Source organism: Scomber japonicus, chromosome 18 (assembly GCF_027409825.1).
Source record: "Scomber japonicus isolate fScoJap1 chromosome 18, fScoJap1.pri, whole genome shotgun sequence".
Lineage (NCBI taxonomy): Eukaryota > Metazoa > Chordata > Actinopteri > Scombriformes > Scombridae > Scomber > Scomber japonicus.
In genome coordinates, this window is record NC_070595.1 from 17350115 (window position 1) to 17411062 (window position 60948).

The window sequence follows — 60948 nt, forward strand, 5'->3', positions numbered from 1 at the left end:
ATAATTCCTTTCACGGTGAGACAGTCGTACTTTATTGTCTCAGTGTAATTGTCTCGGCCCTAACATATGCAGGAGATAATGCTTTATCATAAAACTGATTTCCAGGTCCATCCCTTCAATGAGGTGTGCTGTGGAGCAGAGCGAGCTGTCTTCTCACTGTCACCCACACATACTGCTTGGTGCAGATGCAGCAAGACGTGCTATGGGTACCCAGCATCTCTGGCCCCGAGGAGGAGGGCTCCATAGCAACCCAACCCCTCGCTGGCTGGCGTCTATCTTATTTACAAGCTCAGGAGGTAGAGTGGATTGTCCAGTAATTGGAAGATCTGCGGTTTGATCCCCAGCTCTGCAAGTCCTAAGTGTTTTTGGGCAAAATATTGGACCACAATTTGCCCTAAAAGACTGTGCCATCAGTGTATTAGCATCTTGAAATGATTAGAATATCCTCCTTGATGAGCAGGTTGGCACCTTGCATGGCAGCATCTGCCATCAGATGCTTTATAAGTGGAGTCCATTCACCACTTATCTCTCCTATCTCCACAAACATCCCTCTTCTCTATTTCTTATTATAAACTCCTGTATATTTACCACTACAATTCATCAGAAACACTCCAGCATGCTGACTTGCCCACATATCTTCCTCACACACCTACCGAGTAAACACACAGGGGATCCCACCGTTTTTTTTTTTGCATACATTGGATACTCAGTATTCATGTGGCATTGAGCTGAAAGCATCTGGGCACTGCAGCTACAGCAGAAGCAGCAGAGGGCTAATGCAGGAAAAAACACAACAGCTCTGAATGTATTCTTGTTGACAGAAGAGGAGTCCATTACAAGGTAGATTGTGTTTGTTCCCCAGTCAATGATTGCTTTGTTAAGATGAGTTTTGAAATCAGGAGTTAGATTGCATTCAATGTTTCACATCATGTAAGTGATATCAACAGTGCTCTATGAAGCTGAGTTCAGTGTAATGATGTGAGATCTCTTTACCTTGCCCTGTTTTTAAGGAAAGCATCAAGAATGACAAAAGGCTAGCGTGACGCCTCTCTGATCAGCGTCAGCTCCCCTGAGGTAGCTTACTCATATCATCAATCATCAACCGCACAGCCGAGAAAAATCCAAATGAGCCATCCGTATGTGAAGGAAAGCTTGATTTATCTGTGCAAGTACTTAGACGTATGTTTGTTTGTATGAGCTGTTTATCTGTTTGTTATATACAAAGTATTACCAGGATGAAAAGCCGAGATGATTAGAGGGGACACATCATGCCATGCCTTGTAATCAAGCCAAGTGGCAACTACCACCGCTTGAGGTTGACGCCAGTGTGGAAGCACCTTAAAATGCAATGTGACCAACAGCCGCTAGATGCTGGCTCCAAAAAAAATCCCTGGCTCCAACTGACTCCCATTTAAAAAGCATCAACTTCTATCTAAAAATACTAAGTCAATATTTTCAGTTAATCATTATAGTCTCAATCTCTACATTCAGGCCCTTTGATAAGTGTGCTGGCGGTCATTTTGGAAATTTTTTCTCCATTAATAAGATTAATAAGATTTCTAGTAGCTCTGATGTCTGCTGTGTGGGTGTTGATTGACAGCTGTGACAGTTTGTCCGCCAGCTGCTCTCCCATGCTGTGGGTCTCGCACTTACAATATTTTAGTTATAAATGTTATTTGATTACAATGCCCGTGTAGCACAATTTAGCCAAACTAGCTAACCTTAGTCTGAGTGTGCTCTGTGTTCCCAGTAAACTATAGTGTTAGCTTCGGTCTGAGGTAGCGGAGCGTGTTTCCAGAGCATTAAGTGCAAAACACCCCACACTCCTTATTTGGTCCTGGCTCCAAATGGAAAAGACAGTTTTGACCATAAGCTGCAACTCTGAGCTTCAAACAGTCTCCAGTCCAAACCTAGATGCAACATCACACCTCATCTGCATCCATCTTTATATACAGTCTATGAATCAAACTGTGGAGAAAGTCCGTCACACACTCACACACACATGCACACAAAAACTGTTTGTTCTTTTTGTTTATTTTTTTTCCCAGAACAAGAAATCAGATATCACAAATTGGCACAAACTAGTTTTCACAGAATCTATTGTAAAAATAACAAAAACAAATTATATACAAATTGTATGGTTGGGATTAAGTGATTAGGTCTTTTTTTTAAACTGGTGGTTTCATGTTCCATTTTGCAGACAGGCAGTGCCACTTGTGGGTGTCACAGATAAACATATGGTGAACTGCTGCGGGTGCTGGATGAACGCTGCCTCACAACAAAGAAAAAGGCAGTTTCATCATCTGCTGGGTATGTAAGTCAAGTTTATTTGTTTTGCTCAATATCACATTGGCCTAAAATGTTTCAATGAGCTTTACAGACTGACGACTGCAGCGGTTCCCAGCACAGTCCAAACAATTAGCTGGATGTTGTAACTCTTAATAGAATAACAAAACACAACAGGATTATTCTCAAAATCCACTATTTAGAAGTCCAGTAAAACAATTCCAAGCAACACTGAGTAAACTGGAAAAAGTCATAAATAAATATCAGCTCCTCATGTCACTTCATTTGCAAGCTGCTGGTGCATATTTCTGACTGCTAGGGGTTTTGTTGCATGATGCTTGAGGCACAGGATGGGTATGGATTGAGTTACTATTTCTAAATGTAATATATCAAGTGTTTCTCTATTTCTCTCTCTCTCTCTGGCTGTGCCAAAAATCTACATCCATGAGTGTCATATAGACATCATGCCTGGTGGGAAGAAGGGAAGAGAGTACAGAGAGTGCTGCAAGACATTCAGACAATATATAGTATAGCTATATATAATAGCCTGGTGAGTTAACTGTTAGTTATGGATGAATTTAAAGCAGAAATTTAGCTTCAGGTCTGGGGTCAAATTCAGCTCTCAAATATTTCAGTACCATTTGGGTTTGAGGCTCAATTTTAGTCCCCTGCAGAACAACTTGCTGATTTGGTTTTATGATCATCTGCATAATCCTTCTGTCCTCAATCCTCTACATTTCCATAATAAAAATGGGCAATAGTCTCAAAAAATGATAAAATGTATTCTTTGGAGTGTAATAAAGTGATTATTATGATCACTGCATGTCTTTTCTGTCGTGAAGAAACAGAGGACGTAAAGAGGACGTTGGCAAAAACACCTTTTTTCACATTATAGTTCTATAGTCTATAAATCTGAGTCATATTATGCTTTATTATTTTCTTTTTCTTATATGACACACTATTTCCTTCACATTTGACTAGCTGAGTTAATGTTTAATACATCTAATAGAATATACTGAATTCTGTTAATGTTTTTTTCTCTGTTTGTGTCACTGGATATTTTTTTTCTATTGAAATGACAAAAAAAATCATTTCTTACTGTGTAACAATGACTTCTACTATATATTTAAAAAATGAATTGTACTGTGCATAAAGTGGGTGGTGAATACATTACAGTGATGCTTGTACTATAATTTCTCACTCTCTCTCGGAGGCTGGAACAAAGAAAGAAAAATAAAATCTAACTCTACCCTGAAATTATTCATCTCTATCTTGATATGAGGCGACAGTCAAGTTATGGATGCGGGCGAACTGAATCCCACCGAGACTCACTCTAACATTTCATTAGTCAGTTATGTTGTCCACAGCAGAGCAGGAAAAAAGCAAACCAAATCCATGCATGGAAATCCATTCAGCTGGTGCGTCAGCGGTGAGCTGAGACATATTTGAGGTTTTCTAGTGAATCTAAATTTTAAAAAAGTTAAATAAATAGGAATATTTTAACTTGGCAGGCAAGTATATTTATCTGGTTGATTTCTTGTCATTAAGAGAGCAAAACTTACAGTGTAACTGACTGCAAGTTTACCTTTTCTATGGCAAAGGTGTAAATAGAAGTCGGAGTCTGTATACATATGGATTTGATTTATGGATTTGTACAAAGCCTAAAATATGTGGTATTGTGTGATACATCGAGAGTCATATTTCTAGACAGAGACAAAACACTTCATCCTCTTTTATTCTCTTTGTTTCCAACCTTAGAAATCCCTGAGCAACAAGTGCAGCGTGATGAATTAAAATAAGTCTGACTGATGAGGGTTTTGTGGTTAGTCGTGTTTGACTTGGTGGGCCAGAGTGAGGTGTTACAGGATGAAGCTCCTACAGCTGGCCGTCATCACACTTGGGTCTATTTCTCCTCTCATTCTGTGGCTCCAACTTTATTGTTTTTCTATTCTTTACCCCTCTTTTCCCTTCATTTCTCTTTCGTTTTACATAAAAGTGAGTTGGGACAGGGTGGTCTTCTTGTTTCTACGTGGGATGCTAGGCACATGGGTGAGGCCAGGGATGGATTGGTTGATATGTTAACTGCCGTTGCGCCGGATGGTTTCCTCATGTGCCTCACACATGATCCGGAGTCGGTATCCAGGCTCAGAGCCAGCTTTTACTGATTTCTCACCCTGCAGAGACCTGTGTAAAAAACACTGATAAAACACACCAACAGAAACTCAAACACTAACATGATAGAGATCAAGGCCGGTCTCTGGTTTGTTGTGCAGTTTTGCATCTGTGTGTGTATGTGTGTGTGTGTGTGTGTGTGCTCTTTTCAGTTCCCCTGTGTGTTGTATATTTATTTGTCAGGTGTTTCGACATCACATTGAGAAGTTAAACCATTTGGATCTTATTTAAAGGCCTTCGCAGACCCACGACTTCCTCCCCGTTGTGGAAAAACAACTCCCTAAAAATACCCTCATCAGATCTCATTGAGAGCAGATGTACCGTAGATTGACTTGACTGGAGTCGAAGTCCGAAGCGTCTCAGTGCAGATGTGTGTCAGTGTTTCGGCATTTTGACTTCGGTGTAATTCTGAGGTAGAGGTGCGACATGCAGTGTTTTATGATTTCTTTAAAAATGAAAGCCACATTGCTCATAAATCCTGTTGCTTTGTGTCTCAGGGGGATGTAGCGATTTCACCCTCTTCCCTGTTATCACTTATTTCATAATGAAAAAGGAAGTATAAAAATTATCAACAGCCCATATTCATTCACACAGGGCAAGATAACACTTTGATAGAACGCAGCTGGAATATTGTTACAAGGAGAAAGTGGAAAATCTCAAAATTTATGTTTCGAATATTGAATCCAATCATTTAGAATAGATTTCAAAAGCAACCCAAGCTAAAAAAAACATGTCAATGAATGTTAAAATATCCATAGAAACCGCAGTGAAAACCACAATTGATTGAGACAAGATAAATAAACTATTAAAATAAAACTTTATTAATCTCAATGATTGAAATGTAGCTCTACTTAGTCACTAGAATAACATTTTGGCTTTGTACATTTCCCCAAACCACAGATATGATAAATCTCTATGTTTCAATACATTCAATATGTAGCATGACAACATTTCAAGTGATGTAGTTCAGATGACATCCATATAAGCCGATTAGGAGGAGGAGGAGTTGGGTGATCGGCTACAAATTTAGTTTAGATTGAAAGTTGGAAAAGCATTAGAGCAACAGAGAGCAGTTCTCAAGACCAAAACCAGGTGTTTTTAATGAGATGTTGGGACATTGTCAGCTTTTTTTTTTCTTTTTCTAACCCTAACCAAGTGTTTTTGTGCCTAAACCTAACCACAGCATTGTCACATCATAAATCATAATTATTCAACTGATAATAACCACGATTGAAATGTAAATGCCAACGTGTCATTCTAGCGACTGGATTGTTTTACTGGCAACGTGACAATTGTTTAGAGCAAACTGAATTTATGAATCAACAGCGGGGGAATGGATTATACGTCAAGAGTAGTTTGAAAACATTTTTATGCATTTTGACTTTGCACCAAATGTTGCAATGAGTTGTTTGTCGTTGCCTTCCAAAAACAATCCACATAAGTATTTCCCCGTGCTGTCTCTGACAAGTGATATTTTTACTTTTATTATCCAAATGTGCAACCGCAGACACTTAAAAAAAAGAAAAAAAAAAGACATGTAATACAATACAACTAATACAACTCATTACCTGCCAAATATAACAAATGGTTCATACGACTGCTACCACTGTGTTTAAGATTTTCTTTTTAAGACACTAAAGGCCCATTTATGCTCAACGTACGTACGAAAATGTATCCGTCCTTTTCAAACGATGTTACCGTCACTGCTCACATACTTCCATGCGTCCTTTATGTTGGCATGGATGTTAACCGATACATCCACCAGGGGGCAGCGCAGAGTCAAAAGTTTATGACAACAACAAACTCAAATTCAAACATGGCGACTGTGGAGGAGATATTGATAATGTTCCTCTTGCATAAAAGACAAAAACGTTTAAAGTTTCTAACTCTCGCAAAACCTTTCCTCAAAAAGTTCCACCATTGTTATTTCTTCTTCGTGTCTCACTAGAACTACGTATCAAGTAGTGACAGCAACACTGCCCCCCCATGCAGAAACGTGCAGAAATACGGACAAAATGAACGCAGAGCATGGACAGAAGGCTCCGTCTGTATCCGGATCCATATTTAAGGTTGAGTATAAATGGGCCTTAACAATACATAGTTAATGATAGTGGAAGAGCATGGACAGTTGTAGGAGGGAGTCACATGTGTGTCAAAGTCAAAAGCTACAAACTTCAAGGAGGTTTGCACTATATCAACCTTTTCTCCTGATAAACAAAATGTATAATTCACATATTCCTTGCCAGTAAAACTTTTTTTTTTAAGCATTGGAACAAAATGACAGATCTGTTTTTTAAAGTCTCTTGTTTGATGTGATCATAACTGAATACAGCTGTCAACCTTCATGAAGTAAGAAGCGGCAAACTTTTCAGAGCTACCTTTCAAGCCAGGCTGCAGTAGGAGGTAATTGACAGTCAAAAGATTTTCATAGGAGTATTTACCTTAAAAAATGGTTTCTTGTTTTACATCATAAAATAAATCTGTTTTTTGCCTGTAAAGAAATTAGACACTGTGTAAATATCAGTGCAGCAGGTGCTAATGGAGGCTGTCAGTCCTTTCAGTAATAGTCAGATGGAATAAAAGTCATTTATTAATTTCAAATTAAAGCATCTATAAACATTGAAGCACTAAAACAAACAGTTGTCTTTCTGGCTGAAGATGACTGGTTTATTTCTGATTCGATGACATAGTTGAATTTTATCACCCTAAGCATATTTTAATGTCTTTAGTTCTCCTACAATGGACATGTCTGTTTCCTTTTATCTCTTTAAGACCTCTTTTCTCTGCCTTTTCAGCTGACATGCAGACAGAGGGGGGGAAAAAAACCTAGTTTGATTAGTGTCGCCATATAAGTGCACCCTGCTGATCAAATTAAAATCTGCAGTCTATCTGTCCCCAACATCTTCGTCTGGCATGCTGCATTCAGACCCTCATATGTATAGATACCAGTCAAAGAGATACTGAAATTATACAGAAACATTTGCTAATTTAGTTTTGCTTTTGCGGAAGCGCTTGTCAACAAAATCAGTCAAGTAAAAGCTTAAGTACCCTTGTTTTAATTGCGCTGTTTTCTCCCCCTAAATGGCAGCAACGACAGGAGCTGTACTGCACTGTATGTCTTGACTTTCCTCCTTCTCTGTCATTTCTGTCTCTGTGGAGGATTTATCACTGAGGATTCATCTCTGACACGTAACAGGAAGAAAACCCTGCTGGACCTCAAAAGGTTTAAGTGATGATAAGATTGCAGGGAACCACACTCCGCATCCAGTAGACCCTCACATGTGGTCCTAGTTGTGTGATTGCTCACTTATTCTGACTCTTTATTATTCTGCTACTTCATCTTATTAATATTACACATTCCATATGTTTTTAGACCTTTTTTTAGATGTTCATGTACCATGGTGTGACGCAAATCCAACACCATTTAATATGAACGTCAGAGCTGAACGTCAGCTACTGTTTACCATGTTACATGTTAGATATGAGTCATAGGAGTCATCTTGAAGGTGTGGACCCATTTCTTTAGAAACAATTTTACCCTATAGTCCAGTGGTTTAAGCTAATTCAACCACAAATCCCTTTTTATATCCCACAGTTGTGAGTTCAATCCTGACACAAACAGGTGTTCCCAATCTCCTGATTGGGCACCGATCCCATCTGCAGGCAACATTAGTCTTGGTAGAATTTCAATACTATTCAGCTTCCAGTGATGCAACGCTATTTCAGCTTTCAGCAATCACAGGCTGAATGCAGTTTCTTCAGAAATTGCATTATGTAGTTTTCACTGTGGTTTGAGTGCTGGTCTGCCACCCGGTCTTTACAGTGACAGAAGAAATTATTTTCATTTGCTTGAGTTCATATTCACAAATATATAATATGTCTGGGTGTCAGCTTTTCTCATGCCTGACATAAAATACTGTAACTAAATCTGGATATTTCCAAGAGACAGGATATTTTATTTTGATGTCTACAATAATTTGAATGAATGTTTGTTTATCATGATACAAGCTCACTGAGGTTTTTATAATCCTGATGTCTTCATGTGTGAATTATGGTTAAAACCATCATTCTGCATGTAAACACAACAAACTGGACACATAATGCAATGACATCTCTATTTATTGTATTATAGATGTTCATTTCATTTGCACACATTTTTGTTTCTTTTTTTTTTTAAACATTTTATAGTGTACTTTTGTATCTTGTATCAACTCTAAGAAATTCACATTTACACAATGCATTTTACATTAGTAGATAAGTACAGTTGACATTCAGCTTTTTGGGCAGCAAGTCCTGAACTATCTGTCTCAGGTCTGTAATAATGCTATGACAGAGAATCACAGTGAACCTCCCCATAAGAGTTCATGTTATGGCAGACTACTGTAGTACATGTCCCGATGCCTCTGAAATGGAGGTACATGATGAAACTTACTGTACATGCAAAAACCTCCTGCACAGTAGAGCTGATTTCTATTGACTGGTAGCATAAGTGAGTTTTAGAGCAGAAGTCTCAGGTTGACATAGACCTGTATATGTTTTGGTAATGCTACATGATCCTTTAGTTGCCAGTATGTTATAGCATTTGTACTCTAAGTCTCTCTATATTGGTGCCAGGTTTATACAGTTTGTTTGAGTCTCCGAGGCTCATCTACATGTCTGACCTTTATTGACTAAAAACCTTCATTAGCTTTCAAAATATATATAAAAAATGCACATAAAATAACAAAATAAGTGGGAAAAAATGCAACAAAAAAGTCAAGTTCTGAACTTAAAGACACCTGACACTGTACACAGGCACTTGAACTGTGGTACACTCTTTGAGTGCATTCATATTACATCTAATAAGTGCTACAAAATAACATATCCGTTAGAAAAAATACTGATTCCAAAAGTGTAATACTATTCAAAAAAATAAACAAACAGGAAAATGGAAAGACAAAAGTAATTTACAACAACAGAACGAGGGCAAACTTAAACTTTATCCTTGAATGTGTCTTGCATATTTCTGTAAATATTCAGGTTGTACATTCTTAAAATGTATGTCTCACTTCACAAGCTGCTGCAGAAAGAGAATAAGATGGTTCTGGATAGATGAGTATGCTGCCACAGGACTGATTGGGCCTCAGGGGGTGACGGAGTAGAGGAGTATGGGTTTTTTTCTTTCTTTAAATCAACACTCTGGTCACTCATACTGTAACAGTGTCACTGCTGTAGCCAGGATCGTGATGAATCATACCGGCTCACTGAATAGAAGAGTGATTCATACACTGTCGCTGCATGTGTGTGTGTGTGCATTGTCACATGTCCACACCATATGTATACATCAACTGAGTTTTATTTGCCTCAGTTCATTTCGCTGCATTGATACAGAATGAATGACATGTGAGGAGGGCGGAAAGTTTAATTGTCTTGCGATGTTGGTGATCATGTGACTAATCCATGCAGCAGGATAAAATGACTTACACTAATCACTTCTTCTTGCTGACTTCTCTTATCTACTGCACAAGCTCTGCTCACTAGTAAATCATCTTATATCGCCTTAAAACGGATCCATTTCTGAATCGTGTTGGAATTTGCAAATACTCTTATCAACCCGTATCTTTCTACAATTTTCATTTTTCCAACATAACAGCTGCTTTACATGTGTACCTGCCTGCCTGCTTACTGTATCTTACGTCGACAGATTGTTGACAGAAATCCTATGCAGACATGTTAAAAATCTTTATCGTGCCACAACAGGAGGGACCCTGAGGAAAATACGTGCCCCTTTAGGAATGAACGCTAAAGCAGTGCAGTCAAGCTCACTTCCTTTACAAGATATATGTGTCGGCTGCGTTTACAGTAACTGGAAGTGCGTGTGTGTGTGTGTGTGTGTGTGTGTGTGGAGGGGGGGGGGGGGTGTAACATAAAAGGTGATCCAGTGTGATAAAATGTGCCACCCAGCCTTAGAAATAAGCCCAGACTAAGTGCTTCTATATCACTATGGCAATATAGTAAATGTCAGTGGCCACAATCCTGGATAAAAGATCTGTAATGCCACGTTGCCGCTTCAAAGAGAAGGCCGTGTCTCCCCTTTGCTGTCCGCAGCATTAATCCCGATGAGAGGCTGCTGAGCGAAGTGGAGCAGAGGGTAAATGAAGCTGAAACCCTGAGGTAATTACTACCTGCCTGTCAGGATGTCTCTCTAATGGGCCCTGTGTTGACGCGAGTGCCGCCGACGATGCATTATCACCTCAACACTGTTTATCAAGCTCTATCACGCAGACGGGGTTTTATAAGCGTGAGTATATGAAGATTTTAGCAGTGGTTTTTGGTAATAGTGAAAAGAGCGTTTGCCTCAGAGGGGTGTCCCAATTTTCCACTCAGCAAGTGTAAAGAATGACAGATGGGATTCCTTGCTGCAATCTTTTTTTCTTCTTTTTTTAAGCTCTGAAGCATTAAAGTGTCTGTTTAATGAGCTGAGCTGTCTGCAAAATCATCCATGACGTCACAGATCCCCCTTTCTTTTTTTTCTTTTTTTTTTTTTTTGGCTTTGTTTCCCCCTCAGAGAAATCTACTCATCAGAGTGAGTCAGCAGAGCTCCACAGTCCAGAGATGTTTCTCTCAGGTTGCACATCCAACCTCCAGAGATAACCGTGGAGGCACCCCGCTGAATCAGCCGTATTATTTAAACCATAAAATGAAAATAATGCGCCCCCAAACAAGAAGACAAACATTTGGGTACGTAACATTATAAGCATGAAATTACAGAAACACAATCCCTGCAGGCATTATGAAAGGGTCTATGTAGAGAGACTGAGGAAAAAGCATCTTGCTGAGGAAAAACAGTTGATTACAGACCAGGCTAGACAGTAATTGACCTTTCTTCCCATATATGAGTCACTTGCATCAGTCGGAGCAGCCAATCTCAAACAATGATGCAAACCTTTAGCAATACAACATGCCATGAAATGCGTCTGCTGTAAATGATAAAAGACCTACAAACTTCAGAAGAAGTTGGGAGTGACTCACTGCTCCCATGCCGTGTTTTGTATCGCAGATGACGGCGGGGGTCTAATAGAGTGAATCCTATGGAGAGACACAGAAGATTATCTGGGAGTGGGATACCAGAGAGGAAGATGTGAGAGGAAAAGGTTGCCACTGCCTCTTTGATGCACAGGTAAAGAGAGAGAGATAGAGAGAGAGAAAAAAAAGAGATAATGGAGTCGCTTTATGCCAATTTATCTGTCAGGCACATACGTTTCATGGCTAGTGTCAATGGAATTAGAGAGAAAATGGAAAACTTAGAAAGGTGTAGAGGATGCAAGGTTAGCAGTTAGTGAGAATTATGTCATATGTCAACATTAGATACTAGAATATTCAGTTAATACGAGATGCACTGACATATCTACGATTATGTATCTGCAGCTGAAGTGACATTGGTACAGATAGTGGTTGATATTGCCGTAGAGGTCTTGTCCAGGCACACTGACAGATAGAGTTGGACTCTGTTTGCAGGGATGAAGAGTCAGACTGTGGCCCAAAGGTGCTGGGAGGTCCATCCAAGTCAAGTCTTTATCCTCTGTGGCCAAATCAGATATGAATCAGAGTCAGTTTTGCTTTCCTGCATGGACCCCCTGCTTTCTTTCTGGACCACAATTCAGGGTCCCCACACTCTCTTCTCCTTGTCTTCAGCTCTGACGCCTCCTCTTCCTCCTCCTCTTGCTCAGACTTCAGGGGGAGCCGAGTCAGGCTGGGAACCGCTATCCACCCTCACCTCTGCGGAGAGAAGGTAAAGGAGAAATAATGTCAGGCTTTGGGAAGAAGACAAACAGGTGATCTGTGGTGATATTTAAAATGGCAGTGGTTCAATTAGGGTTTGCATTAATTAACAAAAGCTTTTCTTTTTCACACAATCAAGCAAACTCCCACTTATACCAACACTTCCCCTGTTTCCCACTGAGCAGCTCCTCTTCACAAAGTCCTTTTGATTAAGGGCACCTTGAGTGTTTACATTCAATTTCCTCCCCAGAAACATTTCAGCTGACTAATTACCAACATACTGTATGCCAGTCTCCCTGCATGGAAAAATTCTAAATCCCTCGAGCGTCACATTTCTCCCTGCAGGGGGCCCTGTGGTGTTACGCAGTCATCCAAACCTGATCAACCGGAGTCATTAGCAGGACGAGGATGGGAGACAAATGCTCTCTTTTCCCACAAACCTCTTAACCTGTTGTCAATTGAGGGAAGCCATGGAAACAGCTCGGGAATGCAGAGGCGTTTCTGAGAGGACCTCCAAGTCCGGTGGGTGTTTTCTCGTTTTTTACAATGCATCCTTGTGCCAGGGGAGTGTAGTACAAGAGGGTTTATTTTAAAGCTATAGAAGAGGGGGTTTCTTTTGTCGACTTCCTTATAACGTCATACCCTCCCTCTGTTTTCATTCTCTCAATCCCTGCAAACCCAATCTTTTCTTTCACACATCACCCTGTTATAACTGCACTGAAATCGCTATGTGTACCCTTCCTCTCGGCTTCCTTTAGTCGCACTGATTCTGTCCAGTGATGGCAACAGTCGGCTGCACTCCTCTGTCTTCCTTCCTGTTTAAACAGACGCTGTACAGTCGCACTCAGTGATACAGAGCAGAGACGCTGACATTAGCCAGTGCATAACCATCTGCAACACACACACACACACACACACACACACACACACACACACACACACACACACACACACACACATGCAAGTGAAGGTATAAGCACAGTGGCTTACACCTGCACTTTTAGCTCAACACAACCATTTCTGAACTGGCATCGCAGTTCATTTCAGAGGCACCAGTGATAATAATAGCCACATGGCTGTCCGATGTTTTATAGAGTCCAACCTCATTCCAAGAATCAATACAAGCTGTCTTTCACTGAACCAATTCAATCTTCTCTGAAATTTGAGCTCCCAATCACAGCAAAGCTTTGTTACGCAATTCTCCTTTCTTCTTCTTTCTTTTCTTTTTTAATCAGCACATTCAGGCAATCCTGAGTGGACCCTAAACCCTAAAGTTTTTTCATTTTATTTGCTGATTGAGATTAAATTTAAGGTTGGCTTCATGGTTATCACATAAGCTCCCAGTGAAAAGAGACACTGGGATTGTTACAAAAAATTTAAAAAAAAACTGTAATACTTGCTTTTTTTGTGGCAATATCACTTATTTTGCCACATCACAATCTGTGGGCAGTGCTTCATTAAACACCGTATGTTATTAAAACATTCCATTTAAAACCCAAAATCCATGGATGGATTGAGTCAATGGGCCCCCAGACACAGATATGTAAAGACCTCCTATTTGTTAGGCAGGAGAGGGCTCCTCCTCGTTGAGTTGCAATTTAGTATTAATTAATTTGGTAATTGCATTTTTCTGATACCTGTTTACTGTCAGCTGCCTGAGGCTAATGTATTCCTCCAAGGGTCTGTCTGAAATCACTCCTTATTTACTATATAATGCATTCTATTTACTGTCTGAATGCTGAGTATGTCGATATTCACAATATGGTGCCCTTCAAAATGTAAAAGTAAAAGTAGTTTCTGTGACATGCTAACAAACCACCACATTTTATAATTAGTACTCTGCATCCCTCCAGCTGTCAGAGACGAGGCAAAATGATTATAAGTTAGTGTTGAAAATTATAGTTCATTGAAAGTTTTAGGAGCAGGGCCACACTTCAACTGAGCCACTTCTAGCATTCCTATAAATACCAGCTAACAAGTCCCCCCCCCCCCCCAACTCCAATCACTTCCTGTTTCTCCTGGACTCTTCCTCTCCACCATTACCTGGGTGCTAATGCAGATTTCCTATAAGCTTCCCCACAACACAGTCAGCAAGCATAAGAGCTACACACCAATCACTCATCAATCAAACACATCAATTCCTTTTCTTGATAAATAATTTAAATGCATCTTATTGATGGTGGGGTTCTTGCTAGTGCAATGTTCACTTTTATAAAAGAAATCGTGTGCGAGGTAGGGAGCTGGTGAGCTACTGATGTGTTTTCTTCTCTTGAGGGTGCTAATCACTATAATTACATTTCTTGTCCAGTACACTTTTCACAGTTTCTCCCCTGTTGTCCAGTAAAAACTTCAAAGGCAAACTCATGTTTTATTGGAAGTGTGTTTACTTGCTGCATAGCTGAGCATCTGCATGCATATTTAAAGCAGAAAATATGATAGAAAACCATCAAAGAAAACTTATGAGCCTTAAAACAAATATAATACAGTGATTAACTTGTTTTGATGTAGGTTACTGAAGTAAACACTACACACCTTTTATTATTAATTAGAAGAAATAAACATGATTTGGAAATTCATCTTTTGACTTAAACTTGTGACTTTCCAAAAACATAAATTAAACTCTCGATCTGGAGCCTCGCTTTTATATTTTATTATATCGACTCAACTATCAGAGTCAGATAGCTGTAAGTACAAATAATACTCAGAGGCATTGTTTTGTTGTTTACTCATGTGCGATAAACTGTGGCCAAAATGCTGCCCATGGTTTTGAATCTGCTACGCCTACTGGACTACTTTGCCTAAAATTCACGGTTCTTCAGATGAGACAGAATCACAAATGGAGATGTGCCAACTGGGACTTTTAAATCTTAATCTGAGTTTACTTCCTATGGCTCCTTTAGTTCCTGAAACTATTTACATGCCCTATAGTAATGCATTTATGCCCAAATCAAGGTAAAAATATCCATTCCATTATCTGTCAATGAACAATGGGGACAAATGATTGATTGTGTCTAATGTTGTTGTCATTCTTCTTGGCAAAATCATCACTCTAACCATAAAACTCCCAAGTTTTAGCCAAACTTCAGACTGTGTGGGAGGATGACAATCCATTATGAGTCACCCATCGTCATTTTACTGAAATTGCATTAGTCATGCATTACAAACAATAACTCAGCGACATTATTACTGTAACTTGCAGCTGTATAATGTTACAGACTGAGAGCTCGTGTGTCCCTCGATAACAAACACTCACTGGAACTAAACTGTTGACTGTAGTGCTGTGAAGACCCGTCTCCCTCAGGGCTTTATAATAAGGCTCATTTCTATCATTATTCCCTTGTGGCATTTAAATGAAACTCCTGAGTTTACTCTTAACCCTGATGAATAACAATATGTGTTTCCCACAGCTGCTAGATTTGAAGATTATAATAATATAGATCCTGTCCTCCTTTTATTGTATTTTTAATTAATTAATTTATTTTTTTAATTGACAGCTGCCTTGAATCCATTTTGTGTAGCCTATGAGGTCAAACACAGGACAGAGATGCACGGATGAGCGATGTGAGCGAGGGCTTGGAGCCTTGTTTAAATTTTAAACACATTCAATATGCACGATACAGAGGGGTTACGGGGTGGCAGGGAGGGGTGCTGCACAGAAAGACGGTTCTTTTTTAATGGAGATGAGAAGACAAAACTGAGGCCAAAGCCCCCTCTCATGTAGGAGCTCTCACCCCTCACCAGTGACTCATGCAGGGAATACCCTCTTTGAATGTTGTCAGTCAAAACACATGGCATTTTCATTGCTCCACTTCTCCTTTTAGAAGCTTACTTGACTTGTTTGGACTGGAGCTGCTCCCATTATTTTAGCCGCTAGTAAAATATGGTTCACTGGAAACAGGAAACCCCTGCGATTATCATGGATTTATTGCATGTATTCTCAACCCCTCACGTATTTTAACAGACCCCATTGGTTATGGAAGAACCACCAAGCCCCAGCGCAAGAGCATTTGCTTCCTTTTTTAATGGCTTCCGCACCCGCAGACGGTGCTAATGCCAATTAGCACCTGCTAAACGCTGACGTTGAATCAGAGTTTTGAAAGGCAGCGAGACCAAGCCTGGATCCCGTCTCATAACACCTGCTAATGAGCCAATCAGTGAAAGAGGCGGCAGGGTTAAGGGGGAAGTCATCCTCTTAATGAAGCAAGCCTGAGCTGATCCCTTTAAAAAAAAAAAAAGAAATTCCTTCTTTTCTGTAAGGTGCATTTGTTGAGTGGAAGAATGAAAAGAGGGACTCAAACAAAACAAAACCAAAAAAATAATCTTTTTTCCAAGCCTCATTAGAAAGTAATGGGTATTCCAGAAAACACACAGTGGTGGGGACTGTTCGCCCTGAGAATCTACACAGCCGTCGGCAGTGAGCAGAAGAAGCATGAATGACTGAATGTATAACAAGATCATTAGTGAACCTGAGACTTCTTCTTCAGGTAAAAAGCCTCTCAGGTTTATATTTATGGATCCAGTGAGAATGAGAGAAAGGTAATACTAGTTTCATCTCTTTAATGTACTGTAAGTGCTATTTGAGGATTGAAGGACAGTGGACTGCTCTCTATGTTGTACAGAGGTCACTTCACATTCCTGCATTCACTTGCTTTTTATTCTCCCATTGGCTGTTTAAAGGTTATCCTCTTTCTGCAGCCGCTCAGTGCAGATCCCCCACCATGCACACAGCCTTTTACTTGTTGTGTGGGCAGTGAGTGAAATCTCCAGATCACATACATTGATTACTCAGAGATTTAAAGAAATTGTAATTGGATTTAGAGAGCAAGTGGATCTTTAAAGAACACTGACAGCAGGAGGTTAGTAGGTCTGAAATACAGTTAATGATCAATTCTCCTATTTTTTGATACTGATCCTTCAAAGGATCATGCTGGCGAATATTCTTTATATTTCTTATTGTCAACAAATCCCATGAAAAGACTAAAACTGATAATGAATTGATTATTATTATCAATTATTGAGTATTATGTGGCTTATTCCTCTGTGCCATTGAGCTCCATTGTTGTCAGTGGCAAATATACCATCCTCTTGCCATAAGCTATTGCCAGTATTCTATAGTACAGAAGACAATCATTGATGGAAATAATTTAGCTTGTTCAAACAATGTTAACCGTTATTAAACATTTAGATTTTCAATAGAAACAAAATGAGCTCTTGGCTGAGTGCCACAGTCACAATACGGAAGTTATAAAATACTAAAAGGCTACCAACAAATAAAACAATAATAAAACTAAACAATAAAACTGAACACTCATCCTGTGTTTGTCTCTGTCAATGCACTTCACTGGAAGAGATAAATTAAGCACATCATGAATTGCTTCATACGAGATCAGTAGAGTGCATGTTTGCATGTTTGGCTTAGACCTCCATGGCCGACAGGATCTTCAGAGTTCAACTTACGAAACCAGAGCTAGATTTTATCTGGCATGCAACACTACATGTCCTACAGACCTACCCCCAAAATACTTTTCATGAACTCTGAGAGACCTATATAGATATAGAGGTGTAGTAAGAGAAGTAAAGGCAAATATAGATCAAACATATGCAGTTACTCCTTATATATTACATTTCTTCACTGTATACTAAGATAGAAACTGTGTCAAACTTCTGTCAGCATGAAATTATTGATGGCATACCTTAGCATATATGTTTGGGAGGCATACAGCCAAACTAATACATAAAACATACAAGCAAAATCTCAGGGCACATCTCCAATGATAGATTCTATATTCCTGCAGACTAATGCTTTATGCATGTATGATTTAGTCAACAGTATCTGCTCTTGGCAGCGAGGTGTTAGCCCCGCTCCTGGAAATGTGTCTTCGCTCCGAGGAAATGCTTGAACAATGCTGGAAAACCCACAACACAGTCACACAGTCACAGAATCTCACCAGGGTGTCTTGATGTAATCGATCGTGACTTTCTTTGGCAGCTAGACATGGTGTAAAACAGGAACCCAGTCAGACATGGGTGAGTGGCTTTTGTTAAGGTGAATGGTTTCTATGAGGAGTCACTGGCATAGCAACATATGGTCTGTTTTCAATCATATGCTGTATTTATTGGATGGTATTAGATGATAACACACACACTCACACCTTAAGTTAACACACATTCCTTGGCTCACCTATCTGTTCCGGTGTGTGTGAGTGTGAAGGCTGAGCCTGGACTTCAGCCTGGGCTTGCTGCTGTTGCTGCTGCTGCTCGTGCAGACTCTGACTGTCCACCGAGATGCCGCTGTCACTGTGCAGCTTCTCTCCCTCCGGTGTTACCATCTGGTTGTTTGTAGCCGCACGGTTATTAGCTGCCTGCTTGTTCTGCTTGCAACTATTCCACCTGTGTGGAGAAAAAAAGTGGCATGTCAGAGGTAGATAAGAGTCTGTTTCACATGATATTGGTATGTAATCCTATAGGCGGTTTAGATGTTTGGGTTTCATAGCAGTTATGAGCTTTAAAACAATAATATTCAGAGGCAGTGAAGTAGTGACTGAAACTCAGCAAGCAAACAATAAAAATATGTGAAACAAGCTCTATGTATTTATATGAAACCATGTTAGATTATAACCATGTTTACTCTCAAATAGCATGGCCTGCATGCAAATGATTAAAAAGTTGGGGGTAATTAGTTTATAAAATTCTCATTATGTTGTGAATTTGCCTATGAATATAATATAAAGGTTCATGAAATGTTTATAAAGTGAGAGAAAGCTTAAGAGCTCTTATCTGATACTTCTCTTCAAGAGATGACCCTGAATCAATGATTAAAATATTCACGAGGCACTGGGTGGTACAGCACAGTTAACACATGCATCTAAGTGTTTACTATTAATAAATCGAGTGTTGAAGAAACTCACATAATTTGCAGTCTGTTTACGCACAACAATAAGTACATGAGGAGTATCAGCCAGATGTGCGTATGACCCAACTGATAAATCTGGCACTCGAATTTCCCCGGGTCGGCACTTCTCAAACAATCAATGCGGCTAATGAGCTTGTTTACTTGCTTCAAATGTGTTCTAGCCTGAGCTCGTGTCTGTCTGTCTGTCTGTCTGTATGTCTGTCTGTCTAAGTGCTTGCATGTGTGGTTGCATGTTTGTTGCAAATGTGTTGAGATATGTGACCTCTGTAATGTATTGGTGGTGAGCGTTGAAAAAAAGAAAGAAAAGTCGTTGTGGTGTGTTTTAGCGATTCTCTAAAAATGGGTCAAAACCTCTTCGACCGCGGCAGGCCTGAATATTTCACCAGGCGCCCTCCTGCCGTTTTTTTAGCCAGGGGCAACATCTGTCACTCTAACACTACCCACTAGACCTTCATCTTCATCACTGTTCAACCCCCCCCCCCCCCAGCTGTCCTACATTATATTGTGGTTGATGTGCAAAAAGCAAATTGTGCTAATGTATTTGACCACATCATCTCATTCTTTTCTTCCAACTAACCGCTTAAAAACAATGTAAGCCACCAGCCCGACCACCACAGCAGCGAGGATGGAGCAGTAGATGGGGATGAGGTTTTCATTGAGGCCGTGGCCGAGAAACCGAGGAGAGCCGGCGCTTGACGTGGTCGTCTCTCCTCCAGGCAACGGGCTGTCTGGGCTGTCGGGGCTGTCGGGGAAGGGGTAATTGGTGAAGGGTAGAGTCGGACCCATATCAGGGGTTGTAGAGAAATATGGAGGGAGGAGAGGATCTGTATGGAGAAAAATGAGAGCACATGAGATAAGAAACATGCACAGGTATGTCTTTAACTGCAATGAGAAGTTAAAAAAAAAGAAACCCCAATCATGACGATGCACTTTCACGTCTTCACTGAGAGCTTGTTTGCTGGTGTGTCACTAAGTCCCCAACCAGATGTCTGATACCCTGCACACATGCGGCAGCTGTTTCTGATAGACAGATGGGTTCTGGCTGAGATGTGTACAAAAGAAAAAGAATGTTCCTCAACAAGGGGGCCAGATATCTCTCACCCTCCAACCCGCCCCACACCAGGCCTGAGCCCCGCAAGCCAGGTCTCTTCCTTCTATGTGATCTGCGCTCAGTGCATGACATTAAGGCCATATGGATCCATGTAGAACAAAGTCCGGGTCTTTGAGGAGGTCATCACTTTGAGTGTAGCCTTTGCTGAGGCCAGAGTGGCAGGGAAGCTCTGTGCTACTGGATGGGTCTGGTTTCTATCAAAGCTGAGCCTGAAAAGAAGTCATTTTCATAAATTGTCCTGTTTCCTCTTTCTTTGTGAGCTCAATTAATGACTCAGTGTAGTTTTCCATGTTTCCGACTCTGACGGGCATGACTGATCCTGAATAATACACAGTTTACCCAACTTCCCTTGCTACATTATGCGTCTATTTTAAAATGCACTTAAAGTTAACACTGCAGTGATTCTGTTAGATAGTAGAAAGGCTCACAGATTCGCCTGCAGATTATTCCTTCCCTGAGGGTACGGTACAGCAAGCCGAGGGGAGGGCTTGCTGTCCAGCCAAAAACCAAAACTCCCCTGAGCTCAGCGACCTGGTGGGAATGGAGAATATGCAGCACGGTTCAGATCTGAGCTTGTAATTCCCACCAGAACATCAGGCTGCTCCTCATTAGCTTCACACTGGTGCACACAGGATTAACCCCGTGGAGACCCCCGAGGCTTCTTTCAAGGCCAAAGACTGTGGCTCTCTATTCCAAATACAAATACTCCGGGTCATATTTCAAATTTGGTCTGTTTTTTAGTGCTGTAAAACCAAAGTATGGGTAACCCAATCATTAAAGTGAGTGAATCAGATCGCTAACTGGTTGCCACATGTTGTAATTTGATTCAGCTTTTTTTTCTGCATCACTGATTCATTCGGTTTAGTCATTCAGTTTACCAGAAAATTCACACAGTCATTATTCATATTTTATCAACATTATTGTTTTTGATGTTATATTTAATGTATGTTTGTATATGTGTATTATTATATATTTTAAATTATGTCAGTATATTGATAAATTAAGCTGGCAAAAAGGACTGTTTTAAAGAGTTAGTTCACCTAAAATATAAAAAAAAGTCGATATCTGTCTCTGAGATTTTCTTCTTCTAACCCAAAACGCTGGAATTTATCATTTACAATTACTAATTATTAATGTAATTATTGATGCTCACATTGAATAAAATTACATTTTAAAATTTCAACCATTTTTAAGCTCCTAAACCTGCCTTGTTTTATGTTAGTGGCATAATCAATAGATATTTTGAGGCAGATATCTCATATCCTGAAGTAAAACTAGAACTACCATCTAAAAGTTATACCATGTATATGGTGGTACATGATATCAATATGAGTTTATTCTAGATGGTAATATTAAGCAGTCAACATTGATCTCTTCAAAAAATTTGATTATTCCCTTATATGTACTTTTTTCTTACTTTACACTCTTTCTCATTACACTACAATTTCTAGCACAGCTCTTTTGTGTCACTGCTGTCTAATGTTTGATTTTCTTGCCTTGCTTCAAAGTTGCTTTGGATAAAAGCATCTGCCAAATGACACAAATGTAACACAAAAATAAAAAAATGTGAAAGTGAAATTTTAGGAGGAAAAATCAGATTAACCATTTGGTGTGACCTCTGATATGGTCAGATGGAGTGAAAAAAAAGAGAAATTCAGTGGACCATCACAGCCAAAGACTGTCTACACATATAAACAGTATTCTCCTTTCACTGACATGGCAGATAGTCAAGTTTCTCCACATTGATTTGTTGCATAATTTACACACGGTTACTCCCTTTAATAGTCCGATGGGACATTGATGGGCAACTTATGTGGACGTATTTGAAAAACTTCTGTTGGTCATTAAGAGTCCACGTTGGTCTGTCTGTGTGCACGCCCGGTGATGACAGGGCATTCCTACCTCCCCTGGGTGGATTGGTTTACTGAAATGATTGAAAATATCTTTCACAGATAGAAAAACACAGCACATGTGCACGCCATACTTAGAAACACAAATGCAGAATGCAGAGACCTATTTAAAGTAGTGCTATTGATTTTGATCCGTCTAAAAGGAGGGAGCGTTGGTGTCTGTATTACATGCATTTCTTGACCTTTCCTGGGATGTAGTCAGGTTTCCTTAGCCCTGCCATACATCATCCAGCTAATGCAGGGCTGGCTAATGGTATTAGCAATGCAACGCGAGCTGGCAAATAGAATAAATGTGAATGGAAGGTGTGAAAGTGAGTAAAAGTGTGCAGATAGTCTGGCCTTATATACAGTTTGTTAAAGAAGCTGCAGTCTGTACAGAATTTCCTTTACCAGACGGAGCCATCACTCATTCTGCACAACTGTAAGTGCCTTCTTTGATGCGATGAGGGTTTCCTCCGTACAGACGTATACATGCATGATTTGCGCCTCAGCACTCGCTGTTCACTGTCTTTCTCATTCAGAGCCCAGATGACAGCTCTCCTGGGAGTCTGCTTCATATTGACTCAACAGAGAGCGAGGCTACAGCTAAAGTATACTACATCTTAATTGTTACTCCACTTCTTTCTCTCTATTTCTCTGAGCTGATGTAGAAAACACGGCTGGCTGTTGACCAAAGGATAAATGTGAGGGGCTCCAGAGGCTGCATACCTTAGCTGGAAGAGAACGGGAGCTTAAAAGGTGGTGGTGGTGCTTTAACAATTTCATTTTGGCTCCAGTGGGTTTAAAACACTCGTGAAACAATATAAAACTATAGCCCAGGTTTTTACGAGTGTGGCAATGAGCGCGCAGGGAGATGTGTTTATTAGCGGGGTGTGGAAAAAGAGGGGAGGGAAAAAAAAAAAGATTTAATTTTTATGAACCATTGAGGTCTTTATGGTGAAGTTAACCCCAGGGTCTTGTGGGGAGGTTGAAGTCTTGGTTGCTGCCAACTCAGGGTGGAGATGAGCAACTATCTGCCTCAGCACATGTACAATGACCTCTTTATCAGCCGCCAAACACTCTCCCTCTGTCTCAGCGCTGCCTCTATCTCAATCTTCCCTCTGTGTTTGTCGCCTGATGCGCACACATCCATCACACACACACACACACACACACACACACATAGACGTACTACAAATTATTCAAGTGAGCACTCTGTCTTCTGCTAGGGAGGGTTAATAGAGAGAGCGGAGGGGAGGGCAGACAGAGAGGCAGAGTGTTAGGAGAGAGTGAGGAGGGGGTGCAGATGAACAGAGGAGCTGCTGTAAAGTGCTCTGATTAGCAGGAGTAATTATCCTGCAGCGGTGAAGGCACTGAATGCACACTGGCCACCTTCCACCGCTCCGCTAGCCCAACCACTCGAGGGCCACTGTGGGAAGAGATGGAGGGAGTAAATGACGGGAGGAGGGGTGGGATGAGAGGGGTAATAAAGAGAAAAAAAGTGCCTTTATCTGTTTTTTTAATCTTTCCCTCTCTTGTTCTCCAGGACAAACACTCGAACAGACGTTCAACACTTCACATTTAGTGCAAGTCTACTCAACTGAAGACTAAGCAGCACCTTTTTTTTAAAGGGAAAAAAAAAAAAAAAGCTTGAGCGAGGCCAAACGGACAGAGACCGTCACAACAAAAGATGCAGGAGGTGTTTTCAATTTCAGTTCAAAGAGTCTCACATATGTGCGGTGTCCGGAGTTTAATGAAAAGTGTAGGAGTTAAAATGAGCTTGGCACGAGGAAAGAACGTTCATGCGCCTTGTTAGCCTGCTATCAGCTATATTGATTTTGGACGCTCATAAAAAAGTGTTTGTGTGTCTGAAGCTGGAGAGGATTAATCTTGTGAGTGTGTGTGTGTGTGTGTGTGTGTGTGTGTGTGCGTGTGTGTGTGTGTGTGTGTGTGTGTGTGTGCGTGCATGTGTGTGTGTCCTGCAGTTGAGTGTGGGTGCTCATAGAGGTCACTCAGCGAAACCTGAGCATGAGCAGAAGAAATCCCAGGACTCGTATCGACCCCTCCGCATAGAATACCAGCACAGCACATAGGCTGCAGCTCTCTCTGTCTGTTTTCATCTCTATTTTCTTCCTCTCCTTCACTTGCTGTTTCAGTCATTGTGTCTTGTAATTGACACTTGGTGACAGTTGGGGATGAACTGAGGATTTGGGTTTGTTTTTTTGTTTTCTTTTAAATACGTGTACAGAAGAGTAAGAAAGACAGACAGGATGAGAATCCCAGTGAGATAGCTTTCTATTTGATGCAGAAAACCTATCTGTATGTTCAGCCACCATTGATGGAAAGCCTGGAAACATCATCATGACCACATGTGACAGCAGCCATTACCCACAGGCCCGCTGGTGCTATATGACAGGGCTCTCCTTTAAAACTGATGTCCCACAAGGTCACTTATCATGCCATCTCCAGTCACCAACATCACTGCTGCTTCCACACCATTGCTCAGGACAATGGCGGGTCAAAGGTGAGACCAGCTGCATGGGTGGGCGCTAAATGGGCAGCACAAGGCTGTATTGTGGCTTACTGTACATCTGATATGTCTAGAGTGGATATTTTGGATGGCATATGATACATGGCATCTTCCATGCTTACTTAGGAACAAGTCTCGATTATACAAGAGTCTTTTAAAGTTTTGGCTTGATATTTGTTGAATCTGGGGTCTCATGGATAAAGGTAGAGTTTTCAAAAAGCAGGGGAAAAGTTGTTCCTTCCTTCTTGCCACATGTCAAATTAGGTATGCACAGTTGATTCCAGTGGTGACATCTTTGTTCAGGCTTCAAAGACTTGCTGCATGATGAAGAAACATTAACTACTGATGGATAGAGTCATAAAATTATAATGCAAAAGTCAACAAGGATTAACTTTGAGTGTGAGGACACCCGGTGTAATGAAGATTTGTTTATGTTCAAGAGCCTCAACAAGGATAACAAATTTGATAAGTACTTTTTGCATCATCATCCCACTTCATCCACCATTTGACATTATAAACAAGACAAAGAGTTGTCAGCCACACCAGCGGCTCTGTGACGCCAAACATAAGCTCTGTAATGCCTTAAGCTTAATCATTGGCATGCTAACAGTGAATATTAATGATAGCAGACATGTTGTTTACCTTGTTGACAAACTTAGCTTAGCATGGTAGCATGCTAACAATAGCAAAATAATGGAAAAGGTAACTAAGGATTATGGGAATGACACTAAATTGGTAACAAACCTAATATTAAGTCAAAATTTGGCACTAGATAAAAAGTTAAAAGGTTCTTGAAAGGAACATGAATGTCTGAGTCATATTTTGTGGAAATCTATTGAAGAGTATACAAGACAGTTCACTGAAAGTTTTCTAGAAATGCAGCCAATAGTTGTTGAGATGTTTAAGTCTGAACCAAAGCCTCTAGCATGGCTACAAACTGCAAAAACTAGAACGTCACCTTCATCCAGCTTCATGCTTTTAAGTGATGCTAATCAGTTCAACCTAGTGACACATTATAAAATGCCATAGAGTTAAGCAGAGGCCGATCTTTGACGGTCTTATTTGTGTTCAGAATGACTGGGGTGATGATTTATTGATAGTAAAAAAGCTAAATGTAGCATCTTTGATGGTTTTTGGCACTCATGGAGGGAAATGTGGTAAGTCATCATCTGTGTTATTATCCCTTCCACCTCATCTACCTTTTTCTTCTCTCATCGTTCCCCACTCTATTTCCCCACTGCCTGTCAGAGATATTACTGTCTATTAAAAGAGGAATTTACACCCTCACTAAGGTGCAAGTACTACAACAGGGTGATGGCAGATTTTTGTGGTTCATTAACTTGGTAGATCCAAAAATCTGCCAGCATCTGAAGCCATGAAATCTCAACCGAGTCAACTTTCCGAAGAGAAATATAGCCACTCAAATAAAAAATCTCTGCATTCAAAAGCCATCATTTAAATGTCCATTTGAAAATGATAATGCACACAGGAGATCAATAAAAAGGCCCTGCATTAGCAAGTAGGCTATTAAAAGCTTTTTCTAATGCATTTAATCACTCCACAACATTGGTCTAAGTTACATGGCAGAGGATTTTCCAAGAATAGACCGTGACCACAAACTTCTTCTAAAATTGCAGCCAGTGTCCAGTGTTGGAAAAGTTTGTTTTTGTTGTGATTACTGAAGATGTCAAGTCTACTCTCCAGTCCTCACTAATCCGATATTGCTTTGAAAAAATATGTGTCAAGGGAATCGAGAACAATGCTGTCTAGACTGTCTAACTGTCACATTTGAGCCTTGTAGCCCCCGATGAGGTTGACTTCCTGCCTCATCCGGTCCTGGTAAATTTACAGCTTCCTTGCAGACAAGCTGAGATACAAGAGCTCAACTCTGCTCCCGCACCGCTGCCTTGTGCTTTGTGGGAGAGCAGATTATTTAGTGTCTTATGTGTTGACACTGTAGTAGTCTTTGACCTTTTAATGCCAAAGCTTTCAGCTTCCTGCTATTTGAAAATCTGACCGGAGCTGACCTCTGCCCTCGCCTGTTCACAGACACACATGTGCAAGTCACCCCTGCTGACTTATTCAAATGCAGTTGAGATATTTATGATGCCTGTAGCACAGCTATGAATATGACTGTTGCCCAGTGTGCACCAGTATGTGGTGCGGATGTGTTCTTGTTCTCTGGTGAGGCTGCTCTCGCACCTAACATGTTGGTTGGGTTCGAACAAACTGGTGCGGTTATTTCAGTTTGATTCAACAGGTGGGAACGAGTTCAGTTGGAGACCAAACAACTAAACCAACTCCATCTAAAACAGGGGGTTGAAACATACAGCCCATCAGCCAGAACCGGCCCACCAAAGGATCCAATCCAGCTCATTGGATAACTTCATAAGTTCACAAATTTGACTTGGTGGGCTGGAACACATTTTATCATTCCATTTTGTGCATGTTTAGGACGACTTTGTTTTTTCTGTGACAGGTATGTATGCAAAATCACTTGGTAATCAAATCACTTAGTAATCATGGTAGGTTAAGTGTTGAAATGTTCCCTTATACTCCAGAAAGTGAAACAATTAACCATAATGATGTTCATTTTGGGAATCCATCATCAAAAGTAAAACATAACAACTATATTTAATTACCCCACCACCCCCAACCCCAATAATATTACTACAATACACAATCCTTTTTGTCTTGTTTTTGACTTTCAGTGTTAATCAGTAGTTGCAGCCCTACTTCAGAATTTAGAAGCTGGAACAGTTTGGAAAGTTTGTCAATTAATTTTCTTTTAATTGACTAACCACTTTTAATTTCCTCTGTGAGCTCACACCAGACCCCACACCAACAGTTGCCAAAACTGTCTGATAAATGAGTTACCTGTCAGTCATACAACTTCATGTTTACACCTCTTATTTAGTTTCTAATACGTCAATCTGAATGTGAAGTGGAGCAAATCTAAAAAGGGAAAAAAGATTTGTTGCAACACCAAAGAAAAAGAGATTGAGTCACTAGAACTACATGTATGAGAGTGTGTGTAGACTTACTACGACAGACAGAGTCACTGACAGGGGTGCAAGCTGCGTCCTGTACCTCTGTCTCTTCTTCACAGATGGTGCAGGGCAGGCAGGGGTCAAGAGAACTTTCCCGATCAGAGTAGGTAGAGTCCACACACTCCTCACACACTGTGTCGTGGTCATGGTCGCAGTGTATGTACACGCCCTGACCCACAGGGCACACAGTGCACGGCTCACAGGTACCGGATATTGTACTGAAGAAGTAGTTGTAGTTGCAGACGCAGATGGCATCGTTGGAGTCGGTGCAGGGCGTCTCCATCCGCATCAGACCTGTACACATAGTACAAGGCTTGCACTCCTCCGTGTGACTGTAGTCCTCGGAGTAGGTCTCACCTGTAGATGACAGGACGAGGAGGAGAAATAGGAAATGAGAGAGGGGGCAAAGAGTAAAAGGGGGTTAGAAGATGGAGAGAGCAGGAAATATGAGGAGATAAACAGAGGGATAAACACTGAGTCTAATGACATTAATCATGTTTACTGCGCATTCATTAGAAGGGAGGACACATTGATCCACTGGGCTCTTAGTGATTTGTGCTGCGGGACAAGAAAGGTGCTCTTGTTGGGGAGCGAGTCAAAAGCCTGCTGCGCTCATTACGATATTGATCCCGATGTGTTTGTGCTGCGCTGAGGAAACTGCTTTAATCTCAGTCATACACACAGAGTGCAGCAGATGATGGAGACCTATCTATAAAAGTTATCATATGATCACTATAGTTGAAATGAGAATATTACAGATGAGTTCATGTGTTCTTATCTGAAATTTAGGGTTACCGTGATATAATGTATTGTAATTAATGCACTGCTAATTATAAAATGTATTCATCATATTGTATCCCTAAATCTACTGTTGTTAGAGCCAAACAATAAATGGTCTTTTTAATTAGGTTGTAGAATATTTATTAAGGGCCAAACACAACCTCAAACAGCTCCTGCTTCTGATTGGTTAATATTTAGAACAAGTTGTCTCTGCTTATTAGTTAGATTGGATCTTTTCTTAATGTATTGGCATTTTTGAAGGAGAGTATTCAGTACAGTATGAATATCGAGTATGAAGCTTTATTGTAGCAACTTATACTTAAACTTATAGCTTAAGTTGAGATTTCTAAGAGACAGAATGAGCCAATTGAAATGCCTGTTATTTAAACTTTTCCACAAGTCAGAGGGAAAACTTGATTGACTATTCAATTAATCGCATTAGAGATAACATACAGAGGGTAAATTTAAAAAATGTAAGAATCCACATGCTGTACATGATCCCATGATTGTATGCAGCGTGATCAATCAGGTAAATGCATTAAAAAAATATATGTGTGAATAAATGCACAGTTAAAGAGATATTTTAACAAGACTGAAAGTCACACTTGCAGCTCTGTGAGTCTGTACTTAGTTACAGCAGTGCTTTAAGCTTGATGCTAAAATTAGCACGGTTACATGTGTCATGGACTCATGGGTTTTGGACTCGTGATGTTTTTGTTCTCTTGGTTTCCTGTGTTATACTTCTGTTGTCCAGTATTTTTCCAACATTTGGTTTTGCTTTTATTATTTGGGTTACTGGTTTGAAAGGCCCACCTTGCATTATTGGTTAGCTGATGGTGTTGTGTGCTTGGGTTCATGTGTTTTCTTGCACGTTAGTGATGCCTGGTTTTTATTAAGACTATTGTGTTTTCTGAATTTTGGTTTTCAGTTTGCTCTGTTTACCTTCTGTGTTCTTGAAACTCCTCCGCAGACCATTCATTCCCTCCTTTGTCAGTCCTACCCTGCCCTCAGTGTTTTTTCCAATCAACTCCCAACCTGCCCTTGTGTCTTGTGTCACCTGTTCTTCATTCCCCTATTAGTTCTGTCTGTATTTAGGTCTTGGTTGGCAGTTCAGTTTTTGTTGGATCCTCGGCTCAGTTTGCCGTTGGCTGTTCAAATCTTGACCTGCGATCTGTTTTGCTCAGTTTAACCAGTTTTTGTTTTGACGTTCAGTCTAAACATAAAGATCTTTTTCTTCCAATCAGCCTGCAGTCTCTTCATCTGCTGAACACAAACTAAACTACTTACTTACTTTTCCACATATTTGGTCATAAAACAAAACGTACTGGTGGCCCTACAAGAAAATTCTAAAGATTCATTCATTTATCTGAGAATTATAAATATCTTTATCCATCTTTTATTAATTTTATTCCATCCACCAAAGTAGTGGGCCAACCATCCCTGGAGCTACACCATTAGTGTGCCTAAAACATATGTAATTTCTGGTTTGTGTCAACAATTTGTGAAACACTCCACAGGGTTTAAGACTGCTGAGCTGGACTAAGGTTATTCTGCAAATTAACTATGCCTGACCCATAGAAATAAACAATCTGTTCCCTAATAATCCGTGCATGGTTCCAAAAGACACCAATTTTAAGGGATGGCTCCTCTGCATTATATATACATGTTTATTTATTTGTGAGACAGCAGTTGAGTACAACAGTGTTGAACAGAATGAGGTAAAAGCTGTCTTAACTAATTGCCTGCTGCTTTTCAATTACTTCAAACACTTCAGATTTGCTCTCTAGGAAGGTTTGCGTGCGTCGGGAGGATTCAGGGAAAGTTCATCTCCAAGGAAGGGATGACCTTAAATTAGCTTATTCTTACACGGAGAGTTCCTAGGGGCACAATGTAAACTATTAATATTGCATCTTCATATAGAATTATTTTCAGATATAATTGGATGCCTGCTGAATTATGCATAAAGAAAAACTGTGTGTGTGTGTGTGTGTGTGTGTGTGTGTGTGTGTGTGTGTGTGTGTCCTATGAGTATGTTTTAGTGGCTGAATGAGATAGGAGTGTAGTGGAGACGCTGACAGGGAAAGCAGCTGAGACTCACTACAGAAGCTCCTTCACTGTTCTCCAAATCCCATTTTACTTTTTTGTGTGTGTGTGTGCGTGTGTCTGTGTGTGTGTGTGTGTGTGTGTGTGTGTGTGTGTGTGGTGCTTAACATGAGAGCGGTCACCTTGCAAGAGCTGCAGTTCAGACAGAAAAGGCACAATGTGACGTTTTAATCCCGGCTGCCATTCAGAAGAAGATTTCAAGGGGGGGTGGCAACGTGCAGCTGGAAGGTTTTGCATCCATCCAGCAATATGATTTCATAGCATGAGGTTATGAGAAAAGAATACATGTACAAACAGCTCTTGTAAACTATAATTAACACCAGAGAACACTTATTTCCTTATTTTACAAAACAATGCTTGTTATCGACGGGTAAGAATCTCCTTGGAGGTTCCCTGTCTTCAAGTGAAATAAATCATTATTGGGTGTAACTGTAAATGAAGCCACATGACTGGATTGATATGTGCAACTTTTAATAACATATGTGGGTGTCATGTTGAGCAATAGCACTTAGTGAGTGTGAAAAGCCAAGCTGCAATGTCCCAGCGCTTGCTTTGCATCGTCTGGCACGTAAACACTGGCACAGGCTGAAGCTCTAAACACCTTGTAAACAGCGGTGCAGCTAAGAAGCCGACGACGAAAGGGCTGTCACATTATACGGGCAGACAGAGCGGAGCAGACGGAGGTAATGATATAGAGACAGGTAGGGAGAGAGACAGATCAACAAACGCTGCAGGAGTGGCTGCTCCATTTGCTCAGTACTGTTTGGCTCAAAGTAATCAGAAACAGTCTTTGAGGGTGGTCTGGTGCGCAACCTGGGTCAAAAAAAAAAAAAAAGCTCCAAACACGATTTAGCGATCAAAGTGTTGAGGAAGTAACTGATGTACGACTCAAAGGGGAAGGGTCAGGGGAAATAGAGCAGTAGGGGATGTAAGTTAGTTCAGTTTCCTTCTCATATAGACACACACGCCACCAGATTCAGTGTTTTTGCTTTTCTTTTCTGTATCTGTCGTCACCCTTTTGCTCTCATTACTGTCTGGGGGCAGAAGTGATAGAGGTGAACGACACCGACTGAGTGATCCCTACATGGAGAAATAACAGACCTCGGAGGTAAACGATTATTTGAATTTGTAAGATTGAAGCTTTTTGTTTTCTTTGCAGTCAGGCTCAACTGGTAAAGCTCTGCTCATTCATTTCAATTATCCCACAGGCTTCCTTGCTCATTTTAACTTGCATGCATGATCCCCTTTGCAATCCGTGTGTGTGTGTGTGTGTGTGTGTGTGTGTGTGTGTGTAAACACGTCTAAATGTGACCATATGCACTGAGTGTTCAACAGGAAAGGAGTGTGTGTGTGTGTGTGTGTGTGTGTGTGTGTGTGTGTGTGTGTGTGAGTGTGTGTGGTTTGCGTGTGACTGTCCAATTTATGTGTCAGTGCTTTCATCTGATTATGAGACACTGAAGGAGGCTAAAAGAGAAAAGTAAAAGGCCATCAAGAATCAGGTGGAGTGAGTCTTCTTTAATAAAATATGATCTTCTTTCTAATTGTCCTCAATTGAGCGATGGTCAGCGCAGCTCAGCGATCTGACTTTTCATGTTCAGCAATAAAGACGACTATTGGTAAAAAGGGAGATGTGGCTCTTGGGGGAGGGGGACGGGGGGTGATGCACTTAAAATGTGCCACTTCAGCCCGTGAAGACCCCCCTTGAAACACTGATGTGCTTCGGCCCCATTAGTGTCATCAATAATGTAGCCCTGGACGGCCTTCAAACTGCCCGATGATCTTCACAATCAGCACTTTAGGTGTAAGCTTTTAGGGAGGACAGTCATCTCTCCCACTCCATTGCGTGTCTGAGTCCACCTCTCAGCAAAGAGGCCATTTTTCTTCCCACCAGAACCGTTGACCCTTCGTGGACTGTGGATAAGTGGTCAACATTTGGAAAGCTGCGTGACGGCTTTATTTGTCTTTTTAAACCTGAAACATTTCTGTGTGTAATTATCGCTCTGCTTGATTGGTCCACTTAGCTACCCTCCAGATTTTAAACTGGTGTTTTAGGATATTACCAAACCTATTCTTAGGAGACTAAAGGAAGCAAGTTGTAATTTAACAATCAACAGTTATGCTTACATCCTGCACTTTTAAGCCTTTTGGGGTTTTTTGCCTTGTAGAGAAGAAGCTTCCTTTGCCATGGCTACAGTCAACCTGCCAAGAGAAAATCTCCTCTTCTCCTTTCTTCATCTCTGACGATCCAAAGTTGGAAGCCATTCTAGGTGCTCTGTTTCAGTCTTCACCAGACAAGGCTGTGATTCTACTTTCCCTGCTCTTGAAATCCCCAGTGAGCCCTGGTCCAGCCGGCCAGCGGGGCTCTCCTCTTAAACGCTACATTGACTCATGAGGCTTTGCCTTTTTTCTCTCAGATCTTCAGTCAGTTTGCAGGGCAAGTTTTTTCTGAATGGTTCACTAAGTGAGGCAGGTCCGGTTGTCTTGTCTCCCATGACAGCAGAGAAAAGTGGAGGAGACTGATAAATATTTCACAGCACTGCTGACGCTGGCACTCGTCCCAAGCTGAGATCGTGAGGTTGTGAAGGGAGCTTACACTGACAGGAAGTGGGGAATTAAGGGGAGTCGTGGTAAATAAAGATTCACCCATATTTACCATGAAACAGCAAATGGATGTGTTGCATTTTACTCTTGAATTATTCAGTTCTGCACTCAGAAAGTCACCTAAAATATATTTATAACTGAATTTTTTCAGCTAAGGTCAGTGTTTCAGCCTTTTACTTCCATATCAATCCCACTCTGCCTTATTTTAGTGTATGTTTTCCTTTGGGCTTTAGGTACTTTAAGGTTTTATCTGATGAAACTGAAACAATATTGAAAACGATGAAAATGCACTCGCACCGGAAATTGAGTGTAACCTTCTGGGTATTTGAACTTAATTGTTGAGTGTTTATCAGCGGTGAGTAACGCTCCTGTATTGCAGAGATAATTGTTCGCTGTTGGAGGCACAATAGGCCTTTCAATATGGTTTAATTAGCTGGATCAAATGAGTAAAGATGCATTGATGTAACAGTATGCATGATGAATGAGCAGATCGTGCCCTTTGGTTCCTGGCTCTCTAATACCATTTTATCCGCTAATACAGACGATGAGTCATAGCAACAGGGAGGATGAGGAGAAGGAGGAGGAGGAGGAGGAGGGGGGATGCTGGAGAAAAGAGAGGCGACACGACAAGACTTGGTGGGATTTGCTGGTGTGAGTGAAAAAAAGGGGGGAGCTGTATAGGGGACAAAAAAAATCATGGCAAACCATCTTGCAGGCATATCATGTAAAAATGGAGCTGCGTTTTGACATGCACGCCTCGTCTGCCACCGTTTACATGAAATATGTAAAAGAATATGACGTGCAACTCAAATTCTTCATGACGTCAAAGGAAAGATAATGTCTAGACGCTTATGAAGCTGTTACGTGTTCCTCTACCGACTCCAGGCACCTCTTAGATTCACTCATCTAATTTCCTGCTCCAGTCTATCATATGCATCGTTTGCTGGTGACGATTATTTAGCCTGCTCACTCTCCATCTACTGGTGTGACTGGGTTATTAACAATGATGATGCAGAAGCAAAGAAGTCCAGTTTATTTGTCTTATTTTTGCATAGGCCTATTTGTGGTTCTATAAGTTGGTTCCTGTGAAATTAACTCTTAACTTGTGCATTTCTTCTTTATTTTTACCCTGTACTATCACATGTTAGATGTAAAGAATTGGCTCCATTCCCCCCCTTGTAGCCTCCGCTGTAGCTCTTAAGTCCCTTTAGGCAAAGAATCAAAAACTTCAAAAAGGGTGAAATCAGCCAGACTTGAGATTCATTAAAACATAACAAAACACAGAGATTAACATCTGTCGTGCAAAAAGAAGTTCATGAGTTCATGGATAATCAAAGTATCAATTATCTTCTGGACAAAAAGTATTCCTGCCAGTCTGCATTGCTCAAGAATTTATTAATTGAGGTTTTTGGTGTTCAAAGTTTTTTTTTTTTGCTCAACATTTCTTGTTTACAGGCACAATTTGCCAGTGTTTACATGTGATGTTTGAAGGGATTAAAGCATTCAATCAATACTCAACCAAGAGTGCACACTGGCTAAACATCTACACTGGGCTAATTTTGGAGTTCTGCTCTGTGTCAGTGCCACAATTTGCCTGTGCATTTTAAATGAAGGCAAAGGCAACACTGCAGAGACTCAAACCAGCAGGTGTGATACATTTGTCTTGTCGTAATTCTGCAGCCCCTCCTCTCCTACGCAGTGATGCTCCTGACCTATACTCTGACGTTTACTTAGCACCCTGACAAAAGAGTACAGGCCAACATCTTAAAGGGCAAAGCTGCTGCAGGGAAGTGATGCAGAAAGACCCCCGAAATCTAGAGGAACATATTTGTTTGCAGCAGCAGCTCTTCTTCTACTTCTTCTTCTTCTTCTCTGTGATGTTGCAGTGTTGGCACCTCTCCCAGCTCCGGTCTGTAGAGTGAGTGCTAATGGTTCACAGCCTGAGCTGAGCTGTAAGCGAACACATTTGGTCCCACTTACAAGTATCAAACATATGAATTCCTTCCTTATTTCTCGGGATACTTGATAAAGGCAAAGCATACACTTCATACAAATAAACAAATTGGTAATAACAGTTTGTTTTGGCCTTAACGTTCTTTCTTTTTGGAGTTTAGAGCCCCAGCTGCCATTATAAATATGCAAAATTAATGTAGATTGATAAAAAATGATGTAATTGTAGAAACTTTGCTTTTATCGGGTATGAGTACGTGTGTGTGTGTGTGTGTGTGTGTGTCTGTGTCTGTGTGTGTGTGTGTGGTGCTGGTGATGACATGCACTTTTACAGCTGTGCAACAGTTAACATGTGTATATATCAGATTTAGATTGTTTCCAGATGTAATTTAATCCACTTCCATCTGTCACATTTCAAGAAGAAGTGTTTCTTTATGGTCAAGTATGAGCATTTTGGGTTACACGTGTTTGAATTGCTAACTTTTAAAGGGTTTATCACAAAAGAAATGAATTTTGACCATGCAGGCTGTGAACTTTCTTTATTGGAACCACATTCCCAATATGAAAAGTATTTTCTGGTAACAATGAAGTCTGCTGACTTTGTTGAAAGACACATTGCTGTTTAGTCTTCATGAGGTCATTTTTCAATGTTTTGAACATGGCACATGCACGTTCACAGAGGGCTGTCAGCTTTTAAGATGGATAACTCAAAACTTTGGAAAAGCAAGTTTGAAAGTGCATGGTTTGATATGATCAGCGTGGTGAATGAGAAAATGATAAAACCATTTCCTAACAAGGTTTGCAAGCTGTAACTAACTGCTAACAGCTACTGTTAGTTAAATTCATCCCTTTGGCTTGTGTTTATTCTGTGCCTTTTATTTGGTAGCAATGCTCGTGGGTCTGCAGTTATAAATACGAAGTTATTAATAGAAAGCTTTTACAATATTCAATCAAGTATGCAGCTGTAAATTTTGATAAATTGTCCAGAGGCTTTTTCCAGAAGGTAGGCCAAAGTGATTTTTTTTCACAACCCAGAAGCTGTTTGTATTGCCTGATCCATAAAGTAGTAGTAAATAATTTATTAACCATAAAAAAGTAATTTGTTCCAACTTGTGAAAGCTTTATAATGAGCGTCTTATTAGGAAGTAGTGCCAGTGTTTTTCTTAGATTTGATCAGAATAAAAGAAAAAATTAGTCCAGGATATTAATGAGTTAATGAGCAAATGTAGTTCATAGTTTTAATTAGCTCAGATTTCTCCCAGCCAGCTAAACAAGATGCATGCAGTAAAAAAAACAACAAAAAAAACTCTACTTACTGTCCAAACACTGGGAACAGACAGTCTGAGTAGCGCCACATTTCTTGACCACTCCCTCTCCAGGTGGGCATTCATTGCAGCACTCTCCATCCTTGGTGTACTCGCCAGTGTGACAGGGAATCTGCACCGCCCGCTCCGTCTTAGACGCCAACATTAGCGCCATCTGGTACACCGGGACAGTGACACAGTACATTAGAGCGCCACACTCTCACACCCAGAGCGAGAGTACATAACAAACACACACAGCACAGAGTCACAATGAATTGAACATACACAGTAAAACAAATTGATGAAAATTACTGCCAGGTGTCCAACCTGTTCAGCTGCTATCAGGATTCATCATAAATCATGTTGTCTCCGCCTACATTGGACACACTTTGAACAAGGCAGTCATCTAAACTGCCTTAACAGCTCCCTTGGAGCCACATCAGCTCTAATAGTAAACTTCTGACACTCTGGACAAGGCAGTTACCATAAATTCATGTGTGCACGACATTACACACATGCCCGTCCAAATTACTGTTTAAAGGTGAGAAAGGATGTGAACGTCAACCTCTGCTTCAGATCAGTGCTGGAACACATACACACACACACACACACACATTTGTATCCTTATGAGGACCCTCCTTGACATAATGCATACATAATCCCTTGCACGTTTTTCTAAACTTCGCCATCACAATGAAAGACCTAATCCTAACCCTTTTCCTAAACTGAACCTAAACCCTCAAATTGCCGTTTGAATTTGTGAAGACTGACCAAAAGGTTCTCACGACACATAAATGTCCTCACAATGCTGGTTTTCAACTGAAGTTGGTTCAGTCAAAGATCGAAAGACATGAGTACACACACACACACACATGTTTGTACATCCACACTTGTGAGGACTTTTTACTGATGCAATGCATTCCCTGTAGCGTTTAATCCAAACATTAACCATCATAACACCTTAAACACATCTCTTACCCTGAACCTAAGTCTAACTTTGACTCTATAATCAGGTTGTAATCCTCAAACATTACCTTCAATAAGAGAACCAGCCTAAAAGTCTCACAAAAAATGAAGTTCTGCCCCTTTTGAGGACACTGCATTGACATACATTAATTCCCTGGAGACTAACCCTAATTTAAACCACAAACCAAGTTTCAACTCTGAAATACAATAGTGTGGGGATCTGCTTCTTGTCTCCAAATGGGAGATGACTCCCCGTAATGTTATTGTTTAAAATATTTGTGTTACTTCATTGTGATTAAAAGAGTTGCGTGCACACACTTGCAACCCTTCTCTCTCATCCCATAGCTAAAATGATCACATTATTATAAAGGTCTCTGTCCTAATTTGCATATTGATCACAGACATACTTCACGCTCACTTCTTTGTAAATACCTGCAGCAGCCAAACTGTGCTGTAAATACACAGTGATTCTGTCTTCCTCAGCCAGACACATTTCCATCTATAGTAGTTTAAATTACTTGCAGACTGGATCTCACCACTCCCTAATCTTATCTAATCTGTCTAATCTACTCCAGTTATCGCTTTCTTTTTCTCCCTCCCTCTTTCGGTGCATTTTGTCAGTCCTTTCCTCTTTGATTTAAATGCAACACAGCTTTACTGGAAGAACAACTGAGGCTTGTTTCAGTGCTATACGTACAACAATGTTAAATAAAACAGAATTCATATCCAGACGCTTTAGAACAAAGAAAAGCATCACACTGAAACACTTTCAAGTCCTATGGCTCTTATTATGTAACAAGCAAATCTCATTTCTACTTATTTCAAATTTGCTGAGACATCAATTCAATCTTTTCTGTCTTTCTCTCTCTCATCAGTGCCTCCCTCCTCTCTCCTCTCCTCTCCCCTCTCCTCTCCTCCCTTCCCTCCCCTCTTCGCTGTGCCTGCTTTCATTCAGAAACAGATGTACTGAGCAGCCAGCAGCCCTCTCAATTCTCGCTCCTCTTGCTCAATATTTCCCCCTTTCTGTCAACCTCATTTTTGCTCTCTGGGTGCATTTCTGCTCCTCATAATTTCTCCTGATTTTACCACCAGTTGTCTCAAAATTTCTACTCCAACCTCAGTTTTTATTTGAGTATATTTAAAGGATTAAAGTCATTTTTTTCGTCTGCAAAAATACAGCCTAAAACCTCAAGAGAGCCCCCTCTTGTATCTGCAGGAGAGGGATTCATATCCCAGACTGCTGGGCCAACTCCCTTCCCTGTGACATCTCCCTGGAATATCACTCAGCTTCAGTTTTAGATTAATGATCAAACTCAGAGTGAAATTAGTTGACCAGCAGCAAGAACGCACATACATGCACAGAGAAAACGTACGGCGACACAGCTGTGATATGCTTGGTTTGTATTCTCTACTAATTTCATGGTCAATTTGAGAGTTTATTTCTAAATTTAATTCCACCAAAGTGCACCCGACCGCCGCCACCCTTTAAACCAGCTGTCACAACAGAGTGTCCCCTCACATCCAGGGCTGTTCACATGATGACCGAACTGCACGGTCCAATTAGACCAGCTGCTGTAGACATACCAGGGCTCTGAGGAGGATGTGCCCTCTGCTCTGCGTCTGCCACCGACTTTATCACCCACCATCCTCCTTCCTCAACTTTCCTACGTCATCAGTATCCTCATGTTTGATGTCAAAAATCATTTACAGCTACAGTGTTGGATAAGACTTTAATGAATCAATTTACTTTTCCATTAGCTTCAGCATCTTTATCTCCTGTTACTTAAAGACCCAAATACGCCGAAATGAAACTAAAAAGTAAAAATTAATTACTTCTAGTCATTAATTATGTTCAATTCTGGGCCAAGGCACCTGTCAGCAGACTGCTACTGGATGTCTGGATGCAGCCCAGTGTGTGTGTGTGTGTCTGTGTGTGTGTGTGTGTGTGTGTGTGTGTGTGAGAGTGTGTGAATGTGTGAAGCCAAAGGGGATATAATATAGGCTAATCTGGGCATAATATCACATATCAGTTGCTGTTTAGCTACATGCAGCATGTTTAGCAGGGGGAAAAACGCCACATTAGTCCTTTAATATGACTTTTTTTTTTAAGGGAAACACCTCAGCAACGATACGCATTTTTAAATTATGATTATTAAATATCACAGCAATCACATATATAGATTATATATATACATATATCATGTCAAAACTCCTCTGAAGTCCCTTCAGGAATATTATAGAAACATCAAAGCAGTAAAGCCTAGAATAAAATTTGATTTAAACTAAACATCAGTGTGATTATTGAAGGAAAAATAAACCTCACAGTGTATATATATATTTTTAAAGTGAGTGATGTTACTTAAAAACTCATTTACAGTCACTGCAGAGTATTACAGCAGCAATTACAGCAAACACGCAGCAGTTGACAGTACAGACTACTCACCAGAGCGCACAAAATCACCAGCGATAAGGTAGTAGTCATCCTGCGTCGCCTGCTGGAGTCACATAAAACAGATCTTGAGAAGAGAAGGCAGCGCTATGTGGAGGAGGAGAGTCGCTCAGCAGGAGTGCTCATTTTAATTCCAGCGGCACGGGTTCTTGTTTTCTTTTTTTTTCTTTCTTTCTTTTTTTTTATTTTTATCAATGAGTCCGCACTATCACGCGTCAGCCTGGGACTATAGAGTCAGATGCGACTGCCTGTGCACCCCATGCACCACTACTATCACCACCTCCTCACTACCTCACCAACACACACTAACAGAAAGAAGAGCAAGAGGAGGAAGAAGAAGAGGAGGAGGAGGAGGAGGAGACCGTCCTGTCCGGAGTGCTGCTTAGCTGCAAGTGCACTGCGGAGGAGAGGAGAGAAGAGGAGAGGGGGCACGTCCACCCTCCAGTTTATTACCCCTGATACTCCTGCAGTAAGACTATACAACCTGCTCTCTCTCTCTCTCTCTCTCTCTCTCTCTCTCTCTCTCTCTCTCTCGCTTTCCTCTCCCATGCTTTGATCTCATTGTGAGGTCCAATTCATTGCAAAATTGGCATAGAAATAATTGACTTTCATTATTAAGGAGCAAGACAAATTATGCACTTTTTCAGGTCCCTTATTTCCAATGAAGGGAAAGCTCAATGTTGCACCATACACTGATAATTTTGACCATAGTGTCATGGAAACAGTTTGCAGAAGCCAAAAATCTGACATTTGATCTAACAGAGACTTTCATCAGGCAGCAGAGGCAGCAGTAGCAGCAGGATCTTGTGTCTGTTTTTTTGCCTTCAGCTTGGACATTCTTCTTTAGGATTTCAACATGATACCTCTCCCACAGACAAATATTTCTCATCATTTTCCCAGTTTGATGTGGAAACCTTGACTGTCCAGCACAGAGCCATGACCATAACCCCTATCCAAGACCTTTGACTTGAACTTTTTTACACCTCTAAGCTCCACAGGCCTTATCACTCAACACCAGTGCTTCCCTGATGTTCTTTTTACTGAATAGCAGTAAATCCCTGCACCCAGGCTCCAAAATCTAGCGGGAACTCTTCCCAGAAGAGAGGAGGCTTCAGATTAATGCTCATAGTGTGGGAATGAACTGTTCAGCATTCACATATGGGTGTAATATTCAAGTACCCATACACTTTTGGCCATGCAGTGTATGTCTCATCATCATATAATTTCTTTATTTATTGTTGAGGTAGTGAAGAGACAGTGCTAAAGCTGTTTGTGGTGTGTTTCTGCTGGTTTGAATTACCTCGAAGTGTGTTTCTTATATGTTTTTGCTTCGACGCATGCTGTAAGTGAGTGGTGGGAAAAATTCAAATTCAAATTACTATAATGATGATGATTCACTGCAAAGAACACAGCTAAGTACAGCCTCAAAAACCTAGTAACACACAAACAACTACATGTTTACAAAAATAGGGCGTTTAAAAATGCAAGTGTTCCACATCTGATTGGTTTATGAGCCTGATCCACAAAACCTTATTATTCTTTACTATTTTATTATAATTATTTTGCTATTTGGCTACTTACTTACTAAGCAACATCCAAGGCCAACAGTCAACTTACAAGGTGCTTGTCATGTTCAGCCCTCTTGAGATGGTATCATCATTTACCACAAGAGGGCGACTCAGCTGAGCTCAGATCAGCAGCTGCTCACACTCAGATCTGTGAGATGATTTTGAACTTAAAAATGAAGGGTGAGGTTGTTGTTTTTATCCACAAACACCTCAGTTCACTCAGGATTGTGAACTATGAAAAGGCCTCATGTTTCATATGTTACTATATTACACTGCTGCACTCACTTTCTTTTTTATCGGAAGGGAAATTATATGCAAATTTGCAAGTAAGCTTCCTTGCTTTCTTTTTGACATATTTGACACATCTGTTTGCTGATTACAACAAAGAGAAATGAGTAATAGCCATTTGGAGAAATTCTGAGAAATACGCAGGAAGAGTTAATTAGTGGTGGAAAAACCCTTATGCATGAATCATACATCCACAATAGCCCAATTTTATCCATGATCTATGATAGCGGAGATAAAGAAACATGAAGAAGAAATGCAGGGGGAAAAGTATCATATTGTCAATATTTTAGAGACCTCTTCCAAAATCGTGTTGTCAGGGGAGCTCATGTATTATTAAGAGGAGAGAAGCTTCCCATGGCTGCCTTGTAGTTTGCATCCTGACTATATGTATTTGCAACAGCCTCCCTTAAAACAATGTCATTTATATTTCATGTACTGTAAGACTGTCAATGTGTCACTGAGGTTTAATACAACTACTGCACTGCACCTTTTGATAAGAAAAAAACAACACATTTCTTCATTTAATTAGGGACAATTTTTATTACACACTGGACCATAACATGTTAATAAGCACCTGTGTTGTGGAAAAAGATATATTGTATAGTTTGAGTCACTTATTTGGCCATCTACCTCATATATTGAGGTTTATTGAGGTTTGAATCACATGACTCCATCAAGCCCTACCTGCTGCATTACAGATATTTCAGGTTTTTTCTTCAAGATGATGCTAAATTGGGTGAGACCACTCCGAAGCCACTAATGCACGTCTAAGTATAGTAATTGTGTTTGATGCTCGTTGAGGTACTTAGCCTTTACACTTAAGAAAAAACCAGTGTTGATGGGTATTGATCCAAGACAATGTGACGATGAAGCAGATATAGTCACCGAAAATGCTGCTAAACCCTTCTTAAGCTCCTCCTCGACCCTGCAACTTCCACCTTCTCCACACAGATCACCTGATCAGGGGACGGAGAAGCCGATGCCCCGGCGGCAGCAGCAACATCAGCCACAGGGTGATTTAGTTACACTGTTGAGATCCGAATGCTCTCCAGTATTGATCTCAGGACACATCAATTTCACCACTTCCTACATCCTCCTTCGAGATCACCCCTGCAGCACCTCCGACTAACCCCCACTGTCACGACTCTGACAGTACTCCTCTCCATCAATACAATCTTCTTTGATTCTGGATTCACGTGTCGAGCCTCTTAAATCCAGTATTTACAGTACATAATCTCTGCAGTCTGACACTGTAACACCACTGGTATGCAAGTAGTCAACAGTGGGATTTGTAGTTCCAACTCATCTATCAAAAAAAAAAAAGCAAATTATTACTTTTAACAATCTCCAGTCATGTTGTTGACATTGTCTAACAACAGCGTAACAGAGATGTACTACAACTCAGGGATGAAATGTATCCGTCCAACAGCCAAAAATAGAAAAATGTCCTCTGAATGCGAGCTATATTGGTGTTATGGATATATGAATATGTGCTGACAGGGCTTTTGGTAGCCTACTGTAGATACATGTATTTTTTTCTCTCTGCACATATCACATTTCCTGCCATATGATTGGTCAGCGGAAAGGAAATGTCACGTCAGTCTGCAAGGTCACTACTAAAATATAGTCGTGATGAAGATGATTTGCAGTCTGCCGGAATTCGTTATGGAAATAACACAACTGGGCAGCAACACATGAAATTCTCCTGTAATTTCTTTTATTGTGCAGAAATATTTTTTATTGCTGAATTTAATTGTTAACTTGGGTGTCTGAGGTGATCAGCTGATGATCTTATATTGAAGGTTATTAATAGTAATGAGTTTTGGCAACTGAAATGTGTATTTATGTGTTTATATGTTCAAATTTAAAAGGTAATATGGATGCAATAACATCAAATCATTCTTAGTCTTGTTATCTGGAGTACTACAATCAAAGTTTTACAATTGCTTCCAGTAAAAATTACAATTCCTTCTCTTCAACCAGCAGCATACTGAAAGTGTGTTCAGCTTGCGGCTCTACAGTAGCTATGGACCTACATGAATAGTGGGAGCCAAAAATAGTGAGAGTGTCTTTACAGTGTGGTTTACCCTCTCCTGAGCTCTACAGAAACAATTTACTGATTTATAGTTATGTGTACCAACATGCTGTGTGTATGTCTTTTCTCTCTGTGTGTTTTTTCTTACTTTTAAATCTCATCAAAGGCAAAGTTCCATAGTCTTGCGATCGACAATAAAGTTTATGAGTGTGATTATAATTCTTGTAAAACCAATGAATACAATAAAACTCCAACAAATGCATGTTTTGTTTGTGTTTGGTCAGCAGATGTATCTGCAACTGCAGTCGGTAAGTACTTGAGCTTTGGCTGCGTTCTTCTACAACACATTGGATTTGAAATGAAATGAGTTTTAAAGACCGACATGTTTTAAGACATATTAAAACATTCAGCTTTAAATAAAAATGTGGGCTGGTGTGGTTTTTCCATAAAAAAACGTCAAGTACCTGGTTAGAAATCCTTTTATCTCATTATTCCCTCTCCAGAAAAGAATTGTTCTTTTTAAGAGTTTAACTGCTGGATGCAAGATGTCTCCTACTTCACTGAGAAGCTCATTCTAAGTGCTTGTACAATGGAGGCTTCAAGTTTCCACATCACACTTGTGTAAATCACAAATTGGACCTGGATTGGCTTCAAACTAGTTGTGATATCATAAATTATGCTTGTTTGTACACAGCTTAGACTTAGATATACTGTGAACTCAGGAAAGTTCCCCTCTCAGCTGACGCATATAAAGAAAAACTTTGCACGTACATTATTCTGCACAGTGAAGCTCAAACATTCATGTGTAGTGACAGTAAACAAAACACTTTTCTGAGTGAAGAGGGACTCAAAATGGGAGGGGAGTTAAAATGATGACTTTCAGCTTTTGAAGGTTGTTTTGTTTTGAAGGTTTTTTATTTCCATGAACAATTGCACCGCTTCAAAATTAGCCTCAAATTAAAGTTGAATGTCAAACCTTTTACTGTGGCCATTGTTTCATTTTAGATCCAATATTTTGGAATACAGACTGAAAACACACACACTCACACACAAAAAATGTAAAATTGGACGTACTAGTAGACGTCTGAAGGACAGGGCGAGTGAGCATAAATCTGGATAATCCTGTGGTATCATGCATGCACTGTCAGTTTTAGGAAGGTGGAAAGAATACAACATGTTCATCAGAGTGGTGAAGGAAACCTGGGATTGTGTCTAAATGAAGATATATATTCCAAAACCTTCTTCATAAACAACATTCCTACCTGTGCCTCTTAACTGAACTGTATCTATATGATATTATCATGTATGATTTTTTTTGGAGAATTGATGGAATAATATTTACTTCTGGCATGGAAACCTTTTTCATCATTTCCTCCCTGATTGAGACCCTGTGTGGTCAGCATCTTAAAACCATTGTGACATCCTTCAACTTGAAGCATGTAAAAAATTATGTCTCTATATTTTATTGCCTGCTTTGATCCTGATTTTAAATTTAGACTGCTTTTGCTCTGCTCTGGTCAAATTTGAACTTGCTAAGGAGGAGTTTTGGCAATGCGTGCAAAGAGGAGAAGTGATCCGCATAATCAATCACTTCTTGGCTTTTGCACACAAAAGCAAAACAAATAAGGGTCAGGGTAACACCACTTTGTTAAAAAACAGGGCTTAAGATTTGAAGCAAGGTGATTAATTCACACTGGAGGAATGTATATCGTCCCTTTTAATACATCACTCAGTGGAGATACAATACAGATGTTGTACAGTTTAGACACAAGTCAGTGTGGTCAGGACATGAAGCTTTTCCTGCTGCAGTTTAGAGACTGTATGACCCAAGTGTGATGTTACAATTGGGGGATGATTTCTTATCTTTGTGCTGTTGCAGTGACAGATTGGGACTGATGTAAGAGTTGGATGACCATTTCATATAAAGTTATGGCCCAGCATGCATTGAGAGATCTACTGGTGGGGTGGGGGTTATGAGAGTGGATACCATATGTTATGAACTGACTGCCAAGTAGGGGATAGGACATCACCTGTGACTAGTTACACACAACCCAACATTTAGAAATAAGAATTATAGTTCCTATACAAAACAGAGGAAGAAAAGCATTCAGCCTTCACAAATCATTTGCAAATATAAACCACAAAAAGTACATGCTGAAAGCTGGAGCTGAGCCAGAGCTGTAGGGGACTGTATACTTTTCTCATGGCAGGCTGTCTTTACGCTGTCATATTCATGTTTGGGGGTTTTCTCCCTTTGGTTAAGTTTAACTCTGAAAGACTGCCTACGCCCCAAACGGTAAGCTCAAATATCAGACGTTCAAAGAGAGGAATAAAAATGGATTTTTAAGTAGAAGATCCCATCAGAGTTGTTTTAATGGGCATGTTTCAGGATTATTACAGGAAACCAGAAAGCTTTGCTCACAAAAATGTCTCCATATGTTGCGTATATTTATGCAAAACACATACTGTAAATGCCGACTGAGCATCTTGAACTATTTCATTTCAAAATTCCTGGTTCTTTGACCCAAGGCTGACTCGAGCTGTTGTTATCTATCTGACCAAGGGTTAGCGGTTTCTACTGAATACTTCCTGCTGATATAATTAGAAAGATGAAATCTAGCAACACTTGCACAAATTTTTAAGTAGAGATACATGTTGACAAAGCCTTTTCTACCATCTCTTTTTCCTCTGAGCAGTGCTAATTGAAGCCTAAATGAACTGCCCTGCTAATTACAGAAGGTGAGTGATTAATGACTTGTACTGCCTCTGAATCCTCTGAACAAGATGGGGCCCTAATTTTCTGCCTCTGTTATTTTCATGAGGAGGGTGTGTTCTTATCTGAATGTGTGTGAGTGTGTGTGTGTGTGTGTGTGTGTGAGAGAGAGAGAGAGAGAGAGAGAGAGAGAGAGAGAGAAAACCGTCCCCCTGGGTAATATTCTTCAATGAGTCATGTTTACTAAGCCCATTTTTATTTTCTGAGCTCAGGAGCAATTCATTGGAAACAGTTCGGCACAAAAATCAAAGCACAGTCAAAATTCAGGACTTTTCATCATGCAGTTGCCTTCTCATCTATTGTGTTTGGATGTTCAAAGCACTTTTTTTTTCTCCAGCCGAATACTGTACTTCTAACGTACATTCAAAAGTGGAAGAGCAGGAGAGTTGACCTGAAGCCAGCAACAGCTCTGGGAAGTTTGAGGCAAACAGCTCAGCTTGAACTTTTTTGCACTCTTTGTAATGTTTATGGCCAATGTCAGTGCTAAAATATGAAGAAGAGCTTGATGTTCAGACATTGTCCTGTATGCCAAGGTAGCCTATAACATTTAAAACAATATTTTTTGCTGAGAAGTGGCTTCCTGGCTTCCTTTTATTCCTTTTAGGCAGCATGAGAGCGCGAGATAGAGTCTGACAGGGGGGTGTCTCACACCAAAAGGGAGAAAGTTAGTAACCCTTATCTGTAACACACCACGCGCCACATCATTGAAGGCATTTCAGTAGCCAAGAAGTGCTGATAAAGGACTCCAATGTGATAAAACTGCTGCTTTTCGAGGGCGCTGACATGTGTCAACTCTGGGTAAGACGACAGTAAGCATGCCAACATTTGCTAATCAGCACTAAACACAGAATACAGCCGGGGTTGAAGTGAATGACATTAGCTTTTCAGATTTTTGCTCATAAACCAAAGTATTGAAAAATATAAAATTTTAAAGTTTAGGAATTACTATAGTCAGCAGGAATGGAAGCCATGAATGTCTATACAAACTTTTGTACCGATCCATTTAGAAAACATTGTGATTTTCTTTGTCTGGTGCATTTTTATTCTCTACACACAACATTTACAGTACGTCTCTCTGTCCTGTTTCTTGCATTTTTTCCCCCATTGAAAGTTTATTTTTTTTCCTTTATGTAAATTAGGGGTTTAATGATAGAGGATGCTGTATGCTGTGTATTCTCTAAAGCCTGTTGAGCCAAATGTCTGATTTGTGATAATGGACTATTTAAACAAAATGAACTCGACTTCACCTGTAACATTTGCACTGGAACAACCAACAATATGGCTAAAAACTGTTTACAATTCAGAATGAGAAAGGACTAAATCAGTCACCTAATGCTTATTCATTAATTCACTAATTATCAGACAGGCTGTTGTGTATAAATGTTAGAAAATAATTACTGAAAACGTGAAAAGACTGTGAACTGTGAGCCTGAAATGCTGGCCAGATGACATAAAGGGGCTACTAGCATTACCCCTCCCCCACTATATAAACACTAGAGTGTACATACTTATGGTTACTAATTCATATAACTTTTACCAACTTTCATCTGAGACACGTGATGATTAATTATGTGATTAATTACACATTTTTCTGTGCTGCGACAAACTCAGAACACATATTTATTATTGAAAATGGCAGCTGCTCCCAATGGGCCATATTTGTACAGGAGCAATGTTAAAATACTGAGTTGCTAACATGATTATACAGTATAATACATATATTATTGTAGACGTATTATTGAGTACATTTTTACTACAACAGGTGATGGAAAAACATCGGTATAACAGTGAAAATAGCCTCTTCTGTGGTTGCTGATCATGTAATAAATAAACCATTTACGTGTCCTATTTTCTCAGGTGGATGCCCTAGTTGATGAGACAGCGTCTGTATGCTCAAGGAGACCTTTGCCAGGACATTTTATAGTCTTTTGTAACCAATTTTATTCAGTTTTCAATTTTCCCATCTTAACACAGATGGTGAGCGTGCGGACATTTGGCTGTAATTGATTTATCTTTCATTACTTGCTCATGGTGGTCATCTGCACATGGGACTAATAACTGCAGCGATAAGTGCTTTCTATGTGAAAATGAATCAATTCCTTCCATTGCTACAATAATTTTGCAGGAAGAGAGAAATCTTCCTCCAGCTGAGTCCGTCGCCTCACAAGTGCTAATGAATTACCCTTTAGTTTAAACAGGTCAGTCAAATGTGATATTTGCACCATTCTTCAAGTGACAATGCTTACAATGTTAAATCAACTATATTGTGTTTTGTTTTAAATTGAAGATAATGTGAGACCTTTCTACAAGAGGAGCTTAAAATTTGGCATTGGGTCAAACTCCCTGAAGTCACGGACTGACCCGTCTGAACACTGGTGACCCTGTAGTAATAGTCACAAGTCATCTGCAAAAAGCATTTGGGGCTAACAATACTTCCAACAGATAACAGTATTAAAGTCGATGTAGCATCCAGGACCACATGGAGGAGAGAGAGATAGTCCAACTGTGACACTTTTGCTCTAGGAATATTTCCATATGTGCTTTAAGGGAATGACCTTTAATCATCAAGACTGCTGCCATTTCTGCAGACCCTTAGAGTCCAATGTGCTAGTATGAACAAACAATGATCCTTATTAGATAGATCTATAGAAAGATGGAAGTACTATACTAAATGAATGTAAGTTGAATAAAATTTCAATAGAATAAAAATTCAATCATGAGGAAAGATAATGCTATTAATATGCAAATTTAAAATGTGCATTGCAAAAGCCCAATGCAAGATTTACCTGAACGTTGAATGAGCATAATCAGCTTCATTCTCATCCAGACGTGTGGAGATAGGCGTGTGGGTGTAATTTATGGCATCGATCACTCCGGGGAAGCCTATGAAAGGAATAGTTATAGAGCAGAACAGGTGAATCCATAGGCAGAGCGAGGCTGAAGACTAAACTTCTGTATTTAGGCTCCAGTGCAGGAAGAGCACAATGAACTGAATAAAACTGAATTAAATGAAGAACAAAGCAGAGCAGAGGATCCAACAAAAGTTAACTGGAAACTATAAGGCTTAAATACAAACTAAATTGATGGGGGCATGAGGTGGAGGTGGAACAGGAAATGAGCTGATGTATTCTTGCCCTCCTAAGAGACCCTCCTGAGATCCATGCACCGAGCTCCATGGGATCTTTTATAAATGGTGATGCCATTTTCCAAGAGAACTGATTGATCAGTATATACCTCAAACAGAAGAAGTTACCATGGCGATGAACCACCGTTGCAACCTTGAAAACCCATGGTTAAACCTGAAGTTACGTCACTAACCCCTAAGGTATTGTAAAAGCAATCCTAGAGAGAGTTAAAAAAACAGAATGGTTCATGCAAAGTCATTTTGGGGTTAAGTGCTAGGAAACAGGAAGCCATCCTGACTCTTAGCAGGCTGGAGATCAGCCTGGGTGGAGTGGGAGTATAAAAGTGGTTGTGTGAAAGATAGACCATTGTGTGCAAAAGCCCTACAATGAAAACAGGATTTTTTTGACGTCCAATGTGTGTTTAAATATGCGCTGTACTATGGATTTTCTTGGGTTTCTTGCAGCGAACCACTCGAATTCTACAAGTCGATGCATAAGTCTGATTTTTTAACCCTTCGAGTCATGACACCCCAAATCCTGCTTATAGTTCAGGCCCCTGGTCGCAGACGCACAAGTTTGTTTGTTTGTTTAACTAACTGCAAACTAGAGGATCAATTATCTGTGAAAAAATAAATAGAGAGAAAGAGGAGGAAGATGAGAGAAAGCAGGACAGTGGTAAGTAGAGCAGATAATGAATGATGGAGATTGATAGTAGATGGTATAAGTCAAAAAGTTATTTAGAAAAGATACATGATGTCAAGTAACATGTAGCCTTACTATGAAGTTGGCGAAAACCTGTCTAATGCTATCGATAAGAAGCTAACAGAATTTAGCTGGCTAGCTTTTTGCCCTGAGTTTATATGAGACTGATTAGAATGTAAATGAAAGAAATAGCTTTAGCTTTGGTTAGATTTATGAAAGCAGCATGTGAAGCTGATTTGATGTTTACATACTATTCATTGTGACTCACAATTAGTCTCTACACCAATTCACATTCATAATATCCCCATCAGTCATTAATAAATGTTCTGCTTGATCAATCTTATGGAAATAAAGCATTCACAATCACTATTTTATAATCCAGGAGAACATTTGAAAGAATATGATGAATACAATGTGTTTGAAGGCTGATTTTTGAATTTGTTAAATAAGCACAGGTCAAACTTGTACATTTGCACATATGAACATGTGTATCAGCTGCACGAAATTAAAAGGAAAAAAAGTATTTTATTTAAATTTTGGATAATGTGGGCCACATTAGGAAGTCTGGCTAAAATAAATGTTTTACAATTTTTTAAAGCTTTAAAATCTAAAAAACAGTCAAATTTGACCCTGAACAGTATGTAAGAGTTAAGTAAATCATATTGCATATTCACATACAAGGAAAGTATAATTTCGGCTTAAAGAGTCTCCCCAAAGAAAAGTGTAAGTGATGAAATAATAGTATAAAATAATAAACTTAATCCCCCAAAAGTTCCTGTGAGAATATACAGTATAATTTTCCCAATATTGTTGAGCTTAATAAGCAACATAGATTAGTATTAATATAAACTTAAGTAATTGAAGTAACCCAATATGTGTTTGATTGATGCTTTTGAAGCTGATCCTGGTCCACATGTGCAGAATGACCATCTCCTCTCAGACTTGCTGTATTTCCTGACAGAGGTTGCAGCTCTCTTCGTGTCCCAGAGGTGCAGTGAAGCATCTGAGCCGGTGTCAGCGCTCCAGAGATGGTTCAGTGTGTTAACAGTGACCCCAACACACACAGCCACTAAACAGAAATCCCCCTCGTACATGAAGAGAAGCAGACAGAGACGTTGCAGGGATAGTATCTCTGAACAGGTGCAATGTCAGATTCCTGGACAGTCATAAAAACAAGCCCTCAGTGCTCTTCCTGTTTCTGTCTCGACACGGCTGGTGGTCAGATCGTGTTCATCTCCAGCTCCCCTGCTGTCACTGTGTGGGGAGGCAGCAGCACGCAAGCACCCCCCCTCCCTCCCCCCGTTGTAAAACATGTGACCTCCTCACGACAGATGACCCTGATATACCTGGGAACCAGAAGCTGGAAGATGCAAGAGACAGGATATATTTACACAGGTGATTCTCAGGAAACTGTATACAAGTCGATTAACTGACACACTCGCTGCAAAAAAATGTCAATCTTAACAAGTCATTTCATTTCATGTTCAGCTGTGAATGTTTTTTTCTTGGTCAGAGTGGAAAATCTCTGGCAACAAGGTGAAATAATTCAGATGTATCCACTACAGTATATTGTGAAAGTCTCATCTGTTACAGGAGGAACAAAGCAGATTATTCTATTAGTGTGAGGGGGAAATAACATTTGATTCAGGTGAGTTACTGAAACAAATTGAGTAAAGTAAAATAATTTCATTTCACTGGCAGGAAAAGAAAAAACTAAATGGATCAGTTCAGCAAAATTAAAAAAGATAGATTACTTGATACAGATAACAAGATGCAGAAAGATTTACTATAGTTAAGAGACTGGGATTATTAAATTGGTGGAAAGTCATTTTAACAGTTTACAGTATGCTCCGTCCATTATCCCTTTTTTTATTTTCCAGTTTTATGACACAACAAAAACAACATACATAATCACAGACCAGGCAGAATATGATGCATTACATACTCCCCTCTCATACACACACACACACACACACACGCACGCACACACACACACACACACACACACACACACACACACACACATACAATAAACAGTTTATTCCTGGCTCCGTGAATCAGTTACTAAGCATCTGATCAGCTACACAACAACAGGTCTGGTTCTCAGCCTCGCTCCTACAGGGCCAAACTCAGGGTGCCTACAGCATCTTTAGCTCAGATGAAGGCATGTTTACAATAAAATAAATAATAACATTTTCACATTGGGGGTGTGAAGGAAACCTTTGTGTTGACCAATGTAGAGATACATGTATGAATGTAAATTGTAAATGGACTGTACTTATATAGCACCTTTCTAGTCTTTAGGACTTTACATTACAACTTATTCACCCATTCACACACATCATCAGGGGGAATTTGACCATTCATTCTCATTCACACACCGTTGGCACAGCAACGGGAGCAATTTTGGGGATAAGTGGATTGGAGGGCTGGAGGAGCAGGGAATCGAACCGCCAATCTTCCAATTGGAGGACGACTGCTCTACCTCCCCCTGTTTATTGATTTACAGATATCAATAAATAGGGGGGAAAAACTCGGTATAAACACAACTTGTTCACACTTATTGGTGCCACATATACAGTATGTACATTATCCAAATTAACCGGCCCAGGCATACTGATCCTTAAAAAAAAGTCAAAAAATTAACTGCTCTGGCCGCCACAAACAAAAATGTTCTTTTATTATATAAAAATAGTATTTATATTTATTCACTGTCTATATTTTACTCGTGGCAGCAGATATCTCACAGATAAATGTGTCCAAACCTGAGAAAATAAAACAGATAAATCAATAAATCTGTATATCTAGATAAAAGAAAAGAGTCATTATGGATTTATGCACCTTTTGTAACCTGCAACTCTAAATAGTTGAATTACATACAACTAGATAATGTACATTCCTCTGTTTGATGTTTGTTTGCTGTGAGCACTGAATATCAGAAACAAATGAAAACACTTTGATTACTATAGATTAGACTAGTTAAAGATATATTAATGGCTTGGAATCTCTCAGTATGCTGAAATGAGTGACTTCATGTCTTGCCTTTGAAAAACAGAAAGAATAAGCTTGATCCATTTTGGAAATGCTGGCACACCAATGTGAGCTATGTGATTCTTTAGAGGGACATGGAGGATGCTTTGATTGTACTTCATTAAAGTATTAAACAACCTCTTGATTGTAACCTCTTTTCACTTTTATCTCCTTCTGTTTTTTCTTTTGAACTTTTAATTACTAGTAATTTAATTCTCATTTCTGCTGTCTAAATGTATGTGGGGTTTTTTTTCTTTTAAAAAATGACACTAAATATGCTTCATGTTTAAGTGGTTTTGAGAGCTGTCGTTTCCTGGTAAGTAATGACACAGTTTCTTTATTCGTAGCCTCTTTCTCTCCCTGTAGTGAACTGAAGCTGCGGCTCAGATAAGATAATTTGTATAAAGCAGAGGAGTAGCTCTTATCTGGTTTCTTACCTTCTTTGCTCCATCCTCTTCACGATGACGCTCCAGCTAACCACTGTAATCAGCCAAACAGATAATCTGTTTTACTCAAGGTGATGTTGACAGAATATTGATGGTGTTGTGCAATTTTTAAACCTTGATGTCAATTGAGGCGTTATTCCCTGCTCTCTCTAAAGTGAGGCATGCACCTCGGTATAGATAAATGTGCTGTTTCGCTGGCATCAATCAGAAAAGCTATTGTTATGACATACAAATTGTGATTCAAATATATGCAAACATGGAGAAATTGCAATTGTATTCTCAAATAGAAGCAACACAACATCTGCATAATACCCCTGCAGACAGAGACATTTATATTGTGTCTCATACAATGTCCTGGGATCAAATAAGTCTAATGTCATGAACATGAGGCAGGACATCATCATTTTAAACTTCCTTTAGTCTACATGAGCATCCAGGGATAATAAAGGCCATCGATATTTGACTTTAGGAAGAAGGGCGAACATCATTTGGATGAAGACAAGAAGGACACAAGAGAGGCTAAGATCAAGATGGCGGCAAATGAAAAGAAGTGTTAAGAGCAAAGAGGAGGAGAAAAAAGACAGTGGTTGAGCTGCTGTCAGAGAGCAACCAGAGGATGAGTATCGACATTGGGGCTTCAGAAAGGGGAGTAATACGATTAGTTGGTTGGATGGTATTGAATAGCAATCACTGATAACCTGATCCTCTTCCTCTACCTTCCTCCAAGCATCCTTTACCTCCAGAAATGTGATCTTTCCTGAGCCCTCGACTTCCATAAACAACTCAATATTGTTAAATAACACTGAGCCATAATTACTGTTTATGTGTTAATATAGGCATGCATCCATGTGTGCATTAAGGCATTTCCACATCTTGATTGCTGCATGCAACAACATGTAAAGTTGATCAGTGCGCTCGTGTGTTTGTGCATTTGTTTGTTTGGTGTGTAGTCATGTTGCCTTTCCGTCCCATCATGCTTTTCATCTCATTGGCAGTGATCAAAGGCCGCAACCTTGTGTGGGCCGGTCATGTTCAATCATCCAGCATACATGGCTGGCTGCTAATGTCCTGGAAATCCTCAACACAGAGACAAAATAAACCCTCACGGTGTGTCTGCGTTCATGTGCCTGAGCCAGTGTGTTGTATCTGACCATTTACTATGATTCTCAGCTCTAAACATAAAATCTGTATTCATCTGGGTTTTCTTTGCTTGTTCGTGTGTTTTTCCATTATCTCATTTTCCAGCAAGCACATTCACATATATCTCCCTTTGCACAATATGCATCTCAGTAACCTTTTTACATCCCTTTATGTTGTTGTCATTCAAGCCGCAGAGCTCAGGCTTTCTCCACTCAACCATACATTTTCTATCTCAAGGGGGAGAAATAGACCAACGGCTGCAGTATCACATAGCTACAGGCCATTAGTCAGTCAAGATTGTATCAAAGCCAGACCAAATACATACATCCAAACACATATAAAATTTGGTCACTGCCAAAAGAATGATGTTGAAATTGTCTATATTCACATGTTAATATGTCACAGCAAATGAACACATGCCCATTATAGCCTCTGAATCAGTGGGTGCCAAAGTTATTGTTTTGTAACCCCTTAAATTAAACAATTTCTTCCTGTGAGCAGTTCAAAAATAAAGTGATTGTTTCATTTGAATATAAATTAGAAGATATGAAAAAGTAAAACTGTCCAGTATTTTATAAGAAAGAAACAAAGATTAAAGAAGAATCTGATCTTAAATTCAACCTCTAAAAAAAGTGCATCCAACTTGGATGATCATGCTAGCTGCATGGTGACATTTGCTAATTAGTATTAAACACAAAGTATAGCTATAGAAGATGCCTTGTTTTCTATTGCTTGTATAAGGTTGTATTGGATAAATGGTCAAATATTAAAAAAATTAAGAGATAAAAAACATGTAATTCTGATGGGTATATCATTGTCTGAACAAAATGTCATGGTATTAGTTGCATATAGCTGCAGGAACATGATTTCAGGCACAGCAGAGTAACTTTATCGATTATCTCAATCTCCAGTCACACCAACAGGATCAGTCAGGAATTAATGGTAATTAATGATCTGTGTTCGTCTACACAACCAAAATGTCAGCTGTTACACATACAGTCCAGTCCGGTTTCATAGAGTGAAATAGTTTGGAGTGAAGCAGCTGTCCTCCTGATAAATCCTGAGCTCCGTTAGAGCTGTCTAAAAAATTTATTTCCAAAGCTAAAAGTTTAATTCAGTTTCCTCTGGAGAGTTTCCTCTGTCCTGTCAAGTTTATAACTACAGCTTGTAGTTTTACTGCAAGTATCCCATGATATTTTCTGCAGTGACATTACTGCATGTATGGAAGCATTTACAATTACTGAAAGCAGCCTCTCTAATCTTTAAAGCAAATTATTAAAGAAAACACTCATCCATCTATACAATATACAATAAAGGACTGACCTGGTAAGCTTGTGATGCTCAACCTAATTTAAAAAGCAATATAGCCTACAGTGAAAATAGAGGTGGATTGTAATGTCCAGTGGCTGTGTTGCATTCCAGCGCTGTTGAGGCCGCCTGGTTTTTTTTCCCACTCCCACATCTTTACACACTCACACATGACAGAAAAAAATAAATTATTGCAACAGCACAGCTAAAGCTTGTTGGCATAAGCTGGGAGGCTGAGCAAAACTCAGAGGAGCAGCTGAGATTGTCACTTAAATGAGAATAGATGGTCCAACTTAAAGGTCACTCTACCTTAAGTGAGCGTGGTCAGGTTATCACTTCACTTTGGGGCTACATAATGTGTTGCTGTGTCTTATCAACTGCTGAACTGCTGACACAAGCCTTTTCTTTATTTTAACTTTAACAGTATGCAGTGTATGGCACTCAATAGCTTCTCCTAGCCTCTTAATAGTGCCACCTATGGTTGCCGGCCACATGGAGACAGGGGTGTTGCACCTCGGGGTGGGGATACTGCTAGTCTCACAATACCAGACAATTGGAGATCTTCATCTACCAAAGACTGGGGATTTCTAAATGCGTGATAGTTACAACCATTAACAAACCTATGCCATTTACATTTTGTCAAGGAGACGCCTTACCAGAAGTGATGCTCTCCCTCCATTCTCCTCTGTAGTTCCTGTCACTGCCCCAATATAAAGAGGCGCCCTAAAGACTGTGGATTGGTTCTGCAATGCATTTTTTTAAACTCTCTTATTGTTTCCACCGAGTTTTAACAACAAAAGCTGGGAGGTTGTCCTCAGTTTCTTAGAACGAAGCTTTTAGAGACTGACCTGTGAGTCTAGGCCTACTATTTGCAGTGATAAGTAGTTGTTGAGTCAAAACTACAAACATGAACCTCATGGTGACAATAGAGGAAAAGTCAAAAAGTCACCAAAGTTGTTAGGATTCATCCTCTGGAAACCATGAATGTCACTACCAAATTGTGTGCAATAGAGAAAAAGTTAGAAGGTCTTCATGAAGATCTGTCCAACAGCTCATGGCAACCCAATACTTAAGATATTTCAACCTGGACTAAAGTGGTGGATCAGTTGACGATCATTCTTCAGTTATGCTGCTGGTGAGGCTAAAAATCTGATATAAACCGACCTTGTGACCCCTCCAGCAACTGACACCTAAATAATCATTACATAGAAACGTTTCCATGTGTTTAGTTCCCAAAGCATGTCTCCACAACGTTTATTACTTTCTGTTATTTAAATTCTGCACAGGTAGCTGTTATGTTGTAAAAACATGGATGTTTAGATATAGATATATTTCTAATTTAAGTGCTACTGACATATCACAATGATAAAATGCTGTGAAAGCATTCTGCCTCATTGGCTATTGTTGGGAGCTGAATGTCTGAAGGTGAAATCGACTTCAGGGTCAAACCACAAACTCGGTAAGCCTCCATTGATTTACAGAGGGCTCTCCTATAATTCCTCTCTGTAATAGCTCTTATAATAGCCACTTTTGAAGCAGATGGCGTCTAAATTTTTAACATACAACTGTGTTACTTTTCCTCTTTTGTGGTCTCCTGTTGTGGGGTTAATGATTTAACGAGTGAGACCTTCTGAGTAACAGACATTTATTCAAACTGGAAGTGGAATTTGGTTCACTGGTGTGCAGTTATTTCCCTTAATTGTTTCCTGAACTTTGCCCTTGAGGTTTTTTCTGACCTGGCATATATTGATGGGGCTCAGTGACAGACGTGGATTTGGGAAGATGAAGAGGGCAGTACTGTGTGTGTGTGTGTGTGTGTGTGTGTGTGTGTGTGTGTGTGTGTGTGTGTGTGTGTGTGTGTGTGTGTGTGTGTGTGTTTAAGTTGGTGGTTGTTCAGGTCCAGGCCAGGTGGCAACAAAGCCAAATATACCTCATTTACTTCTGACACAAACTCCTCCATCACCTCAAACTCAAGCCTTGAAGCCTGGACTTATTCTTAAACCATTCCAGTTAAATTGTTCCCACAGGTGGTGTTGTAATTGTGCCTCGCCAAAGCCAAAAGCACTCACATTAATGTCCTGAGTTTTCTCGATCGCTATGTATGAGTCAGAGACTGCTGTGAGACTTGACTTCCTTGAGGTTTGTCTTGATAAAGGCTTCAATTCTGAACCATCAATTTGACCATTCACTATCACTTTACCCAAATGTCTTTCTCCTTTGCTCCATCGTCCAGCTCCTTTTGGGGATCCCAAGACATTTTCAGGCACTGGGTGACATGTTCTTTTATTCTGACATTAATAATGTGGTACAAGGTCAAGATGTTATGATATGTAACACAACAAGCTAGTGACGCTCCGATTGCCATGCATGCACAGTGACGTCTGCATTATACAGAACTACTCTCTGGAGAAGAGAAAACGTGATCACTGTTATTAGTCTTTGGAGCCTTTTCTAAACAAGTGACATGCTCAATCTCTTCCTGGTTAGTGAACATGTAACCCAGTGCAGCGGTGTGCCTCATTAACATATTTTTAATTGTTTTTGGAAAAACTACAGAGGTCTACAGCACAGTGGAATACAATACATCAGATTTTGGATACACACAAAATACTTCAATCAATTCCAGTTAGTTTGGCTCTGCACATGATATTTACTGACAATAAGAAAAAATATATAAAATCACCAACCATATCCTTTAACCTGCCACTTGCTTTGACAAGAGTTTTTTCTCAAAATTTCATTTGGAGTTACCCAAAAAGAACTTTTAAAATAAGGTCTAGTATGAAATATTGTTAGTGCGAATGTAAAGTGGACACATCTGGTGCCTTAAGAGAAGAGTATCTTGCTCTTTAGGAAAATAATCCCTTGAATATCCTGCATGTCCACACTCCCTGTGGCAGCATTAAACCCTCTCTCTCTTGTTTATCACAGGATTGACCTAAATTAAGTTTCAGCCTCAGTGAGTGGGACTACACTTCACAGTAACTTGCATTACAGAGCCATGAACCCGTCCTGATCACTTGATATAGCTGTACTCTCAATTTTAGCCTAAAACACTTGTGAATCACTGTCAGGTCATAATGCAGTCTTTCTTTATGGGGTGGAAAGGGTAGAAAGTTCAGTCCTCCTGCTGAGGTGAACTAGTCTACACTGTACCATGTCCCAGACATCACTCCCTAGGGAGATCATTGTATCAGAGCATGGATGGGAAGTAGAGGATGGATGATTCCTTTACACCATATCTAAATCATCCCCCTCTCTCAACCTCATTTTTCCAACCCCTGTTCACAGCCTTTGCCCATCTCCCCATCTCTCTGCCTGGCTTTTTTTTCCACCTGGAAAAATAGCAGGCAGTGAAACGTGATACAGGTTAGCGGGTGGGGGGTCGTGCCGGTCGCAACGCTGTCCCGCTAATGGAGATGGATGTGGGTCCAGAATTGTCTCCCGTACAGCCTCCATGATAGAGAAAGAGAGAAAGAGAGAGGGAGGTGGGATCCATTTCTCCTGCGCTTCCTTCTGGGCTGCAGAACTCCTTTAATGAGAGGGGAGGGCTGAGCACTCACGATTTGATTTGAGAGAAAGGAGGGGAGAGACCAGAGGGATGTAGAGCTGCAGAGAGAAAGACATGTGGGGAGACAGAAAAGTGAGTGAGCAGAGAGAAAATGAGAGGAGGAGAATAGAGTGGAGGAATGACATGTTGACAAGGCAGGAAGATAGATGATAAGACAGCAGGGAGAGGGATTGAAGGAGTAATGATATTCAAAGAGGTATAATGCGAGAGAGAAAGCCCAAAATGAAGACTGACAGAGATAAATAGACCATGATTGCCAACAAATCACTCTTTTGCTATTATGCTTCCACTTGAAGTCCATTTGCAAAATGTCTCCATCCCTCTCCTGTAATCCCATAGTTGTGATTTTTTTGTCCTTTATCATAGAAAACATTTTGAGAGCATTTTTTGGGCAGCAAAACCAGGGATATCTGTCACAGTAAGACAACAATGCAGATGATAAGACGCCAGACGATGATGAGGCAGGAAGAGAAAACAACCCTTGTATAGCAAGAGGAGAAATATATTTAAATTTAATTTCAAAATGCAGCTTCCATATTTGTCACAGAGTAATGGGAAATAAAATCTCATAGTGCTTCTTCTAGTCATGTATCATTACCCCTTTATGGAAGTCCAACCCTGTCAAACAAATAATAAAAATGTTAAGTTAAAATTAAAAGATTGATGATAGGAAACTGAGAGATGCTAAGTAAATACACTCATCAGCCATTTTATTAGGAACACCTGTGCGATCTAATGTAATACAATACAGCAGTGGTGGCTGCTGCTGGTGGTGGTGTACTGGACTGCATTATAATAAAAAGTCCCCCATCCGGTGTATTTTAATGTTAATGGAGTGGACAAAATATTAGGAATATCATTCAGTAAAATTCAATACAAGTACAACTTTGTAGAATTGAGTAGTAGGGATAAAGAAAGGTAATGACATTGCAATCCACATTAGGTGATTCGCATCTCAAAAAGAGCCCAGGGTGAATTTGTGAGATCAAGAGCAAAGTGGATAGATGAAGGAGAAAAGAACACTTTGTATTTCAGCAATCTGGTGAAGAGAAGACAGGAAAATAAGTCAGTGTGGCAAGAATACTGATAAATGCAAT

The 60948-nt window shown here is 40.0% G+C and overlaps 1 protein-coding gene across 1 annotated transcript; it reads right to left on the reverse strand.

The window, feature by feature from the left end:
* Positions 1 to 9788: 9788 nt before the first annotated feature.
* Positions 9789 to 40145, reverse strand: ngfra (nerve growth factor receptor a (TNFR superfamily, member 16)). Its single transcript, XM_053339023.1, has 6 exons — positions 39860 to 40145; positions 36463 to 36625; positions 27707 to 28069; positions 19710 to 19956; positions 18401 to 18609; positions 9789 to 12216 (listed from the first exon to the last, which is right to left on the reverse strand). Exons 1-6 carry the CDS (start codon positions 39896 to 39898, stop codon positions 12164 to 12166), a joined length of 1074 nt encoding a protein of 357 aa, XP_053194998.1. The 5' UTR covers positions 39899 to 40145; the 3' UTR covers positions 9789 to 12163.
* Between the last annotated feature and the right edge of the window lie 20803 nt (positions 40146 to 60948).

Excerpts from the sequence above, each read along its gene's own strand:
- ngfra (XM_053339023.1), bottom strand. The coding sequence starts at position 39,898 with ATGACTACTACCTTATCGCTGGTGATTTTGTGCGCTCTG. Across the intron at positions 19,957-27,706 it reads CAGTGACTCTGTCTGTCGTA|ATCCTCTCCTCCCTCCATAT; the intron begins GTAAGTCTACAC and ends TTCTCCATACAG. Across the intron at positions 12,217-18,400 it reads ACACACACCGGAACAGATAG|AGGTGAGGGTGGATAGCGGT; the intron begins GTGAGCCAAGGA and ends TTCTCTCCGCAG.